We start from the raw sequence: 72089 nt of genomic DNA on the forward strand, positions 1-72089 counted from the left end.
TAGTTTGAGGGTTATAGCGACGCACTACAAGTTTCAACTAAAGGTTTTCAAAATCTTTAACGAAAAATTGAATCAATACTGAATATTTTGTTCCACAGTTTCTTCCTGAAACCTTCAAAGAAGACAGTAATAAGATATACTCATCCTCCTTCATGAATTATTACTGTGTTGTTCGTGTGACGTTTACTTTACGCTCTTTACTCAGAACTGAAGCTTTTATATTTTTTATATTCCCATGGACCCACTAAGAAAAGGTCTATCACATAGGATAGTAACTTCACCCTTTAACTATGTAGAAAGCATTTCAATATATTTGTTTATGCTTTGTGTAGCTTTTTGATCCATACTAAATGATACACTTTGTCAACATATGAACGGACCTGCAGCTTAAAATGTTCACTTACATCCATTATACACATTTTCCAACATTTATTTTGCAATGCTATGCATCTCAGGTCAAAGATCGCGGTATGGCAAAGAATAGTATCCAGCACATTCACATTTTTTGTACTTAACTGCATTGGGCTTTTTCCGGCAGCACCACCAACATGGCGTGTAGCTGCACATGGTCCTGATTATCTCCCTGTAACGCTTCCATCGTGTGATGAGCCTGAAGTTGCTTAAGTTGCTTATACACTAGTCAATGATACAGAAAATAAATGGAATAAACATTCAAAAAAGGGACTGATTGCATACTATATTCACATTAGTTGCCAATTTAAATCACAGTTCTTGTTCGCCATCCACAACGTATATAGGGAACAATGAACATAAGCATTATTAACAGGAAGTACCGTGACTTAATTGAACAAATTTGTGTCCAGACAAGATACACAGCGGATGTCTTCGACTGTTGCGCACATGTTTTCATTGCAGTACAAACACGAAGAAGAATGGTTGGGGGGGAGGGGAGGGGAGGGGGAGCAGGCTAAGGATTCCAATGAAACACGATTACAATATAACAAGTCACCATAGCATAGATTGTCTGCCCTTTGCACAAAGCACTCTAAAAATGTCCGCGAACAGCCTTCGAAGCTACGTCGGTGGAGTTCCATTTCACCATATGGAACTTAACGTTTCGTATTCTCATTATCTTTTAAAGTAGTTTTGCAGCTTGGTAGTTTCTAATTGTTCGATATCTCTTTGTGTACATTTCTTTACCGCTGCTTTTGACACGAGTAAGTAAGAATAGAAGTCGTGCAAATTTTGACCATTTCAGGCAGGTTTATCTTTCGGGCGATAATAAACTGATGAGCATTGCAATTGCGCAAGTAACTGGTATTGCTTATAGAAATGAATAAATGACGCAGGTTAGATCGAAGTTGCAGAAATCCATTCTGTAGAATTGCTCTCCTTAGGATAAAAGTTTGTTACAGTATATTTCGGTTGTTAAAGACATAAAATCAAAGACAAACTTTAAGTGAAGAAGAAGAACTTCTCCAATAACGACGTCATACAAAAAAATTGTATGAGTGACGACAGTGAAAGAAACGAACTACTGTAAACTGTGTATTTTCAGGTTCTTGACGCGCGCAATTCCCTGCTGCATTAACAGATAAGTGAGGAAGGCGTAAACATTGATAATTTTCTACGAAAAATACACTGTTGCTTGGATGGAGACGTAATACTGAATAATGCGTAATGTAGTTGCTTCATACACTTTGCAAGCGTGCTCTTTTCTGCCAAGTGTTGCAACAGATGTACCGGTGCTTTCGAGGCAAATACTATAACGGCTGTAAACACAAAATATCAAAAATCAGCGCTCACGAAGAAATGTCAAGAGATATGTGAGCCTGAAAGAGCCACACTATCATCGCATGTAGACAAGAGAAGCTTATTTGCGTGGTGTAGTGTATTGCATTCGACAGCCAATGACGCTAATCATAATGCTACAAAAACACGTCCAAACTAAAATCTGAAGAGTGACGTCACTGATGTCCCATGCACACTATTGAGTGATGGTTAGAATGTGTTTTGTCTGGTCACCTACTATATTTTCTGCAGGTAATTTCCTGGGCATGTTGTACTGATGTCCAACGGAAATTACCAGGAAAATGTTAAAGGCTTACATGTTCTATCATCGGCTGTTTCCTCTAGATGAAAAACGGAGCCTACTTTTAACATCGGAATCTTAGAAATCCGTTAAGGCAGGAATCAATAATCTTCAGGATTTGTCATAAATATACAATTGGGCGCAAAACATATGCAAAGAGTGTGGATATTGTTTTAACAGTTCCAAAAAAATTAGGAAGATGCTTTGCTGCGGACGATGTGTTTCAGCTTGAAATTGCAAGCACAATAAAAATTACTGAATCTATAAATAGATGCTATTTTATGAGCCTAACTGAGTAGGTTTAGTAAATAACAGAACAAAAATTATTTATCAGAAGTATTTCTCGGCATGAAAGTAAAAAATGCAGCTTTTTTCCAAATACCATAAGTAGCACCAATGCATATTATTGACGTAACAACATAAGAAAAAATGAAGAACTAAAGTGACATGGGTAATATACTTAAATAGAATCAAGCGAATTATAATCACTCAAAGATGAAAATCAACTACCATGTAAATAATTACATTAACAGCGCTAAGGTATCTTTAGATACCCTTATTTCCTGTTGCAAAATTTTCACTAGAATTCACAATGCTGTCCCATTGCTAGACATGGAAACATGATTACCAAATGTACTTCTTTTTTTTCCAGAAACACTTGTTACAGAAGACAAATTTACAGGATGAAGCGAAATTGGCGCACTCGGGCTTCATCCTGTATATCAAGAGGGGCAGATGAAAGACAGTCGCATCTCTAAAACGTCAATGTTTAATATTGTGCTTATATAAAAGCTCTAATTTTGCGTTACAGATGTAATTTTAGAAAATCGAAATCATCCACCTAAATTAAGTTATTAAAATGGCTCTGAGCACTATGGGACTTAACATCCGAGTTCATCAGTCCTCTAGAACTTCGAACTACTTAAGCTTAACTAACCTAAGGACAGCACACACATCCATGCCCGAGGCACGATTCGAGCCTGCGACCGTAGCAGTCTTGCAGTTCCGGACTGAAGAGGATAGAAACGCTCGGCCACAGCGGCCTGCTTAGGTTATTAGTCCTGCAACAGTTTATGTATTTTTCATTATGCAAACAACTGTGAGACTACGAAACTTTAATTAAAGCAATATTTTAATACCATGTGAGTACTTTGAGTTATGTTAAAGTGAGTGGTGCTCTATTTATTCCAATAACCTTTATGCCAGGGAAAAGACTCGTAGCTGCTACTATAAATTAGCTGTTTTCCACTGTTCAGTAGTAACATCTCGATGCCAGATTTTTCTTAAATTTATTTCACATGTCCAGTACTTTCAGAAGTCATCAAGCGAGTTCATTGCTAACATTTCACAGTGTGAAGTGATGACTATATTTTTTATTACGGAATCATTGATATATCTAATATTCTTTGTAGGCTTTGAGTATATTATACCTCTACATAACACAAAATTATATTGTAATTACTTCCATGTTTTGGTTTTTGTAATCCGAAAACTTCTCGTTCTTTACTCAATCACAGGATTAAAACATCAAAATAGTTGGTAGAACTGAATTGAAGAGTGAGAAAGTATAACGAGCTCGTCCTTAATAATAACCCTCGTAATATTATTCCACTTATACACGTGCAGCGACTTTTAAAACACACTTATCTTCTAATTCCAGATATTCTGCAATTCTCTGATGCTGCCACCCTGTAATAACAGTAACCATACCATCGAAATTTCCTGGAACATTACTCTTTTTCCATGCTAGACAGATAGTCTTATTTCATACGTTTCTGTTTTACAATAGCAATAATTCTAGGAAAATATGTACATTTAACTTTTCTTACTTTAAGTTCCGTATTGACTCTGTTCATTCTCAAAAAATAAAAACTGTCAAATTTGCCAAATGTAACTGCCTATCTGAGAATGCTGCAAAGCTTTTTAGTTTATTTAAAAAAATCTGATAACGTTTCATTAAAAATATTACTACTACTCATGCTATAATCAGTATATATTATAGAAGTAAGTGTACAGTGTGAGTGCTGCTAAAACTCAGAAACGAGTCCGAGCACAATCAGGAAGTTGTACAGTGTGGTAGCCCTCAACCCTCATCCGTGAAGAAGGTTCCCGTTTTTACGTGAAGGGTTTGTCCCTGAAGATATAAGGGCTTTGAAGTTTCGCACTCTAGAAATTTCCAGAACATTCGAGAGTATTCTAGAACGTTTCAGAACATTCGAGAGTATTCGACAGCGTTCCGCAACATTCCAGAATGTTCCACAATGATCCTGGATCTTCTGGAATGTTCGGGAATAGTGTGGAACATTCGGGAAGATTCCAGAATGTTCGGAAACATCCCAGAATATTCCAGCTCATTGTGGAACATTTCAGAACACTCTCGAATGTTGTGAAATATTCTGGAACATTGTAGACCATTCGAACCCTATTTGCTATGTTCTGGAATTCTCTACTTGTGGGGTTACCCACTGGTAGGTCTATTTAAAGTAAGACCCGTCATGGGTTCGACGAAGGAAGAAACCGAAAAAGTAGTGCAGTGAGCGAATAAAATCATACAGTGAAGTGTGAGTAGTGAATGTGATACAGTGGCTGAATATAAATCGAAAGTAAACTGTAAGAAGTATGTAAAGTGCACTTAGTGTATTTTTAGTAAAAAGTTGATTTGATTTATTTTTAGAAAATATCCAAACGCAAATCAGGAAGTGATCTTGCCAGTTCTGAAACAAAACGGCGGGAACAAAAAGAACAGCGAAAAAACGAAACAGGCGAAGAGCGCAAAGCACGTTTAAGTTCCCAACGAACGAGAATGAGCACCGTAAGACGCAGAGGAACCGTAGAAATGAGCGGATTGAAGAATCAAGAATTGCGAAGTAAGCTTATAACAAAAGACTCCCAAATCAAGCCAGCCATGAAAATACCACCCACGAGAAACGTAGACGAGGACAAGTAAACAGAACAACTTAAAAAATGACGCATTCCACTACGACCCACGAAACAATATAACAAACACAAACACGCCGTAATAAAAAAAAAAAAAACGGATGACATCTTCCAACTTTGCAACTGCAAAAAATCCAGTAGAGAAACACCAGGATTCTGTTGCATGAATGGAAAACTTCAATTACCACTACTGGAAGCACCTCCGCAGGAATTTTTACAGTATATAACCGGGCAAACTCCAGAATTAAAACACCTTCTTGAAAATATAAAAGCGTACAATGCTTGCTTCCAAGTGGCTTCTTTCGAGGACACTTCTAACAAAAACTAACAGGGATGAAATCGATTATGTTTTTTTTTCATCACCACATAGAATCATTACTACCATTATCCAGCGAAGACCATAAATTTCTGTAAGTATGTTTCATCTGAAACGAAGAAACGGAAGCTGATTAACGATACACAAATATCAGTGGATTCAGGCGAGTAGTAGTCCAAGACGTACAGAGGATCTTACACGAATAGAGTCAACTGATTCACATATTCAAAACAGCATAAGACCAAATGATTTCTGATGACTATAAAACCATAATTCGAGCCAACAAAAGACCACATGGAGAAAACGAACGTCGATTTAATGCACCTCAGATAGACTAAGTCGCCATCGTAATTGTGGACAATGAAAACTCAAGTCGTGACATAATTGAACAAAGAAGAAGAGAAGGACTACAACACACTACAGAGACACCCCGTTCGTGTGATGCGTTCCAATACCCATTAACATTTCTGCACGGAGAGGATAGGTATCATTTTAATATGAAACAAATGCAATCTGAAACGGCACAGAAACAAACAAAAAAAGTCACCTCCAAGGAGTTCAACGCTTGCGGCTTATTGATCAGAGACAATGAAACATACAGACACATTCTCAACACTCGCCCGTATTCAAACAATTCCTGGTAGATATGTATGCAAAGCAGAAACGGAACGGATGCGTAAAGACTGAATAGGAAGAAAATACACATGGAATAATACATCCACCTTCGAGGTGCAATCATAAATGACGGAAACACTGACATTGTAACAATGGTAGTCTTACCCTCATCACATGCAGGAAGTTCGAGACACATACACTCAAGATGCCATGACCTACATAAGAAAATATGGACGACCTGACCTCCTCATAACATTCACACGCAACTCGTCGTGGCCAGAAATCAAAGAGTAGTTAAGATAAGCTCCTGTGCAGCGACACGAAATTATAGCCTGGTTTTCCGACAAAAACAAATGAGATTTACTGAAGTCATCACAAATAACCACATGTTTGGAACCGTTAGATGCTGGATGTACACAATCGAATGGCATAAACAAGGACTGCCTCACTCACGCAGTCTCATACGGCTACACGACAGAAATCACCCCATGGATGTGGACAAAATCATCCAACCTGAATTTCCCAATCCACGACAAAATACGGAACTGTTCGACATAGCAATGAAAAACGTGATTCACGGGCTATGCGTGCCATTAAACCCCAGTTCGCCATGTATGGATGACGGAAAAATCTACATAAAATATCCAAAACCATACTTGGACGACACACGAACCGGAGTCAATGGCTATCCCAAAAACAGAATACGATCACCCAAAAACGGTGGCTCCACAGCAAAAATACGAATACGAGGCAGCGACGAACTGGAAATAAATAATACTAATGCGAGACATACAGAAACGCATGCCAACGCGTAGGACTACTGGAAAATGACAACCACTGGCAATTAACACTACAAGAAGACACACTCACAACCTCAGATGAACAAATAAGAGACTTATTCGCCATAATTCTAGCAACATGTAACCCATCGAATCCAAAACAGCCATGGGACTCCTAAGAAGAGAGTATGGGTGGTGGCATACCGCATCAAATTCGACAAGCTCATCCTCAGCTGATCATCGAATTCAACGACGACATCTTCGATCAAAAACTCATTCGCAAGAAGATAAATGTTTAGCAATAAGCAACCAGATCTTAGTACAACTTGGGATGCAAGCGCGACGAAAAAGATGCTATCAGTATACTAAACTTCAAAATTACAAAGGAAAAAATCTGCAACTTCAACGCACTACTTCAGTACATTGTTCACAACAAACCACACCTCAGTGACAACCAAAAGAAGGTTTACAACGTTACAGTTGACAGGATCGACAATAACACTGGCGGAATTATTTACTTGGACGCACCAGGCGGCACCGGGAAGACGTTTCTAATAAATCTATTGCTGGCGGGAATACGTGCTGAACAACACATCACACTTCCACTGGCATCGTCCGGCATTGCAGACATACTTACGGAAGGAGGACGAACTGCCTATTCCAGCCTGCAACTACCGTTGAATATCGCCGAAGAACAATACACGGTATGGAAAGTCTCAAGAGCATCTGGGCGGGGTGAACTTCTAAAGCAAGCTAAAATTATCCTCTGGGACGAATCACAGTGGCACATAAAAAATCACTTGAAGCCACGGACAGAACTTTGCAAGACTTTGGATGGAACTTTCAAGTGATGGCAGGAGCTTTACTCGTACCCTCAGAAGATGTTCGACAAGCACTTCCAGTTATCTCCAAGTCATCGCCAGCAGACAAGAATAACGCATACTTAAAAAAATCACATCTGTGGCCAGATATACAAATACTGCAACTGACAAAAAATATGAGAGTTGAGCTATCGAAAGACGAAACAATAGCACATTTTACTCAACGACTTTTACAAATAGGTGAAGGCCTTTCTACTGATCAGGCGATCGGCCTCATTAAACTCAACGGCGATTTCCGCAAGATAGCCACTGTCAAAAACAAACCCATCGACCTGATTTATCCAAAAACTTTTCTCAACTATACCAATCCGGACAGGTTATTTGAAAGGGCAATTTAGGTAACTAAAAATAATATTGTCAACAATATCAACGTTAATATTCAAAGGAGAATTCAGGTAGAGAAAGAATGTACAAATAGATGATCACGATGTTGAAGGTTGAAGAAAGTGTGAACTTCTCTTAAGAATTTCTGAACTCTTTGCGAGTTCCAGGCAAGCCATTACACTGCCACTGACTTAAAACTGGATCTCCGAACATACTACTCACAAATATCAACTCACCAAAACTATGTTATGGAACAAGGGTGTTCGTCAAACAGCTGTTGAATGACGTCGTCGAAGGCTGGAAAGTACAGAGAGTAAACACTATTTATCTCCTAAATACCACTGATCTCTACTGAACGGCCATTCAAATTTAAAAGACTATAATTTACAATTATATCAGCCTACAGTTTTACAATTAACAAAGTGCAAGGACAAACTTCAAAATATTGCGGCATCAACCTCAAAGACTACCGCTTCTCTTACAGAGAACTAAACGTAGCTTGCTCTTGAGTAGAAAATTTGAAAAATTGGTACATATGTATAAAACTGGTACATATACATTGGTACAAAATGAAATTTTTTTATAAACAAGTATTGTAAAAAGTTAGAATATGCTGTCAATACAAATTTTTTACCTCGTAGCGTAACGATTTATAGTGGGTATAGCGAAAGGGAATACGGAATTTAGGTGAACGTCGTCAGTCATACCATATAACGCCGGTACGTTTAAGCAAAGTGCTTAATGACCAGGTGCAGTGCAAATGGGCATGTGGACACTACTTTTCATTCTAGTTTGAAGAGCCAAAGAAACTGGTGCACCTGCCTAATATCTTGTAGGGCCTCCGCGAGCACACAGAAGTGTCACGACACGACGTGGCATGGACTCGACTGATGTCTGAATTAGTGCTGGAGGGAACTGACACCATGAATCCTGCAAGGGCTCTCCATAAATCCGCAAGAGTACGAGGGGCGGAGATCTCTTCTGAACAGCACATTGCAAGGCATCCCCGATATGCTCAATAATGTTCATGTCTGGGTAGTTTGGTGGCCAGCAGAAGTGTTTAAACTCAGAAGAGTATTCCTGGAGCCACTCTGTAGCAATTCTGGACGTGTCAGAGTCGTATCAAGACGTCTCAGGGGTCCCATATCGCTCCAGCTACACACGCCCATTACTGAGCCTCCATTACAGAGTCTTGACCAGCTTAAACAGTCCCCTGCTGGCATGTACGGTCCACGGATTCATGAAGTTGTCTCCATGGCCGTACACGTCCATCCGCTCGGTGAGGCGTAAGGCTTTGTGTCGTGCAGTCATCAAGGGTACACGAATGGACCTTTGGCTCCAAAAGCCTATGTCGATGATGTTTCGTTCGCGCGCTGTCACTTGTTTATGGCCCAGTATTGAAATCTGCAGCAATTTGTGGAAGGATCGCACTTCTGTTACGTGGAACAATTCTCTTCAATCGTCGTTGGTCCCGTTCTTGCAGTATCTTTTTATGGCCACAGCGGTGTTGGAGATTTGACCTTTTACCGGATTCCTGATATTCATGGTACACTCGTGAAATGGTCGTACTTCATCGCTACCTCGGAGGTGCTGTGTCCCGTAGCTCGTGCGCCGACTATAACATCGCTTTCAAACTCACTTAAATCTTGATAACCTGCCGTTGTAGTAGCAGTAAGCGATCCAACAACTGCGCCAGACACTTGTCTTATGTAGGCGCTGCCGACCGTAGCGTTATATTCTGCCTGTTTACATATATCTGTATTTGGATACGCATGTCTATACCAGTTTCTTTGGCGCTTGAGTGTATTAACCGGTGTGTGTGTGTGAAAATCTTATAGGACTTAACTGCTAAGGTCATCAGTCCCTAAGCTTACACACTACTTAACCTAAATTATCCTAAGGACAAACACACACACCCATGCCCGAGGTAGGACTCGAACCTCCACCAGGACCAGCCGCACAGTGCATATTAGCCGGTCCAAGCGTGAGGATGGAAGGAAATTTAATAACAGTTCGTCACAGTGTGACATGTGAATCTCGTTTTGTTTGTTGGTGCTACTGGGATTTCAAAAATATTTACGTAGCTTAAGTTAGTTTGGCATGTAACTCCGTGTGCGTACAAAACAGACATATGCCGCAATACAGTAAACGCCGCTGCCACACGTCGCATCGGACGTCATGAACCACAGCCATATCTCGTTTGTTCCTAAGCGGAAATACGTTCTTTATTTATAATGTAGTTATCTTTTCCTTGTGACAATAATCCGATTATGTTTTATTGAAATACTACCTCATAGCTTCGGTAAAACTTACAAAACCAGCAATAGCTTGGGAAAACAACTGACTCTAATAAGACTCTTCTAATGTTGCCATAGTAACGTCGTAAGTGTACTACATACAAACCAATCCGCGATTGCACTGCCACTGTGTCATTTGAATATGCAGGTTGAGAATGTGGCGGCACTAGGAACTCTGAAATGAAAGTGAGATAACACAAAAGAAGGACCATTTTCGGGTTGGGAAAGGGTTAAATACTGGAAAAGGTGACCAGCAAATTATGTATGTGTCCATTTGTTGTTCATACGCTGTGCCATAACTTATAGGTAAATCCACAGTTTCAGCATTCAGCCTGCAACAGAAGCAGTCTCACTGGTAAGTAAAAGTGAAAATGCTTTGTTGCTGAAAATGAGGTCTAACAGATTCTGATATCCAGATAAAGTAGACCTTTCCAAAAAATGAGTTCTACATCTACAGCCATACTCCGCAAGCCACCTGACGATGTGTGGTGAAGGTTACCTTGAATCCCTCTATCGGTTCTCCCTTCTATTCCAGTCTCGTATTGTTCGTGGAAAGAAAGATTGTCGGTATGCCTCTGTGTGGGCTCTAATCTCTCTGATTTTTCCTCATGGTCTCTTCGTGAGATATACATAGGAGGGAGCAATATACTGCTTGACTCCTCGGTGAAGATATGTTCTCGAAAATTCAACAAAAGCCCGTACCGAGCTATTGAGCGTCTCTCCCGCGGAGTCTTCCATTGGAGTTTATCTATCATCTCCGTAACGCTTTCACGATTACTAAATGATCCTGTAACGAAGCACGCTGCTCTCCGTTGGATCTTCTCTCTCTCTTCTATCAACCCTATCTGGTACGGGTCCCACACTGCTGAGCAGCATTCAAGCAGTGGGCGAACAAGCGTACTGTAGCCTACTTCCTTTGGTTTCGGATTGCATTTCCTTAGGATTCTTACAATGAATCTGAGTCTGGCATTTGCTTTACCGACGATCAACTTTATGTGATCATTCCATTTTAAATCACTCCTAATGCGTACTCCCAGATAATTTATGGAATTAACTGCTTCCAGTTGTTGACCTGCTATGTTGTAGCTAAATGATAAGGGATCTTTCTTTCTATGTATTCGCAGTACATTACACTTGTCTACATTGAGATTCAATTGCCATTCCCTGCACCATGCGTCAATTCGCTGCAGATCCTCCTGCATTTCAGTACAATTTTCCATCGTTACAACCTCTCGATATACCACAGCATCATCCGCAAAAGCCTCAGTGAACTTCCGATGTCATTCACGAGGTCATTTATGTATATTGTGAATAGCAACGGTCTTACGACACTCCCCTGCGGCACATCTGTAATCACTCTTACTTCGGAATATTGCATATTTTTCGAAACCACGAAATGGTCTCTCATTTCAGCGCGTAAGTTGTAAATTTGGCCTCACGGAGCCTGCAAACGTCCTCTGTAACTGTAAAGAAGCGTGGAGCCCTGCCACGTCACCGTGCGTCTCGGCGACGCTTCAAAAACAAGGTGTCGACACATGCCAAAAATAGGCCATAGCTCAGAAGTTCATGTGAAGTGTAAGGTGCGTTAATGATGTCACATTGGCACCGAATTTCACCAGAATTCTGCCAAACGGCACCGTGGTCGTGTCACATGACGGAAAGACCGTCGCAATCCCTCTCACCCACATTTCACCCCTCCTTTGGACGCCTCTGCAATGGAGGACAGATCCGCCACGTCCGGTGTTCGAAACACGCGGTTTTATGTGGGTAGCAAAGGAAAACATTTCAGACACATCACCGCTCAGAAACAACATGAAAAGGCCTCAGGGGTTGGCGTCAATGAAACCACTCATACCTCCAGACGTTATTTCCCAAACATTTCGCGGTCGAAAATTACAGTTCGCAGGTCGATGAGCAACAGAACGACGATCTTGACAGCCTTTGGCACTGCGACACCCATCGGACAATGCAATCCATCTCTAAGGTGGTCGTGAGTCAGCAATCCCACTGAATTTGATCGCACACCTTCGGAGTGCATTGTGACTTCAATTTTTGTCTCAGTGTACTGGTGGAACCTCTAACACACCATTCAAAATCATTAGACGAAATTTAAACTTGATCCGAAGTAGCAAATGTTTGTGCTTTTTCAGATCTCCTGTTTTGCGCCCTCCTGGGACATGATCACAGTTACATCTACATGACTACTCTGCAATTCACATTTAAGTGCTTGGCAGAGGGTTCATCGAACCACAAACATACTATCTCCCTACTATTCCACTCCCGAACAGCGAGCGGGAAAAACGAACACCTAAACCTTTCTGTTCGAGCTCTGATTTCTCTTATTTTATTTTGATGATCATTCCTACCTATGTAGGTTGGGCTCAACAAAATATTTTCGCATTCGGAAGAGAAAGTTGGTGACTGAAATTTCGTAAAAAGGTCTCGCCGCGACGAAAAACGTCTATGCTGTAATGACTTCCATCCCAACTCGTGTATCATATCTGCCACACTCTCTCCCCTATAACGCGATAATACAAAACGAGCTGCCCTTTTTTGCACCCTTTCGATGTCCTCCGTCAATCCCACCTGGTAAGGATCCCACACCGCGCAGCAATATTCTAACAGAGGACGAACGAGTGTAGTGTAAGCCGTCTCTTTAGTGGACTTGTTGCATCTTCTAAGTGTCCTGCCAATGAAACGCAACCTTTGGCTCGCCTTCCCGACAATATTATCTATGTGGTCCTTCCAACTGAAGTTGTTCGTAATTTTAACACCCAGGTACTTAGTTGAATTGACAGCCTTGAGAATTGTACTATTTATCGAGTAATCGAATTCCAACGGATTTCTTTTGGAGGCTGCGAGAGTGACACATTCGTGAATAAAACGGTGTAGGTCCCCCCCCCCCCCCCCCCAAGACCACCCAGTTCGGCAGCACCCTCAATGCAGACCATCGCCTTTGCTCACCATTTTAAAAAAAGTACCTGGATGGAGACAATCCAGGAACGGGTCCTAGGTCCCTGCTGGCAGGCTACGCTGCTGCCCTAGCGCCGGGTAGTCCAAAGCATGCCAAGGAGTTGTCTCTGTACAGGTACATTTTTTAAGGTGCATAACAGAGGCGGATGGTTGCTGCCAAGGGAGTTGCCACACTCGGTGTCTTAGGGAGATTGTCTGATGTTTCAGTCACGTATACGTCAATGTCACACCGCTCCCCGATCATGCTACAGCAGGGTGCGAAACAGGAGGGCTGAAAAAGCATAAGCACCTTTCACTGCTTCAGATCGCTTTCAAGATTTGGCGAATGATTTTTAACGGTCCTTGTTGGTTCCACCCTATACACCAGAGCAAAAATTGCAGTCACACTACACTCCAAAGGAGTGCGATCACATTTAATGGGATTGCTGGCCCACGATGACCTTACAGAAGTGTGGAATCGTTATGGGGTGTCAGCAGAGTCAGACGTGTCAGGAACGTCGTACTGTTGCTTACCACACTGTGAACTCTTGTTCTCGACTGCGAAACATATGGAAATCAACGCCCCAAGGAAAATGGTGATTTTTTTGACATCATTATTCCACCCTGTAAGACCTTTACGCCTCGATTATGAGCAGTGATGTGTCTGAAATGTTTTCTTCGGTTACTCATAAGAAATCCGCTTGAATTCAACACTGGGTGTCGCGGTTCTGACCTCCATCGCAGAGCCGTCAAAAGAAGGAGTGAAATGTTGGTAGGGGGGAGGGTGACGACCTTCATATCGCGTGCCACGTCCGCTGTGGCATTGGGCAGAATTGTGGTGAAATTTTGTGCCACTGTGACATCATTAACCCATCTTCTCCTCACATGAACTTCTGAGCTCTGGGCTTTCTTTCGCATGTGCCGACAACTTGCTGTTTGAAGCATCGCGAGACCTATGGTGACGTCGCTAAGCCCCACTCATTACAGAGGGATGTGGTAGGCACAAATTTCAAACTCCTACGATGCACTGAGAGACAGTTACGGGATTTTTTAAAAAGTAATTGTCTGAATAGAGTGCGCAGTGTAAAATCAGAAAGTGTTCGTCAATAGTAATACATTCATCTAAAAAGCGAAATCGTATTATCTCTGCCACAAATATTCGCCAGCTGCCACTAAAAGTTGTTTTAACAAGCTGTGAGAAGCCACTAACCATTTAAACTGTTCTTACAGTGTATGTTATTTCATTTGCATCATAAATAAACAATGAATTCAAGTGGCATAGCGTATATATAAATTACTACAGTACTATGTGTTAATATGTCATGCTCCATATAGCACCAATGTACCACAAATATCTAATTTGATGCCTGTCGACAGACTCAGAGGTAACTAAACTCCCCGGCAAAATAGGTGGGCAGCAACTATAAAATCTGTATGAGGCGTGGTCTGCTACTGTCAGTCAGGAGCAGCACACAGACAAAACTCTAATTGGCTAGAGCTTGTCTATTCAGTAACGGATCACACCACTACTCACATCGAATTTAGAAACAATTATTATAATTACACTTTCATTACAGCGATGCTGAAAATGCACAGGAAGGTAATTCTTCATTGTAAGCACTATTAGAAGCATAGTGGAAAATAGCACAATGTAAGAAACAAAGAAATACTTCAATACTATCTATATAATAGCACTACAGACAAACTTTACAATATCACGTTTAAGTATATCCCATTTGGATAATGAGAGATAATTTCAACTACTCTGATCTCCAGAACTTAAGGATGAAAGCAACTTTCGCATGCTGTGCCACTGCCGAGTAACACAGGTCGTTGAAACTTGCACCACACATAAAAGGAAATGCGACAGGTTAGTACAGAAGGCAACTGAAAGAAATACATTATGAAAGAAACAGAAAACACAACTTTCATTCAAGAACAATAATGAAACTGAAGTCAGCGCATTTTATGATGGTCCTCCGAACATGACAAAAGACGGGACATAGGCTGTGTTACCACCACAGACGTCAACGTGCTCTGCAACGTGCTGCCATGCTGGCCACAAGACTGGTAAGAAGTTCTTGTGGTAGAGTACTCCATTTCTCCACCATCGGTTGACAACTGCTGGATGGTCGTGAGTGCATGTTGGCGTCCTACACGTGACCAATTGGATTAAAGTCGGGGAAACGGGAAGGTAATTCCACTCATCGAATATCTTGTTGTTCCAAGAGCTTCTCCACCTCCATTGTTCCATGCGGTCGTGCATTTTCATCTATAAAAATGAAGTCTGTTGCGTGAGCGTAGTATCATACAGAGCTTTGAATAAGGTACACTCACCGGTCAACGCTATTCTGACACTGAACACCATTGCCATGTGCGTCTTTTCATAGATGCGTTAAGCCCTGATTGTATTTTTATAGATGAAAATACGTAGCCGCATCGAACTGCGCAGGTGAAGGAGCCCTTGGAACGATAGGATGTTAGGCGAATGAACTGGATGGACTGGTCTGCCCGTTCCTGCGACTTAAATCCCTTCGAAGACGTATGGGATGTGTTGAGGAGACGTTTTGCAGCTTGGCCACATGTATCAACGACCCTCCAGGCTGGAACGCCCTACCACAAGAACATCTTACCAGTCTTGGGGCCACCATGGGAGCATTTTGCAGAGCATGCAATGCCGTCCGTTGTGATCACACACCCTACTAAGAACCATTTACCGCCTCTTTTAATGTCCAGGGCGTCATTATAAATCGTGGTGACCTCGATGTAATAAGTCTCCGTATAAAAGTATCGTTTCTGTTCGCCTCAAAGCGTATTTCCTTCAGTCGCCTTGTGTACTACACTGTAACAATTGTTTCCGTGTGTAGTCCCACTTTCGAGCTATATTCCTTGGTAATGGTACAAAACACGAAAGTTATTTTTGTCCTTACGTTTTACACACCAGTGTATTACTTCACAAAAGTTGTTTATGTTTGCTACTAATGAAATACTGAAACTACATTAGCCAGTCAAATAATGTAGAGCGTGTATGGCGTCTATGTCTATCAACCTTAATGCTATAAGATAATTCTTGTGGTTTCAGGTTTAGCTCAACTGCTTTACTACAAATTTAAAATCTGAAAACAGGTGATGTTCTCAGGCTTTTATGTTGAAGTATAATGAATTATGACTGAGTGGAGCTTGATTTAGACAACAATGAGTCCTTTATTGTCTGCAGATTAGGGAAACTTGAAACTGCACGCATTTCTTCCTATACTGAGAGCATAATTCTACAAAATACACGTGCACGAAAGCCAGGTAATGGACCATACATTTCGTTGCATCGCACTTACTTAGCGACTGCGTGTTACCTTATGTTCGAATTTCATTCTGATCACTCCTCCAAGTGCCCTTAATAATAATAAGCTCCGAATAATTTGTCCGTGCCACATGTTTCCTATCTTCGTAGCAACGGATGTCTCACGCACAAAGTGTGGGAGCTCAAAAATGGTTCAAATGGCTCTAAGCACTATGAGATTTAACATCTGAGGTCAACAGTCCCGTAGACTTAGAACTACTTAAACCTAACTAACCGAAGGACATCAGACACATCCATGCCCGAGGCAGGATTCAAACCTGCGACTGTAGCAGCCGCGTGGTTCTTGGCGGAAGCGCCTAGAACCGCTCCGTCACAGCGGCTGGCGAGTGTGGGAGCGTTAATACATATGTTACGAAAGTTTATCAGGCTATTGTTGGAGCACGAAAACAAAATAAAACTACAGTAAACTCCTTTTATTTCTCAGTTTGCAACAATTCTCTTTACGATACTACCTCCTTCTTTGTTTAACTGCGAGCTGAACGACGTTCTAAAAGCGCTAAATCACACAACTTGGGACTTAAAGCTACCCAGCGATGTCTTCACGAAGTTTTATGTGTAGCTCCATCAAGTGAAGTGTGTGTGGGAGGATAGCGGCGCATACCTGAGCTACTTTATGTACTGTTGTCTGGGACACGGTAGTTCCGAATACTTTTATACACTGAAGGGAGAAAATTGCAGCTCCGAAATGTAATTAGTGTAGAATAATGAAATTTCTGGACTACACTGAACTAGGTAACGTATTTCAGTGAATAACGTTACAAGATCACAGGTTATATAAGAACGAGATAAGCCGTCACAAATGTGAAACGCTGGTACATTAATAATCTGTGTAAACGCCAGAATGTCTTATGCAAGCAAGCAAATGTGCATGTATTGTGTCGTACAGGTGCAGGATGTCAGTTTTCGGAATGGAGTTCCATGTCTGTTGCACTTGGTAGGTCAATACAGGATCGGCTAATGCTGTCTGCAGATGGCGGTGGAGTTATCGTCCAATAATGTACTACATTTGCTCGATTGGAGACAAATCTGGTGATTGATTAGGCCAAGGGAACATGTCGACACTCTGTAGAGTATGTTAGGTTACAACAGCGGTATGTGGGCGAGAGTTATCCTGATGGAAAACACCCTCTAGGATACTGTTCATAAATGGCAACACAACAGGTCGGATCACCAGACTGACGTACTAATTTGCTGTCAGAGTGCGTGGGATAACCATGAGAGTGCTCTTGCTATCATACAAAATCGCACCGCAGATTATAATTCCAGGTGTAGGTCCAGTGCGTCTAGTATGCAGACAGGTTGACTATAGGCACTCAGCTGACCTCCTCCTAACCAACACACGGCCGTTATGGACACCTAGGCATAATCGGCTTTCATCAGAAAACACAACTGACCTCAACCCCACTCTCCAATGAACTCTCGCTTGACTCCTGTGAAGTCGCAAATGGCGGTGGTTTGGGGGCAGTGGAATGCAAGCTGCAGAGCGTCCGGCTCGGAGCTGTCCTTCAAGTAATCGATTTGTAAGAGTTCTTTGCGTCACTGTGGTGCCAACAGCTGCTCATATTTCTGCTACAAATGCAGTACGATGCGCCAGAGCCATAAGCGGAACACAATGGTCTTCCCTCTCGGTAGTGCCACATGGTTGTCCAGAGCCTCGTCTGCTTGCGACCGCTGCCTACAGTCATGACCAGTGACTACATTCCTGTCAAGTTTTTCTGCACTATCGCAAAAGGACTATCCAGCTTCTCATAGTCATATTACGCGACCTCGTTCAAACTCAACGACGTGTTGATAATTGTGTTGGATTGGATTGTTTCGGGGAAGAGACCAAACAGCGAGGTCATCGGTCTCATCGGATTAGGGAAGGACAGGGAAGGAAGTCGGCCGTGCCCTTTCAAAGGAACCATCCTGGCATTTGCCTGGAGCGATTTAGGGAAATCACGGAAAACCTAAATCAGGATGGCCGGACGCGTGATTGAAACGCCGTCCTCCCGAATGCGAGTCCAGTGATAATTGTGTCTTTGTGGCCTTAATGGTTTTCTTGGCAGACGTCAACTCAACATGTTCAGTCTCAAAGGTAACTAATGCTCACGTCCGTTGTAGCGTGTATTTAAAGCAAATCTGATTTGCATTCTTATAGTTGGCTACTAGCGCCACTCTAGTTCGAATTGCGCGATTTGGAATAGGCAACATCTTTCAGATGTAGAAGTACGCCTACCAATTTTCGTTTATGTTCCACAACTCCTTCTTAGTGTTGTGATATTTCTCAGTCAATGTGTAATTGATATAATAGCCTGTCTTAACACAGTCCACATAAACACGCTGTGCCTTAGCACAAATGCAGTACTGCGGATTTGGTGCGTGACGGAGGATACCCTGTACCACTACTAATCATTTTCTTTCCTCTTCCACTTGCAAACAGAGTGAGCGAAAAACGACAGTTTATATGCTTCCGTCTAAACCCTAGTTTCTTGTATCTTATCTTTGTGGCAGTGTTCTAGAAATTTCTAGAGGGCGGAACTTCCCAACCCTTGTATCTTCAGAAACACACTCTTCAGGTAAAAACGAGAACCTTCTTCATGGATGGGGATAGTAAATAGTTCCACTAGAATGCAATACAAATAAGAAATTACGGAAGTTTTCATTTTTTGAAATGAGCTGTGCTGCACCATAACCACTGAACTTCAAAAGTAATTACTTCTTTTGTGGTGTTCGTGTTGTTCCGAAATGTGCTAGGGGTAAGCGATGGAGAATCAAATACCTCTGTGTCGAAATGTGTTCAAAACCGTCTCTTATGGGTGGCCTTTCCTAGGTGCTTCCAGCACGGATCTGAATACTTCCGTGCCCTTAAATTCCACGGCACTGCTACGTACTTTTGTGAGGCTTGACAGTGTCAAACGTTCCACAGCGCTTTGGCCGTTAACACTGTGGCAGTTTTTGCGGCCTGCCTTGAGAGGCCAAGGTCGCCAATCACGTGGGCAAGGGAGGTCAGTGGACGATAAGTGCGACGAACGGCACTGATGCCGATTCCGGGAACGTGCTTCCACAATCCTTCTGTATGACCCGCGTACAGTATTAACAGAAGGCCTCCGTCCAGGAAAACGTCTGATTAACAGTTAAACTCCAAATTACTGTTTTATTAAATGCTAATGTAATTTTTGAAGCAGAACTTCCTCGTCATATCTTCAGTTTTCTAGACAGTTAACTAGTTCCTTATCCATCCACAGACCACTTATAAGATCCAGAATGAGATTTTAACTCTGCAGCGGAGTGTGCGCTGATATGAAACTTCCTGGCAGATTAAAACTGTGTGCTCGACCGAGACTCGAACTCGGGACCTTTGCCTTTCTCGGGCAAGTGCTCTACCAACTGAGCTACCGAAGCACGACTCACGTCCGGTACTCACAGCTTTACTTCTGCCAGTATCCGTCTCCTACCTCCCAAACTTTACAGAAGCTCTTCTGCGTACCTTGCAGAACTAGCACTCCTGAAAGAAAGGATACTGCGGAGACATGGCTTAGCCACAGCCTGGGGGATGTTTCCAGAATGAGATTTTCACTCTGCAGCGGAGTGTACGCTGATATGAAACTTCCTGGCAGATTAGAACTGCGAGCCCGACCGAGACTCGAACTCGGGACCTTTGCCTTTCGCGGGCAAGTACTCTACCAACTGAGCTACCAACTGGACACATAGGCTAAGATCAATGAGAATACTTGTTGTCTAATACATACTTTGCTGTACAGAAATTGTTCATGCTTTGGCACCATGACGTATGAATAATTGCGGTTAATAGCAATGTGTCTGGTTTGAGAATGGATGTGGCAGACCGAAACTGGTAACCACTATAGCTGAATTTTATATCAATGCAACTGAGACCGACTAAATAAAAACTTACCCAATTTCCTAAGCACAGGCACATTTGCAAAAAGCTGTCGATAACGTGGAAACCGCAGCTTCTTCCAATGCGTGGTCTCCAGATACAGGTGAAAGACGCAGGGATCAGAGTCGTTCCCTCCTTCAACAACGTAGTGCATATATTGGCCCAGGAGCAAGACGATGGTATTTGTTTTCGTCTGACGAAAAAGGGATGCGTCTGGACGAATAAGAAATTCATCCGAAAAAGCGGATTCAGGCCATCGAGGAAGAAAATCCAACAGTCGTCGACTCCAGAGCCACAAGAGACCACCCTGTGGAGTAAGATATCAGTGTGATGACATTTGTCACAATGATCAGGCGGGAGAAGGCCTACGCGAAAAAGACGGTCGCCAATCGTCATAAAACGATGAGTGACACTGCACCACGACTAAGCAGTCTCCATCGCTGGTATAGGAACAGAAAGATGAGACCAGACTGTTTTCCATGATGTTGACTGGGAAACAATTTCAGCAGGGGAGAGGCAAGATGGTAGACCCCAACGGGAGAATAAGTCTCTGGTAGTGAGGTGCACAGCATCTTTGGAAGGATATCAGCACCTAAGAAACTGACACTTATAAAATATTCACGAATATGTCGCAATTTAGGGTTAATCCGTTCAAAAGTGACGGGACGAGTCAGACTGACCGGTTGGAGACAGTAAAATAAACGAAATATATGGAAAACGGCGCCTGTGTACATGTTAAGACGTTGCGTCGTACAAATGAGATGGACACTTTCACTTTAATATCGGGAGGACCTGATTCTCCTAGCTTGCGGGGCCTGGCTACCACTTCATACTGAACTCGAAATATGTGTCGTCGCCACAAGAATCGAACAGATAGCTGTTTGAGTCTGCGGGCCATCACGGCGGGAAGCGGGAATATCTGTGCAATGTAATACACTTTAATAAAAATGTAGGTATCTAAGAACCGCACTTGGTGAAGGAGGCTAAGAGAAAGGCTTTCGTGTTCAAGAATCGCTGCCTGAACAGGGGTCGTAACCTCTTACTAATTAAGAGCCCCCATTTTCATTAGGTTGTGATCTGCAATGACTCCTAAAGTTTTGAGGCGATCGACCACCGTCGTCCAAGGAATGACCACTTGCTTAAAGCCCCGAAACGGCAGAAACGTACATTTTTTGTCATTAAAATGTGCACCAGCAAAGCGACAAAAGGAATCCAAGGTATCTTTGAATCCGGGAATGTCGTCAGCATTTTTTATTATAACCATGACGTCATTGGCATAAGCGCGGACCGGTTATCGTTCTTCCAATATACTCCAGCCACTTAGTTGCATGTCAATATGCCGAAGCAAGGGTTCGAAGAACAAGAAAAGAGTGGTATGGATAAGGGGCTTCCCTGGGGTAGACCCTGTCGGATCGAGATTCGGGCGGGGTGGAGGGGTGTGGTGGAGGTAAGGTGACCGTTCACAGCCACTGAGGCGTAGATACCAGTGAAAAGACTGGCTAGGACCAGGTATACGTCGTAATTAAAACCCATAGCGGTTAACACACTTATTAATAACTGTGATTAAAACGGCCAAATGCCTCGTTGAAGTCGAGGAAAAGCAAAGCCCCTGAGATATTAGTGGCTAAAGCCACCGAAACGATATCTCGACTTTCGATAACAGAAGTCAGTATTGTGCGTCCAGGCATAAAACTTTGGTGAGCAGCAATGATTTTGTCGAGCAACTTAGAGAGACAGGTGTCTGTAGCTCGAGCGACAGTTTTACTATCGAAGTTTAATGGGAGGTAATCCGCCGAAGTGAGTCAAGATCAGGCTTGGCTTTCGGGATAAGGGCCATTTTACCTTCCTTGAAAGGAGCAGAAGCGAGACACCCCGTATCACTTCATTGACCATCGAAGTTATTGCGTCGCCAGCATCTCGTGGTCGTGCGGTAGCGTCCTCGCTTCCCACGCCCGGGTTCCCGGGTTCGATTCCCGGCGGGGTCAGGGATTTTCTCTGCCTCGTGATGGCTGGGTGTTGTGTGATGTCCTTAGGTTAGTTAGGTTTAAGTAGTTCTAAGTTCTAGGGGACTGATGGCCATAGATGTTAAGTCCCATAGTGCTCAGAGCCATTTGAAGTTATTGCGTCACCTATGATAGGTCAAAAGTGAACATAAAATTCTATAGGAATACCATCCAATCCAGGTGTCTTGCGTGAGGTGTCTTGCGTTATTGAGACCCGGTAACTATATCATATATATCGTCCTAGTGGAAATCTCTCAAAAAAAAAAGAAACGTCATTTAATTCAGGGGAGACGACGCAATCCAGCAAATGGGGAAAGTCGCCAGGAAAATTTTCAACCGGAATGTAGGCGTCGTGCACTTCAGTAAAGTTGTTAAAAATTAAACTGAAAATGTCACGGTGGGACGTTGACACTGGACCATCTGCGTTAGCAAGCGGTGCAATGCAAACGCGTTTCCTGAGCGCCCGCATACGAATAACATGATATGGTGAAGTCAGTTCATCTTGTAAAATGGAAGGTGGGTGAGATCTCGTCCGGAGTCCTTCCAACTGAAATTGTTCCGACTGTAGCAATTTGGCTTTAACTCACTGTGCATCCATAACCCGTCGAGTATGAGAGCTTCACGAATTTGTGACTTGGCATTCAGTGTCCACCATTCCACAATAGACGGGTACCGTTCTATACGTCCTGAATAACGGCACCATTGGCTATATTGAGCATCCATGGAAGACGATACATCTTTACTGGCTGCTGCACATAATTAATTGTAACAGCTACAGCACACTGATCAGTAAACCAGGCAGTTCTCACGTCAACGTCCAAAAGCTGCCAGCACAAGAAATCAGAAATTTAAAAGCGGTCAAGTCAACTGCTAGAGGTGGCAGTAAAAAAAGTGTATCGGACATGTGTAGGATATCGACAAATCCATACGTCACCTAAGTACAAGGAACTACCATGTCACCTAGTTCTTCACTAAAACTAAAATTATGAGACTGATCCACCGGTCGGGAAACACAATTAAAATCACTACTCAATACAATCTTTGTATGGGGTTTATGAAGTAGGTAAATGATTTCCTCTTTGTAGAAACGCGAACGTTGCATAGAACGACCAGAGCCGGAACGGGCATGGAGAAGAAGTAAAGTGAGATCACAAAAGGTGCATCCTATACCCCTACCAGAATCAAGAACTTCGAAATCTCGTAATGGAATTACTTCTCTGTAAAACAGGACAGTGCCCGTAGAACGTTCGAAAGCCACATTAAAAAAGGTCGAGAGCACAGGAATTTAGAAGTCGTCAAACAATGCTTCCTGTAAACTGTCGCAAAGCGACGAGCCGGAGTTCAGAAACAATCTTGTTAATATTCAAAGTGAGAAAAGTATACGTTTGCATAGACAGTGGAATTGGAACAAAGACTACAAATTTACAAAACCATCATCGAACGGAGCTATGTACCAGTATCCATGGCAGAATCAATGGACGAAACGGTGGGAGAGGAAGTGTGAACATCTCCCGCATTTTCCAACCGCTTTTTCTTCTTCCTTGATGCGACTCTCTCAAGATAGATACGTTGTTTACTGCGGCTCCTCGGAATTTCCGCTCCCTCGTGCGGTTTTTTGGGTGTGTCATGCAGAAAATCCGTTTCAGACTGAGAGTCAGAGACCTCTGCACCCCACTCGTTCATGGACGGGGCCGCACAGGTGGAGACTTGTTATTAACGACGGGATCCTCCTGCTCTTGGGAATCAATCAAGTTATGCTCATGAAGAGGTTGTGACACAGACTGCAATAGAAGGCGCAGAAGTACTTCAGGTAACTGAGAAGTGGAGAAGTATCCCATAGAGCCGGGGGAGGCAAGTGGGGTTCTGAAACAGATTCGTTAACAGGTGGCGGTGACCAGGCGGCCTAGATAAGGTGCAGAAGCACCCATGGCTTCCTCGTTGACAAACTCAGGAAGAGTGTAGAGCTAACCGAAGGGCGAGCCAAAAGAAAAGGCTCCTCAACTGCATCATTGTCCTGCGTTCTGGGACGATTGTTTTGAATAACCGAGCTGGCACCACGGGAGTGACGGCGTTAATGTCGCCACGCGTGGGCAGTGATGGAAAATCGCTAGCCTTACCTTTCAAAGATCCACTTTATTCTTGAATAATCGGGGCCGGCTCAGCTGCAGAATCCTGTGTGAAAGCTTCTCTGAAGTCAATTTTTTAGTCTGCTCATTAGAAGATTTTAATAACACCACACGACGCGGACAATTGGTACGGAGGTGGTCCCTCTGCTTACAAATAAGGCAGGTTTCTTCCTTGCCGATATAAGTAATATGAACCAGATTACCAGTGAGCGGGATTATCGTTTTTAAGTACCATTTCTACCAACTGAACACCACTATAGTCCTGTAAGTGGTGCTGAGCAGACAAGCGTTTCCTTCGAATATGTCGTAAATCGTCATAATGGAGCAGGATGAAAATTGTAATCTGCTTCGGGCAGAACATTAAATACCCGAACATTAGTAGAGACCACTTCTGTATACGCCAAAAGAACCATGCTTGTTTAACCATCACGATGAGTAAAGGGGACCTGAGTACCGTGACGCAATAATATCCCGTTTACCTGAAGCGACTCAAGAAATTTAACAGAAAGGAATTCCGAATCAAATTATTCAATATGCAGTTGATCTACAATAGCTTGATCTTTTTCACACCAAATAGTGTATCTCTACAGAGCCGTGAGGCACATGCCGCGTGGATTTATCAGACACTGTAGCTGACAGTACCTGTACGTGGAACAGACATGGCAAGTATGCTGGACATCACAACGCGAGACAACGCAGCGTCAAGAAGGGTTGCACGAACACCATACACCATAAGGCAAACAGCAATGCGACGCGCTCGAGGACTCTCATGACATTGAACGGAAACAAGTAACAGCTACAGCGCTACAGTAAGAGACGGAACTAGGACAACGAGCACAACTCACGCCAGGCCCAAGCTTCCATATGTCGTCAACCATGTTTCTACAAACTGCACTAGTACAGACATTACGTATATTTCTGTACAGGTGTGTAATTTTAATTGAAAGTCGCTTTCCCGGTTTCGGCGGTTTTATATGATATTGCAGTGCCAGTGTTGTTTAGAAGCCCGGAGCTAAGTTCCTTCAGACATGTATGCAGCTGATGGTTGTCCATATACAAGCGTATTTCATGTCGTTGATTTTGTTCGGGAGTCAATGTGTGCGGGAAAAACTTTGCACGCTCTTTTCTGCAAAACAATCTGGAGAATGCCTTCAACACTTGATTTAGAGATGTTCCTCCACTGGGGTTTGTGACACAACAACGTTGACACAATACGGCACACGTCTACTATTTAACTCTGCTCGTTAACACCTGACTCATCGAATGCACATCTGTTATTTACAGTTGTCATATCAAGTTACCATTGTAGTTACTGGACTAACATCGCTTATACACAGGAAATTAAATCAGTCTCACGACATTTTGTTCGGACGATGTGGATGTATGGCGACATGGAATAACTGAAGGGTGATTCATCTGACGAGACAACCCATTATTCATTTTCTTTTCCTCCTTGCAATTGGAATAGATTTTGACATACTCAAGGGGCATCTATGCGGATCGTCTGGAGCGGACGCCCATTTTCAACAACCTGAAACCTGAATTATAATGGTAAGCGCAAACTGGTGACTGTTAAATCCCCTCTCATTTAAAATAAGAAAAAAAAGAAAAAAAGAAAACCTTCCGTGTCTCCACTTCTGTGGGACGGATGGGGTGGGATAATACTTTACTATGGGCTGAAACTTGACAGTAATCTTTAAATCTCCACAAAACAGCAGTACTACGCTCTGCTTTTTATGTATGCTAGAGGTATTGTCTTATTGCTCATAACTATTGGGGAGATAACAGAGATTCTCACGTTGCTATAACTCCTTCTTGGTTGCTGCTCTAACTAAAACTGATTCTAATCATGCCCCACAATATTTGGCTCTTGCGTAGGTTCAGGGTAATATGAGCTTTGCAGCAGTTATTTCAATTCTTCTGAAAACTCTTGTAGCTAAAGGACAGGAATATCATGTTCCACTAACTTAACTGAATCTGGAATTTTTTCCAGCATCAAAACAGCACTGTTTCGTACCTATTGCTTTAATGTGGTTTCTGTTATTAACATACCCTCTACTGGTATTCTTAGGTTGCTATTTTCGATACTAAGTAGTGACCAGCTAGCGATATCGGTGGTGAACCTATTGTGTAGTTTCTTCCCATGATGACTAATTGCTCAATTCTCATTGCTGCTTCTGTGTTTACTTCAAGTGATGATGGGTGCTTGCTGTTATAATTTTTCACTGATATTTTGCAAGGTATGTTAGACCCAGAATAGCACCAGTTTTCTAAAGTATTTACTTCAATTGCGAAAGTTTCCTTAATTGAGTGTGGCCATGCCGTGTTTGTGTTACAGACGCTCGCCAAGTGGCCCAGCATGCTGCAATACTAGTCAGTCACGATTACGTTATACCTGGGAGTGGATATTTTTTACGAGGACGGACTGAACCACGTAGTATATCGGTCCGTACGCGCCATTGTTCGGTACCAATACGTTCCAAACACTACAACGATTCTATAGACTCGATAGCACAAGTGGTTTACGTAAAATGTTTCAAACTCACTCTGTTTGGTGCTCCGTCATGCAGAGACTATATATTTCTTCTTCTTCACAATCGTCAGTTATATCACCACAATACTCTCCAATGTTTCAGGCTAGTACCTAATATGCACCAAAAAGGAGTGGTAAACTCCTCAGTATGCAAGCATGTAGAGAGATTGTGTGTAATTAGACAGGTAATAAGAGTAAGATTGGTACAACCTTTGCAGTCTTTGCAGAATGGTAGCTACAGCATTGGACTCAAAATACTACTTTATGTCACTAGGGACAATCAGTACTAATTTGGAACACGTTATACTCTTTGCAAAAGCAAGATATCCGAGTGTATTGGCTATGTTGAATTCTGCTCGATCCGTTCCTTCAAGAGATGTTGAATGTAGCGTGTTTAGCACGCTCCCTTGCCGGCCAGTGTGGCCGAGCGGTTCTAGGCGCTTCAGTCTGGAACCGCGTGACCGCTACGGTCGCAGGTTCGAATCCTGCCTCGGGCATGGATGTGTGTGAAGTCCTTAGGTCAGTTAGGTTTAAGTAGTTCTAAGTTGTAGGGGACTGATAACCTCAGATGTTAAGTCCCATAGTGCTCAGAGCCATTTGAACATGCTTCCACTTCCGATCAGTTCCAACTTAAATCGGAGACAATGTTGTAGGGAGGGTTGGTTAAAGATAGAGGAAGAATTAAGAGAAGCATTTTTTTTTAATTTTGGTTGGCTATCTGTCAATTTTGATGTTATCTGGTAAGTGACCAAAGATTTTTGTGGCAGCATAATTCACCACTTTCTGTGCCAAAGTCAGATTTAGCCCAATTTACAAAATTGTTGAAATTGTTCAAATGTTCTTGGACTTGTTTATTAGTGGAATACTGGAATTTGCTTGAATATCCTATGTATGTATTTGCTGCGAATTGTGTAGAACAGCAGTTAGCATCAATGGCTGACATGCTGCAGACCTCCAATTCAAACAGGACAACCCGTAGTTATTTGTGATTCAGTATTTATCAGTTTTGTAAGGTTCTCGAAGTTTCTTATGTTTGTAATATTTTTATATGTTCCAACATTCAAAGTTTATGTAAATAGTTTGCCGGTGTGGCCGTGCGGTTCTAGGCGCTTCAGTCTGGAACCGCGTGACCGCTGCGGTCGCAGGTTAGAATCCTGCCTCGGGCATGGATGTGTGTGATGTCCATAGGTTAGTTAGGTTTAAGTAGTTCTAAGTTCTAGGGGACTGATGACTACAGATGTTAAGTCCCATAGTGCTCAGAGCCATTTTTGTAAATAGTTACTTTTGCATCCAGGAGTTGAGTTCTGATCTGGCTGTAGTTTAGTGTTAGTAATAAACATACTTTCAGTGCTGAGTGTTGTACTTGATTTACAACCTTCTTTTCGGATTTGGACTTATTCTTTTTTCAATGTCACAATTACTCTTACAGTTCGCAATCCCAGACCCGCCTTCGTAGCGGCGACATTATACACTCCTGGAAATTGAAATAAGAACGCCATGAATTCATTGTCGCAGGAAGGGGAAACTTTATTGACACATTCCTGGGGTCAGATACATCACATGATCACACTGACAGAACCACAGGCACATAGACACAGGCAACAGAGCACGCACAATGTCGGCACTAGTACAGTGTATATCCACCTTTCGCAGCAATGCAGGCTGCTATTCTCCCATGGAGACGATCGTAGAGATGCTGGATGTAGTCCTGTGGAACGGCTTGCCATGCCATTTCCACCTGGCGCCTCAGTTGGACCAGCGTTCGTGCTGGACGTGCAGACCGCGTGAGACGACGCTTCATCCAGTCCCAAACATGCTCATTGGGGACAGATCCGGAGATCTTGCTGGCCGGGGTAGTTGACTTACACCTTCTAGAGCACGTTGGGTGGCACGGGATACATGCGGACGTGCAATGTCCTGTTGGAACAGCAAGTTCCCTTACCGGTCTAGGAATGGTAGAACGATGGGTTCGATGACGGTTTGGATGTACCGTGTACTATTCAGTGTCCCCTCGACGATCACCAGAGGTGTACGGCCAGTGTAGGAGATCGCTCCCCACACCATGATGCCGGGTGTTGGCCCTGTGTGCCTCGGTCGTATGCAGTCCTGATTGTGGCGCTCACCTGCACGGCGCCAAACACGCATACGACCATCATTGGCACCAAGGCAGAAGCGACTCTCATCGCTGAAGACGACACGTCTCCATTCGTCCCTCCATTCGCGCCTGTCGCGACACCACTGGAGGCGGGCTGCACGATGTTGGGGCGTGAGCGGAAGACGGCCTAACGGTGTGCGGGACCGTAGCCCAGCTTCATGGAGACGGTTGCGAATGGTCCTCGCCGATACCCCAGGAGCAACAGTGTCCCTAATTTGCTGGGAAGTGGCGGTGCGGTCCCCTACGGCACTGCGTAGGATCCTACGGTCTTGGCGTGCATCCGTGCGTCGCTGCGGTCCGGTCCCAGGTCGACGGGCACGTGCACCTTCCGCCGACCACTGGCGACAACATCGATGTAGTGTGGAGACCTCACGCCCCACGTGTTGAGCAATTCGGCGGTACGTCCACCCGGCCTCCCGCTTGCCCACTATACGCCCTCGCTCAAAGTCCGTCAACTGCACATACGGTTCACGTCCACGCTGTCGCGGCATGCTACCAGTGTTAAAGACTGCGATGGAGCTCCGTATGCCATGGCAAACTGGCTGACACTGACGGCGGCGGTGCACAAATGCTGCGGAGCTAGCGCCATTCGACGGCCAACACCGCGGTTCCTGGTGTGTCCGCTGTGCCGTGCGTGTGATCATTGCTTGTACAGCCCTCTCGCAGTGTCCGGAGCAAGTATGGTGGGTCTGACACATCGGTGTCAATGTCTTCTTTTTTCCATTTCCATTGTATATCTGACATGATGCCATCGTAAAGTCTACAAACCCCTTTAAAGCTGGAATAATCTCTTCACCCCATCCACTTGTATTTTAAATAGCATGTTGCGCATAGACTAGAAAATCATGTTGGAAATGAAGAACTTGGTTTCCTCCCAGCCTTGTCGATTTTTAAAACCATTTCGCTGTTCCTGCAGTGTTTGGTCGATTCGAAACCGTAAGTACATTTTCTAACGTAGGCTGCTGTGCTTGTTTTTCTCGCTACTAATATTTTCTCGCAGCCATTTGCCAGGCTTGCTCCCATACACAAAGAGTGGTTGTCGCCGCTCTGCCAGCACTATGTACCACCTACATCCGTCAGCGGCAGCGAACGCAAGTAGACTGTGCTAAGTACAGCCCACAAAATTATGGGGCAACCACCAGCTTCTTTGTTGACAACTTGGTTCCACGGCTTCATAAGGTCGCAAAAAAAGGCTCTAAGCACTATGGGACTTCAAACATCTCTTAACATCTAAGATCATCAGTTCCCCAGAACTTAGAACTACTTAAACCTAACTAACCTAAGGACATCACACACATCCATGCCCGAGGCAGGATTCGAACCTGCGACCGTAGCAGTCGCGTGGTTCCGAACTGAAGCGCCTAGAACCGCTCGGCCAGCGCGGCCGGCTCATAGGGTCCACGCCACACTCGAACCCTACCATCATCAGCTGTTACCAAATGAAATCGGAACTCACCTGTCTAACCGATATGGTCACGAGCCCTGGAGGGGCGCTGCGGACGGCGTGGTGCTGTTAGCAAAGGCACTCACGTCGGTCGTCTGCTGCCATAGCCCATTAATCCCAAATTTCGCCGCACTGTTCTAATGGGGACTTTCGTTGTATTTTCCAAATCCATTTCCGCGGCTATTTGACGTATTGTTGCTTGTCTGTTTGCACTGACAAATCTACTCAAAGACTTCTGCTCCCGGTCGTCAAGTTCGTGTTCGTAGCGTGAGGTAACGTCTGAAATTTGGTATTCTTGACACACTCTTGACACTGTGGCTCGCATTATATTGAATCCCCTAAAGATTTCCGAAATGGCTACGTCCTATGCGTCTAGCTCTAACTACTATTCCCCGTTCAAAGTCTGTTAATTCCCGTCGTGTGGTCGCAAGCAAGTCGGAAACCTTTTCTGTTGAATCACCTGAGTACAAATGACAGGTCAGCCAGTGCACTGTCCTTTTAAATCTTGTGTACGCGAAACTACCGTCATCTGTATATGTGCATATCGTTATCCCACGACTTTTGTCACCTCAGTGTATACAATTATTAAAAATCAGGAATTCTTCGATCAGGCTGTGGACATGAACAGGATTAATAGTCTTGAATGTTCTATGTGTTCTCCTTGGTCTAAAATGGGATCCTTTGATGCAAGAGTGCAGTGATGCTCGCCAGGGAAGCAACAAGGAAACGAGGCTGCGGCGAGATATCATTGTCCCCCCATCGCTACCCCTCCTGCATTTTAAGCTACGCCTCATTCTTGTAAATAGACCAGTCAGAAACAGACTAAGCCAACACACACACATTTAGCCCTATCAATCACAGGCCAGTATTTTAAGTGGCGTAGTAATAGTCCAGTTAATGAAGACGAAAAAAGGCCGAATATGGGAAACAATTTGTGTAGTCGCAATATCTGTAAAGTGGTAGGAGGGAGTGCCATTGGCAAAATATTAAAAATACTGAAGACAGTGGTGTTAGTGCGGATAGGGCGATTGGCAGTGAATTTAAAGGTCACTTTTGGACGTTTTTCTTCACTAGCTCGAAAACCGCGGCCTCTAGCGAAAACGTGTCTCTGAACAAAACTAAACTACATTTAAGTGCCCTAAAAAATATCCTATTAATTTTTTGTAGGACGATTAGTTTGCGCGTAAAAAGTGAGACAATGTTCCAAATCTTGCGTACCACCCATGCCCTGTAGTTGAGATGCGTTTCGTAGGCCTCTTTGTGGTAGTTTCCCGACTTGCAGTATACTCGAAGACACTTTGTCGATATGTGTTTCATAATGCAAATGAAACCAAACTGGAATCGGCGAACTAATGGCTATGCCACGTGCCTCAAAGCGCACTGGTAATCTGATTTATTTTTCAGCTGTTGCTAATGCTCGCTAAAGTGAGGCTTACGCATTGCACTGACGTCAAACTTCAAGAATGTATTGCGTCAAGAGAAGAAAGAAAGAGTCTGTTTCCGGCGTTATCCAAGATAAGGGAAAATATAACGCGGAGACATTTGTTTCATAACCTCGTCTTATTTCCTTTTTAGGAGTTCCCATACCACGTTAGTTGGTCGCCCAGCTCTAAAAAGATGAAAGTTTTGAATGTCTAAATACCTCTCTCAGTATTTTTGTCTTAGCATCAAGCTACTGATGCAGGAGTAACTAACATTATTTATGTACATAAGTAGGGCCCATAGATCTTACGCTGTGTATAGGCATGGTACTAATTTAAATTCGATTATGCGACTACATTTTATGAAACAAAGCACCGAACGATAACTACACAGAGTGATAACAATGCTTAGCATAACGCCTCTTAATATTTGTACACAGTAGACGTTAGGGAAATAACTAGCCCGATAGTTCTGATGCTATCAAATGTTGGTCTTTCTGGGGTGATTGCTCCTTTTTCTTCGTAGCCTCTCATTTGTGTACCGCTGTTTACCGTGTTGTTGTTGTTGTTGTTCTCAGTCCTGAGACTGGTTTGATGCAGCTCTCCATGCCACTCTATCCTGTGCAAGCTTCTTCATCTCCCAGTACCCACTGCAACCTACATCCTTCTGAATCTGCTTAGTGTACTCATCTCTCGGTCTCCCTCTACGATTTTTACCCTCCACGCTGCCCTCCAACGCTAAATTTGTGATCCCTTGATGCCTCAAAACATGTCCTACCAACCGATCCCTTCTTCTAGTCAAGTTGTGCCACAAACTTCTCTTCTCCCCAATCCTATTCAATACCTCCTCATTAGTTACGTGATCTATCCACCTTATCTTCAGTATTCTTCTGTAGCACCACATTTCGAAAGCTTCTATTCTCTTCTTGTCCAAACTAGTTATCGTCCATGTTTCACTTCCATACATGGCTACACTCCAAACAAATACTTTCAGAAACGACTTCCTGATACATAAATCTATATTAGATGTTAACAAATTTCTCTTCTTCAGAAACGCTTTTCTTGCCATTGCCAGTCTACATTTTATATCCTCTCTACTACGACCATTATCAGTTATTTTGCTCCCCAAATAGCAAAACTCCTTTATAACTTTAAGTGTCTCACTTCCTAATCTAATTCCCTCAGCATCACCTGACTTAATTTGACTACATTCCATTATCCTCGTTTTGCTTTTGTTGATGTTCATCTTATATCCTCCTTTCAAAACACTGTCTATTCCGTTCAACTGCTCTTCCAAGTCCTTTGCCGTCTCTGACAGAATTACAATGTCATCGGCGAACCTCAAAGCTTTACTTCGTCTCCATGAATTTTAATACCTACTCCAAATTTTTCTTTTGTTTCCTTTACTGCTTGCTCAATATACAGATTGAATAACATCGGGGAGAGGCTACAACCCTGTCTCACACCTTTCCCAACCACTGCTTCCCTTTCATGCCCCTCGACTCTTATAACTGCCATCTGGTTTCTGTACAAATTGTAAATAGCCTTTCGCTCACTGTATTTTACCCCTGCCACCTTTAGAATTTGAAAAAGAGTATTCCAGTCAACATTGTCAAAAGCTTTCTCTAAGTCTACAAATGCTATAAACGTAGGTTTGCCTTTTCTTAATCTTTCTTCTAAGATAAGTCGTAAGGTCAGTATTGCCTCACGTGTTCCAACATTTCTACGGAATCCAAACTGATCCTCCCCGAGGTCCGCATCTACCAGTTTTCCCATTCGTCTGTAAAGAATTCGCGTTAGTATTTTGCAGCTGTGACTTATTAAACTGATAGTTCGGTAATTTTCACATCTGTCAGCACCTGCTTTCTTTGGGATTGGAATTATTATATTCTTCTTGAAGTCTGAGGGTATTTCGCCTGTCTCATACATCTTGCTTATCAGCTGGTAGAGTTTTGTCATGACTGGCTCTCCCAAGGCCGTCAGTAGTTCTAATGGAATGTTGTCTACTCCGGGGGCCTTGTTTCGACTCAGGTCTTTCAGTGCTCTGTCACACTCTTCACGCAGTATCGAATCTCCCATTTCGTCTTCATCTACATCCTCTTCCATTTCCATAATATTGATCTCAAGTACATCGCTCTTGTATAAACCTTCTATATACTCCTTCCACCTTTCTGCCTTCCCTTCTTTGCTTAGAACTGGGTTGCCATCTGAGCTCTTGATATTCATACACGTGGTTCTCTTCTCTCCAAAGGTCTCTTTAATTTTCCTGTAGGCAGTATCTATCTTACTCCTAGTGAGATAAGCTTCTACATCCTTACATTTGTCCTCTAGCCATCCCTGCTTAGCCATTTTGCACTTCCTGTCGATCTCATTTTTGAGACGTTTGTATTCCTTTTTGCCTGCTTCATTTACTGCATTTTTATATTTTCTCCTTTCATCAATTAAATTCAATAATTCTTCTGTTACCCAAGGATTTCTAGCAGCCCTCGTCTTTTTACCTACTTTATCCTCTGCTGCCTTCACTACTTCATCCCTCAGAGCTACCCATTCTTCTTCTGCTGTATTTCTTTCCCCTATTCCTGTCAATTGTTCCCTTATGCTCTCCCTGAAACTCTGTACAACCTCTGGTTCTTTCAGTTTACCCAGGTTCCATCTCCTTAATTTCCCACACTTTTGCAGTTTCTTCAGTTTTAATCTACAGGTCGTAACCAATAGATTGTGGTCAGAGTCCACATCTGCCCCTGGAAATGCCTTACAACTTAAAACCTGGTTCCTAAATCTCTGTCTTACCATTATATAATCTATCTGATACCTTTTAGTATCTCCAGGGTTCTTCCATGTATACAACCTCCTTTCATGATTCTTAAACCAAGTGTTAGCTATGATTAAGTTGTGCTCTGTGCAAAATTCTACTAGGCGGCTTCCTCTTTCATTTCTTAGCCCCAATCCATATTCACCTTCTATGTTTCCTTCTCTCCCTTTTCCTACACTCGAATTCCAGTCACCCATTACTATTAAATTTTCGTCTCCCTTCACTATCTGAATAATTTCTTTTATTTCATCGTACATTTCTTCAATTTCTTCATCATCTGCAGAGCTAGTTGGCATATAAACATGTACTACTGTAGTAGGTGTGGGCTTCGTATCTACATTGGCCACAATAATGCGTTCACTATGCTGTTTGTAGTAGCTTACCGGCACTCCTATTTTCCTATTCATTATTAAACCTACTCCTGCATTACCCCTATCTGATTTTGTGTTTATAACCATGTAGTCACCTGACCAGAAGTCTTGTTCCTCTTGCCACCGAACTTCACTAATTCCCACTATATCTAACTCTAACCTATCCATTTCTCTTTTTAAATTTTCTAACCTACCTGCCCGATTAAGGGATCTGACATTCCACGCTCCGATCCGTAAAAAGCCAGTTTTCTTTCTCCTGATAACGACATCCTCGTGAGTATTATCCGCCCGGAGATCCGAATGGGGGACTATTTTACCTCCGGAATATTTTACCCAAGAGGACGCCATCATCATTTAATCATACAGTAATGCTGCATGTCCTCGGGAAAAATTACGGCTGTAGTTTCCCTTTGCTTTCAGCCGTTCGCAGTACCAGCACAGCAAGGCCGTTTTGGTTAATGTTGCAAGGCCAGATCAGTCAATCATCCAGACTGTTGCCCCTGCAACTACTGAAAAGGCTGCTGCCCCTCTTCAGCAACCACACGTATGTCTGGCCTCTAAACAGATACCCCTCCGTTGTGGTTGCACCTACGGTACGGCCATCTGTATCGCTGAGGCACGCAAGCCTCCCCACCACCGGCATGGTCCATAGTTCATGGGGGTGGGGGGGGGGGCTGTTTACCGTAGGATATATTTTACACAGATATTATTTCTGAGAAAAAATCTAAGTATTAGTTATGAAACCTCCTGGCAGATTCTGGAATTATTAGTTACCTCACGGAATTCAATGGCGGATGGAAGGAAGGTCGTCGAAGCACAGTATCATCTCCAGCAATGTTAAATTAGTTCTGCAAAAGTAAATCACACAGAAATACAGGAATAGTTCAAATGGCTCTGAGCACTATGGGACTTAACATCTATGGTCATCAGTCCCCTAGAGCTTAGAATTACTTAAACCTAACTAACCTAAGGACATCACACAACACCCAGTCACCACGAAATACAGGAATCACTCATGGAGTGTGTAATATTAAAGTGCCTGGAACTAATCTTTCACAATAGGTTATTTGAAATTATCAATGCAGGAAGTCAATTTAATAAGTCTTAGTATACAGTAACTCACTTTTTAGAAGTATTAATCATTTTTTTTTCCTTTCCGCTTCAATTTTCTAACATAAATAATTTTAATTTCTAGTAGATGTTTCTCTGCTGACTTCTGCAGTGCAACTGGTATTTGAACATAGCGCATTACCTACAGTTTTGTAATGAGTAATAGGGGTTCTGACTTTGTCTTAACTCCATAGACTGCATTCGCATCACTTATTGTATAAATGTAAACAGTACATGTACTGTGCTTAGTGTTCTTGGACTCACATTATCACGTGAAACATCACTCAGTTAAATACCCGTTTTGTTGTTTGGATGTCATTTTTACATAAAAGTACTGACTTTTTTTTACATAGAAACGTCTATGTATGCGAAATTAGCCAGTGGCGGTATAGTAAAATCCAATCTTTGTAAATCTTCAGCCTCGGTCCAAATTATATCGTCTATACAGAAATTTCAGATGAATGTCCAACGAGACTTGAAGAAACAAATTTGCTTCTTGTCACAATGATCTAGGAGAAGACTCCTTCCTACTGCAGTTCCTTATTACTTACAATAATCGTCGCTATTAGGACACTGCGTCAACCGTCGTCACTTTACGTTATCATACAGCACAGGTGAGTTTTACTACGTTAAAAAAGCATTAGTCATATGAGAAATTATGGTTCTACTGTCAATACAGGCATTATCAGATACATATAACACGCTCAGTTTGACAAGTATGCACGAAATGAGAGGTCACAGCTTTGCTGTAGGAATTACTCGGCATATATCTGGTAAGCCAATGAAGGCTCGGACACTCTATACGAGGGTATCCAGAAGAAGTACGTGCTATTCCTCCCTAACAAGAATCTGGCATCTAAAATGCTGAGCCACATTTATGGTAGGTGGAATTATTGAGTTTTTATGTTTTGATGTAAAATATTGGTCTTTTAACTGAGTGGCCATCCTAGGCCTTTGAATTTTATTGTAGTCCTGAGCCATGAAAAATATTCTGAACTTGACTATGAGGAATCAAAAAAATTATTTCCAGTTTCCTGGTAGATCCAAATGATGAATATTCAGATACACAACATGGGGAGTTTGCTTACTGCCACACACTAAATGGGGAGACTGCTTTCTGCGAGATACTCCATAAGACGACGTTGTTTACTCCCAGACAATATTAATTTTGAGATTATTAACTGTGTTTTATGAAGATTCTAAAATTTTTGATTGAATTCATAGCAAATAATTTTTTCTCGCTGGCTTCAAACGATAGACCTATCTATAGATAAAATACGCACTGGCTCAAATCTGAGAAGGCGATGAAATTCATGAATCATTAATGAATGTGACTGGCATTGCTACACTGCCCAAAAGAATTAAAGGGTCACTTTTCCCAGACACCTTTATTTTCCCACATTTGGCTCTAAGGTGTCAACAACCGTCCTCTGTAATGGGGCAAAAGCATGGCGCCCTGCGACGTCACCTACGGGTTAAGCAACAGACATGTCAGACGATGGGACGACAATTTGTAGTGCGATGTGCCACAGAACGGCGTCCTTGGCAACCTCTCACACTGCTAACACGCCCCAGACCATTCACCACTTCTCTAAGGACATCTTGGGGCTGCAACCCCACTGAACGTGATCTGATACCTTTAGAGTGTAATGTGACGGCAGATTTTGCTGTAGTGTACTGGGTGGAACCATTAGGGACCCTTCATAACAATTCAACAAAATCTGAATGTGATCCGAAGCAGCAAAGTGTGTTTACGTTTTTTCAGTCCTCCTGTTTCATTCCTCCACGTCCTCCTGTGACGTGATCACGGTGGAAAAGGGATGAGAGAGAGAGCGCCTTTGACACATGCATGAATAAAATGGCAAAGGGTCTCTCTAAGCGCCCCCTCTCCCAATACGGCAACATCCTCAGTGCATCTCGGGCACCTCTGTTAAGCACTTTAAAAATGTACCTTTATAGAGACAACCCTTGAAAGATTCCCCATTTCCTAGGTGCCTCCGGGCAAGCAATCCCTTCGTCGCCCTGAAGCTAAGTGGTGTTACACTGGTGCTCTAACCGAACGAGGCGGCACAGTGGTTAGCACACTGGACCCGCATTCCGGAGGACGACGGTTCAAACCTGCTCCGGCTACCTGATTTAGGTTCTTCATTATTTCCCTAAATCGCTTCAGGCAAATGCAAGGATGGTTCCTTTGAAAGGGCATGACCGACTTCCTTCCCCATCCTTCCCTAACGAAATGGGACCGTTGACCTTGCTGTTTGCCCCCCCCCCCCCCCCCCAAATCAACCGACCAACTGGAGCTCTAGAGCCTGTTTGCAGGCTTGTGTAACATGTGGGATGTCTATTACTTGTCTCCAGCTCTCGGCTGTGGTACGAGTACGCCTACAGAGCGACAAGTTGAGTGTTTATCCTTTTTTGTGTTTTGAGCGTACTAAAGTTATTAAATTTCGTGCCTGTTTCTATGTTTAAGACGGTTAATCTCGCCTTTATGTAAGTGTAAATTAATTCAGTGCTTAGCGCAATAGCTGCTCACTGAACAGCCAGCTATGTATCAATTTAAAGCGTCACTGTCCATTGGTGACACATCAGGAGGGTAGCAAGTTGAATATCTAGGATTGTCTACTTTTATAGTTCACTTCTTCAGTTAGTCTTGCTAAGATGGGTAGAATGTGAATGCTGTGTGTTGATGCAGGAGGAACTGGCTACAGTTCGTGAACAGTTGAACATGCTGCTGGCTATGGTCAGTCACATTCAGGCTGCTGTCTCGGGGTGTAGCGGTGGCGGAGAATCAGGAGTGTCACATGGGACACTTCAGGTGTCACTTGTTTTGCCGACGGGATCTGCTTTCGAGGCACCTACTAGTCCACATTATGTGGTGGATGCGCCCTCACAGCAGGGTGAGTGGCGGGTGGTAACACGTTCTCGTCACTCGAGGCAGAGGGCCAATGTGTAGACTGGCCGCCTGGCATGGGCCATTCGTCCTGTAAATGGACGGGTGGCCGCTCCTTCAGCAGGGTCCGAGCAGGAATGGGAGGGGTGCAGGGAAGGGTTTACTGGTTACTGAGTGCTCCAATGATAGGTGCGTTATGGAGACCCTTGGGCAGATAGCGTTCAGGGCTGGAAAGAAAGCCAGGGTAACTCTATATGCCTGCCGGGTGGCCTCATCCGAGATATGAAGGCGGCCTTGCCAGTGGCTATAGAGTGTGCATGGTGCAGTGGTCTGCAAGTTGTGGCTCACGCCATCACCAACGACGCCTGTCGCATGGGTTCTGAGGCCCTCCACAGTTCATACACGAGGCTGGTGGAGGTTGTGAAGATTGCTGGCCTCACCTGCGGGATGCAAGCAGAGCTCGAAATTTGCAACAGTGTTCCCAGGGTTGATTGGGGTCCTTTGGTTTGGAGCCGAGTGGAGGGCCTCAACCAAAGGCTTCGTCCATTCAGTCACGGTCTTGGCAGCAGATTTCAGAACATGCGTTATCATGTGGGGATTTGTAGGACTCCCCTTGATAGGTCAATGATGCACTGCACAAAGGAAGCAGCTATTCGGGTATCAGAGTACTTAACGAGTGCACATGAGGGCTTTTTAGGATAGGTGTTAGTTTGAAGTGGTCTGATGAACACTGGCCAGTCGATTCACATCAAGGGAAGTCAAATGGCGTTCAGAATAAAGACACCTCAACTGTAACAATATTATCAGTAAACTGTTCAAGTATTCGTAATAAAGTTCCCGAATTTACTGTCGTCCAGGAAAGTTCTCGCGCTCAAATTATTCTTGAGACTGAGAGCTGGCTGAAACCCAAAGTGGACAGCTCTGAAATATTTAGCAAGTCTTGAAAAGTAAATAGGAAAGACAGATTAGAGGCCATAGGAGGGGGAGTTTTTAATGCAGTTGACAAAAATATTGTCTCTATTGAAGTCGAAATTGAATGCGACAGTGAAGTCATCTGGTGGCCTATAATAGGTGTAGGTGAAACTGAGTTAATTGTTGGATGTTTTTACCGGACACCAGACTCCGCTGAGGCAGTTCTAGCGTCATTCAAAGAAAGACTACGGTCAACAGCGCGTAAATACTCAGATCATGCAGTACTAGTTGGAGGCGACTTTAACCTGCGCGTATAGACTGGGATGTTTATTTATTCGTTGCGGGGGTACACACAGAAGAGTCATGCGAAATATTTTTGAACACGATTTCTGAAAACTGTCTTGAGCAACTAGCTCGGCAGACCACAAGCAATGGAAATATCTTAGTCCGTTTAGCTACAAACAGGCCGGACCTTATCGACAATGTCAGTATGGAAACGGGGATTAGCGGTCATGATGTCATTATAGCAGCTACGAAAGTTAATAAATCATTGAAGAAGGCTAGGAAACTGTTTCTGCTAGATAGAGCAGATAAGCAGCTATTATCATCCCACGTAGACAGTGAATTGGCATCACTTAATTCCAGTAAGATGGATGTAGAGAAACTGAACAAAGTTTAAGCAGGTTGTAAATCGTGGTCTGGAGAGTTACGTGTCTAGTAAGTGGATAAAGGACGGAAAAGACCCACCATGGTTTAATAACGAAATACATAAGATGCTGAGGAAGCAGAGACTGTTGCACTCTAGATTCAAAAGGGGACACACAAACGACGACAAACCAAGGGTAGTAGATATTCGTGCGTCTCTGAAAATATCTATGCGCAAAGGTTACAACAACTACCACCGTCACACCTTAGCGAACTTCTGACAGAGAACACGAGAAAATCCTGGTGGTATGTAAAATCGTTAAGCTGGTCTAAGGTTGTCCATTTAGTCCCTCGGTGACCAGTCTGGTGTGGAAGTTGAAGATATCAAAACGAAAGCGGAATTTTTAAGTTTCCCGATCAAGAAATAGTTCAAGCAGGAGAACCGTACAAACATACCGTCATTTGAACATCAGACAGACTCCAGTTTGCACGACATAGAAAGAAGTATACCTGGCGTAGAGAATCAATTTAAAGATTCGAAAACAAATAAATCACCAGGTCCGGATGGAATCCCAGTTCGATTTTACAAATAGTACTCTATGTCTTTGGCCCCTCACTATCCTCGCAATTATCGTGAATCTCTCGTCCAGCAAAAAGTCCCAAGCGACTGGAGAAAAGCGCAGGTGACTGCAGTATACAAGAAGTTTAAGAGAACGGACTCACAAAATTACAGACCAATAACCGTAACTTCTTTTTGCTGCAGAATCATTCAACACGTTCTCAGTTCGAAAGCAATAAACTTTCGTGAGGCTAAGATGCTTATGTCCACGAATCAGCATGGTTTTAGAGAGCATTGCACGTGTGAAACTCAGCTTGCCCTTTTCTCACATGATATACTGAGAGCTATGGATGAAGGGCAACAGGAGATTCCATGTTTCTAGATTTCCGGAAAACATTTGACACGGTGCCACATTGCAGCCTGTTAACGAAGATACGAGCATATGGAATAAGTTCACAGATATGTGAGTGACTCAAGAACTTCTTAAATAATAGAACCGAGTATGGTGTTCTCGACGACACGTGTTCATCAGAGACAAGGGTACCGCCAGCAGTGTCCCAGGGAGGCGTGATAGGACCGCTGTTATTCTGTATATAAATAAATGACTTGGCGGACGGAGTGGGCAGCAGTTTCCAGTTGTTTGTTGATGACGCCGTCGTGTACAGTAAGTTGGCGAAGTTGAGTGGCTGTAGGAAGATACAAGACAACTTAGACAAAATGTCCGATTGGTGTGATGAAAGGCAGCTGGTCCTAAATGTGGAAAAATACAAGTTAATGCGGATGATTAGAAATAACAAACCTGTAATGTTCGGATACAGTATTACTAGTGTCTTGCTTGACACAATAAAGTCGTAAATATCTGGGCGCAAAACCGCAAAGCGATATGAGGTGTAACGAGCATGTGAAAACTGTGGTAGGGAAGGCAAATAGTCGATTTCGGTTTACTGAGAGAAATTTAGGAAAGAGTGTTCATCTGTAAAGGAGACCGCATATAGGACGGTGGTGCGACCTATTCTTGAGTACTGCTCGAGTGTTTCGATCCGTACAAGGTGAGTTTGAAGGAAGACATCGAAGCAATTCAGATGAGGGCTGCCAGATTTGTTACAGGTAGATTCGATCAAAGCGTAACCTTTATGGAGGGTACCAATCTGCTGAGGTCATCGGTCACTAGACTTACACATTACTTAAACTAACTTAACGCCAAGGACAACACTCACACCCCTGCCCGAGGGAGGACTCGAACCTCCGGCGAGAGGGGCCGCAGGATTAGTGACATGGCGCCTCTAACCGCGAGGCCCGTGCGGCTTTACTGATTTACAACGGGCATCGGTATATAGTGGACTATACAAACAAGAAGTGACTAACCGGCGTTGTGTAAACTTAAAAAAGAATAAATGCAAAGGTAGACTATCCACAAAAAGTAAGACAGTTTTAGGAGAAGACAGCCATGGTTGTATTCCAGGAGAAACAGCAAATGAAGTGAGAAAATATTTTTCAGCGCAAAGAAGCAGGCAAAAGAAACAGACGCTACAGTTTCATCAGTTTACGTTGAAGAAGTCGGACAGCTCTTCAGTCGAGGCTACGACTTAGTAACATCGTTACCATCGCACAGAAGTGCAAAAAACGTTACATCGTATTAGGCGAAAATATATGGGCACTACGCGAGATCCCACTGATTCTGATGGAATATTCTCCCAAGAAAGTAATTTGCTGATGAATGATGGTAGGAATTTTTTGCTTGCAGATGATAACAGGAGACCAAATGACAGAATATTGGCGTTTGCCAGCGAAAAGGGAAAAGCATGTTTATCAAACTACGAGTCGTTTTTTATCGATGGAACGTTTAAGAGTTCGGGCAAGCAGTTTGGACAGTTGTCGATACTCCAAGCCGACCTTAAAAATTATTGGGAGGAAAGTAACACCATTCGAATGGTGGTGGTGGGTAGTCTTTAACGTCCCGTCGACAACGAGGTCATTAGAGACGGAGAGCAAGCTCGGATTAGAGAAGGATTGGGAAGGAAGTCAGCCGTGCCCTTTCAAAGGAACTGTTGTGGTTGGCAGGAGAGCCAACACAGGGTCAATAAAGGAGGCCGAAATGCACGCGTTTTAGCTCACGCAGGCTGGCGTGAGGTCTGGAACATGACAAGGGAGTTAGAATTGATAAAAACGGACGTAGCTGGTGGAATACTTAACTTTTATCCATTAATGACGAACGTCGCTCTTGACATTGAATGATTTACAATATCAATAGAAACTGATAATGGCGCCTTGCTAGGTCGTAGCAAATAACGTAGCTGAAGGCTATGCTAACTATCTTCTCGGCAAATGAGAGCATAGAAGTCGGTGAACCATCGCTAGCAAAGTCGGCTCTACAACTGGGGCGAGTGCTAGGAAGTCTCTGTAGACCTGCCGTGTGGCGGCGCTCGGTCTGCAATCATTGATAGTGGCGACACGCGGGTCGGACGTATACTACCGGACCGCGGCCGATTTAAAGGCTACCACCTAGCAAGTGTGGTGTCTGGCGGTGACACCACAGGAACCATTGCGGCATTTGCCTGAAACGGTTTAGGGAAATTACGGAAAACCTAAATCAGGATGGCCGGAGACGGGATTGAACCGTCGTCCTCCCGAATGCGAGTCCAGTGTGCTAACCACTGCGCCACCTCGCTCGGTACCATTCCAATTGTTGACGCTTTGTTGCCAAGTAAAAAGCGAGAAACATACGAAAGTTTTTTGAAGATATTAAAACTAACGTGCCTGGATGGAATTCTGCATCTCTGATAATGGACTTCGAAATTGCCGTCGTCCAAGCAGCTAACAGTTTGTTTCCTGGAACAGAGACTACTGGTTACAACTGTCATCTTAATCAGTGTTTGGCGAAACAAGTTCAGTGTTGCAGCTTACAAGGAAAACAAGGAAGTGCGCCGCCACATAAGAATGTGTTCTACTTCAGCACATCTTCCCTTGGAAATGTTGGATGACAGTTGGCTGTGTATTCAGGAAAGCACGCCTGAAAGCCAAAAGCTTCAGGATCTTTATGACTATTTTGTGCACCAGTGGCTCGATGATGCACATATGCGAAGAGAGTTAAGTGGGATTGCAGTGGAAGGCGCCATCACACTGATAACATCTCAGAAGGATGGAACTGAAGAATAAACACATCAATATCTAAAGTTCGAATGGTTCGAATGGCTCTGAGCAGTGTGGGACTTAACATCTGTGGTCATCAGTCCCCTAGAACTCAGAACTACTTGTATTAAAGCTAACTAACCTAAGAACATCACACACATCCATGCCCGAGGTAGGATTCGAACCTGCGACCGTAGCGGTCACGCGGTTCCAGACTGAAGTGCCTAGAACCGCATGGCCACGCAGGCCGGCATCTAAAGTTAACCCGAATGTTTACTCTTTAGTGAAAAATCTTCGAGAAGATGCAGATTACCATGCCACCAGTTTGACCGACTAATTTCGAACGTTGAAGGGAACGAAAGAAAAAAGTCAGCAATGAAGACTAACGTAACGATTGCAAAGGCTTTCAAGAAACTCCAAACTGACTGGAACGTAGAATCATTACTGACTTATATGGCCTATTCACAGAAATTACGATGACGAAGAAAACGTCGGAATCATTGAAACATCTGTAAATATTGAAAAGTAGTTTAATGTTACCATTGGCAAATCTTGTAAATATTGTAAATAAATTTAATGGGGGACGAAAAGAGACTACCTCTCCGCAGCGTCCCTTCGAAACGACACAAAGTCAACTAAATTTCTTTTGAAATTTATAAACAATTTCATAATGAAGTCTGAGAAGACTATCTCAAAGACGAAGCTTTTTCTTGGGAGTAACCGCAATATTCGCCTTGAGATGTTCTTAGAATCAAAATCTGTGTGTGCGGACACCGAATATAAGATCTCTGCAATGGAAACGTAAGCAAATGTCATGCAATGAAATCCATACTTCAAAATGGCTCTGAGCACTATGGGACTTAACATCTGTGGTCATCAGTCCCCTAGAACTTAGAACTACTTAAACCTAACTAACCTAAGGACATCACACACATCCATGCCCGAGGCAGGATTCGAACCTGCGACCGTAGCAGTCCCTCGGTTCCGGACTGAGCGACTAGAACCGCGAGGCCACCGCGGCCGGCGAAATCCATACTTTATCCCCCCGTTAGATGATGAGCAAACCAACTTAAAACTAGCAAAGACAAAATAAATTACCAAAAAAGTGACTGATTGCAATTTTGCAACTTTTCAACATATTTTAAAACTAATTTCTAATAACTTCAGCAGGCCTGTTGATGATACGGTCAAGCGAACAAGAGCTGTCACCCTGGCTCGCCACCTGTGTAGTGTAGGCTCGCGGTAAAATGGGATGGTCAGGCATCGTTACGTAGCGCAGCACAGCCGATTGGTAGCACAGGAGAAGTGCAAACGATGTGCTGCCTTCAGAGAAATGGCAATAATTAGGTTTGGCATAGCCTTAGATACGAACATACAGTATTTACAGCGCAGTGCTTAAGGAGAAATTCCACCAAAAAATTTAAATTTTCTTCTACTTTGGCTATAGAAACCAAATTTTAAAATCGTGTCTACTATGTAAAAACGATGTAGATATACACATATTTAGAAATCCATAACTTCACTGGTTTTCGAGTTCTGAATTTTTAATACGATTATAATGGTATTCTTGATAACAACTTTTGGCACTCATAGCACAATTTTCACATGTCAGATTTTGTAGGTGCATTCTGAAGATGTAGTTCAACGGCTCTGTGCATTTATTTTTTGAAACATTAATAATTTTGTTTTCAGTGTTAATTTCAGCCTTGAATTTTCTTTAATTATCACCACATAAATTTGATGATAAAATAAACAAATTGCATTTTCGAAAATATAAATGCGTAAGAGTTCGCAAAGACGTAAAGACTACCTCGTGAAAACTTTCATTCAGACTGGTTAGTATTTATGATAAAAAAGTTGGCACTAAGCTTAGAATAACAAACTTAACCGTAAAACAGATTTTAACATTTTATGAAAAGTAAATGTTATCGCAAAAGATACCCATTAAAATGAACCTGCACCATAACGTTTTCCCTTCCCGCTTATATGAGGCTTCCTATTGTAATTTCAAGATCAAGGTAGCCATTTTCTTAAATTTTCTGAATAAAAACCTACTCATAGTCTTCTTGAGGAGGAAGAGTGATAGGGATATCTGATCATAAGCCAATGTCTTTTTCCTTCGATCTTGTTGACTGTACGGAACAGGACCTCATTGTACTATCTAAATTTATATTTACACAGTCAACAAGCAAAGGAACTGATTTCCAACGCCCGACTGCCAATTGTTTCTCTTCAGTTTTCTGGAAGGTTTGCAACTTGTTTTTCCTAGTTTGAGTTTAACCAAGTTCATTGTAAAGCTGGTTCTGTTTCATGGTGATAGAAATAAAAAATTATCTTTGGCATCTCTCGGCGTGTCACACCCATTTATGCAGTCTGTATTTAAAACATTTCTTAGACGTACTTGTAATTCGAATACAACCAAATCGTTCTGGGATCTAAGAGCAAACATTCCAAAGATGTGAAATACTCATTAAATCTCTTTTGAAAAAAACAAAACTGAAGTTTTAGGGTGGAGTCTCCCCTTAAAATACAGTTATCTGTTTTTAAAGGGATGAAATGTAGCATAATGGTCGGGTTAGGAAATTCAAAGCAGTCAGATGCATCAACATGAATGTATCAGTGCAAGGTGCCTTGTCCATATGTTTGCCGGCCATTGTGGCCGAGCGGTTCTAGGCGCTTCAGTCCGGAACCGCGCTGCTGCAACGGTCGCAGGTTCGAATCCTGCTTCGGGCATGGGTGTGTGTGATGTCCTTAGGTTAGTTAGGTTTAAGTAGTTCTAAGTCTAGTGGACTGATGACCTCAGATGTTAAGTCCCATAGTGCTCAGAGCCATTTGAACCATTTTGTCCATATGTTTATCGTATGTGATGGTATCTTGATACGGTTAGTGTTCTATTAATGTGCTTCCAAACTTTGAACACAATGAAAAGTTCAGTTTACGTCAACATTACAATAGCTTCCGTGCAAAAGATTCTCGACACTTGGAAGGCGAACAGCGAGAAACTGATGAGGAAAATAAAAAAGGAAAGAAGAAAATGCTTTTAAACGATATGACTGACGAAAGTGTACATCATACAGGAGCAGAGACATAAAGATGTCAATAATTTTCCGAACATTTTCACTACAAAACTACATTTTTCTTTTTATGAAGGAACATTCAACGAATGAATCTGCAATTAGATCAAGTTACCATAACTGCTTTGCAGCTTGCAGAGGGTCATGTGCTTTATTGGTTTTCGGGTTATGCTGACAGAGTGGAAACTTGGCTACAAGTAGAACTTATACACCTGCAGTGTGATGTTTGGGTGATTATAGTTTCATAGCAAAATTATTCTCGTCGAATACTGTTTCTACAATGTAAATTTTCAAGCCTGCAGTTACGAGTATGTCGATGTTTATACTTGCACGTACATGCTTCTTTTTTACATAATGAAGACAAAGAAATCCCCACAGAAGCTCACTGACAGACTTAAGAGCTTGGGTTGGAATTAGCTCACCACATGGTTTTTATTTGATCCATACAGACTCTCTGAGTTGATCTGAATCTGTCTCACTAAAAGACCAAATTCAGTCAAGTATGTCCTTGCCGGTTATTTTTGAAATCAGAGTACGATATCTTGAAACAATCGAAGGTTTCATAAAAATCCGAATAATACAGGCTCACTCAGTGCATGGAGGAATGTGCAGACGACATAGGCGGTAAACATTCTTTCGATTTAGCAGATAAACAATTATGGCAAAACCTCTACTCGACAATGACATACAGGGCAGGGCAAATAAAAGTGGCCCACAGAACAGAGTTCAAGGAACAAAGAAATGCAGCAGAGGAAAGGAAATACAGTACTAACCTGACTCTAGCAGATTTTGAAAATGGCAACCATTCATCTCTTAGCACTTATGGGCCCTGGCCAGCAAGTTGCTGCATGGTGAATCGAAGCTGGCCTGCTGTAATTGCTGCTGTCTCATCCGAAATGTTCTGCTGCAGTTCTTGAAGACTATGAGGGTTGTTGCGATACATCTTAGACTTGAGGGCTCCCCACGCAAAGTAATAACACACTAACAGATCAGGTGACCTGGGTGGCCAGCTAGAGCCGCGACAACTCTGTCAGGTTAACAACCCTGTCAGGCGTGAAGATTGTGTAAATGTGCTCCAGGGTTCGGGCGGCTGTATAGGAAGTTGCTCAATCCTGTTGGAAGTAACTATGGGTCTTTTCCTTCTCCGTTAATTCTGTCACAAATCCACGTCCAATCGTATCCACACATCCGGGCCCCTTTTATTTGCTCCACCCTGTGCAAGCATGGCGGTAGTGCGGTAGGTGAGCCTGACAGGAGGGAATGATCTGATTAATATAAATGCTCTTGATTTTAATAATATTAGGGTCGTTTGGTTAGAGGAAGCAACATGTGATTGTACCCACTTGGTTCATCCATTGTACGGTATTCTCGATATAGTGAGCTCAATTTCCTATATTTCTTTCTTCACATGTGCAAAGTGTTGCAACTCAACATGTCCTTCCACTGTAGAAGATTAAAGTGAGGGCTGCACCTTAAGGAAACTGTGTTGTGATGAAGAAATAGGCCGGAATAGAATCCCTCTGAGAGGGACATTCCTTTCCTGGTATTATTTTATTATTGCATAACTTACGAAATATGTGAGACTGGGTCTAAATCTGGTATGGTTCCATTAGACCATCTGCGGCTGTGCCGTAGCGAAATCCTTCTTGATGGTAACATATGTTTTTGAGTGGGGTCCGCTTTTATCAAAACACTATTTTGTTTTTGTCCCAGACATGTTTCACTGCGGTTGTAGCATTATCAGTTTTTTTTATTGTTAGGGCTGTTAAATATAAGGAATGTCCTTTACTGTTTAAATACATACAAATATTAGTTTCTAAAAAGAAAAACAGACACTATGAAAACGTAATACAGCAAGAAAACCACATCATGTGGTAACGAGGTATCAATACACAATTTTTCGTGCTCCTCAAAAATTACGATCTAGAAACTAATATTTGTATGTAAGTTAAAGAACATTCTCTATGTTTAACAGCCATAACAATAAAAAAAACCACTGATGATGCTGCAATTGCAGTGAAACATGTCTGGGACAAAAACAAATTAGTGTTTTTCTAAAGGTGGAGCCCACTCAAAAACATATTATTTTTAAAGCAAACACAGACAAAAGATATTAATGGACTGAGATCCGCCTCGATTGCGAAAAAACACCTAGTGCTTACCTAGGTTTCGGTGTAGATAACTACAACTTCTTCAGAACAATAAACTCAAAAGTGTCTATAAAGACCTTTGTCAATAATTAAAAGCTCAGCATAGCTATATATTTATAAAAGAAAAAGATGACACATAAAAGTACATGTGAACAAAGTCAAAAGAATAACTTAACTTAATGGTGTACACTCCACCTCACATCAGCATGTGTTCGATGGGCCGTGTCCCGTCGCAAACTGCCATGTTGAAGGTTCTTACAGACAAAAGAGCTTCAACATCAACATGACGTTTTTGATGGTGGTAGCAAACCTGAACGTTTTCCCTTTGACGAGTACGTCCTAGTTGTCTGAAGGATCATACTGATCCATAATTGTGTTCCAGCACTTATTATGGCTTCCCTAATAATTATTACATTGCCTACTTAAGCCCATTCGACAGACACAGGTGTTTCGATGCCTGGAACTGTAGTCCTCTGAAAGTTGATTTGCATTTTGTGCAGGCAGTGAATATTTTAATGGCTGAACGTATTTTAATTCTTAATATGTAACATAGTAAATAATACATCTACATGATACTTGTCTAATGGGAACAGTTTGCTGCCAGTACATATAATAATGAGAATCTACTATGATATACTCTACTACATAGCCGGGCGGTGTGGCCGTGGGGTTCTAGGCGCTTCAGTCTGGAACCGCGTGATCGCTACGTTCGCAGGTTCGAATCCTGCCTCGGGCATGCATGTGTGTGATGTTCTTAGGTTAGTTAGGTTTAAGTAGTTCTAAGTTCTAGGGGACTGATGACCATAGATGTTAAGTCCCATAGTGCTCATAGCCATTTACTCTACTACATAGAGAAGGCTCCATAAAAGTTTTCATTAGATATTACATAAAATAACTGTATACTTCACTTAAAAGTATATCAAGTTCTCTTTCTATGTATTTTCAGGCAGTCCATAACCCGGTAATCCAACTGGAGAAGATAATACATTACTAACAAAATTCCTACAGTTACATACAAAATGGAGACTTAGAGTTACGGTTTGCACTATCTTAGAGTCAAATTTAGAAAAATCGTAAATGCAATATGTAAAATCCCTATAACTAGAAATGACTAGATGATTTTCAACAAATGTCTGATAATTAATTTATATGCAGTTCTCATTTATATCCAATCTTCATTTACTTTCTTCATCCGACCCTTGTAGCTGAGAGGTCAGCTCGACAGAATGTTAGTCCTAAGGGCCCGGGTTGGATTTCCGGCTGGGTCGGAGATTTTATCCGCTCAGGGACTGGTGTTGTCCTACTCATCAATTCATCCCCATCGACGCGCAAGTCGCCGAAGTGGCGTCATATCGAAAGACTTGCACCCAGCGAACGGTCTACCCGACGGGAGTCTCTGGTCACACGACATTTACTTTCTTGGAAGACAAAAAAATGTAAAGCACCCAGAAGACATGGTCAGGGTCAGTGTAACTTCTACACGTATACACCACTGGCTGCTTTGTAATTGTTTACGAGTAGTAATTCTCTGTGACAAATAGAACGACTACCAGAGCGTGTTTAGTGTTGCTACTGGGCCTGATAGGATATACATATAAGGGATGAGAACAGCATCAGATGTTGAGCAGTTACTGTGAACGACATGGAAATGTCAGGTACCCTTGTGAAATAGCGTTATCGGCAAGTGACTGATTTTGAAAGGGGCTTCCTTGTGGGCGTTCATTTGGCCAGCCGATCAAATTATCCAATATCCAGATCTGTGGAGCATTCGAATGTGACCGTGAGCTGATACTGGACTGCATACGAACGTGAGGGCAGGGATGCTATTGTGCGCAAGCACTTCTTCACTCCTTCACATTTGCACCTTATATCTGAGAACAAGTACTGGACTCTGTACAACTTTCTGTGTCATCCCATACCACTGGCCAGAGACTAGCAGCAGTCATCCTAGGGAACTATCATCTCATGCATAGGCTGCCTTTAACACCAGAATACAAACGAATTCGTTTGGAGTGGTTCCATGATCGGGAAGTATGAGGTTCCAATAAATGGCGTGGCATTGTATTCAGTCATGAATCGCGTTTCTACACTACCCCGGATGACAATCTTCAGCGAGCATGGAGGTAACCTGCAGAGAGGGTCGATTTTTCCAGTGTTTTGAAGAGGCATAGCGGTGTTACTCCTGGCATCATGGCGTCGGGAGCCACGAGGTATGGCTTGAGTTCACGGCTGGGAGTAATTGAGAGAACTCTGCTTTCAGAACAGAACATATCGGACATTTGGCGTCCTCTTGCGTTACAACTCATGCGATAGTATCGTAGTGCCATTTTTCAACAGGGCAGTACTCTTCCACACATGGCACGTGTCTCTGGGAACTGTAAGCGCAATGTTGAGATACTCCTGCTCTTGTCAGCAAGTCCGATAGTACATGTGTGGCACCATCCTGGACGTTAACTCCGGTCCAGTGCCAATATCCAGGATATCAAGGACAAGTTACAATAGTGGTGGTCAACCCTGCCTCAGGAGGCATTACAACTGCTTTATGACACCCTGCTCAACCGAATCATCACATGCTTCCGGGCCAGAAGAGATGCAGTACCATACTGATAAATGGCCTCGTACTAAGAAGTTCTTTGTATATTTCATTCGATTTTGTAGTAACTGAAGTAACATCACATACCGTATCACCCCGTAAAGAGTAATTTAGTTTCCTCCTTCCTCTTTTCTGCTTCACTCTCTTTGTTAAGCTGTATATTTAGATTGTTTCTGTTGATTTATCTTCGTCATTGTCTACTCTGTTACGTTACGAAACGTACTTAAGTACCATATTAGTCCTTTATCTAGATTCCGGGATGAATATATAATTAACATTAATTGGATATGGTTGCACTATCGGTCGAAGGATGGTATTCACGTATTGTATAGCCGTTACGGCGCCTTCCATGAACACCAGCGGCGTACGTCGGCCACGCATAATGCCACCCCAAAACATCAGGGACCCTCCACCTAGCTGCACTCGCTGGACAGTGTGTCTAAGGCGTTCAGCCTGACCAGGTTGTCTCCAGGCACGTCTCCAACGACTGTTTGGTTGAAGGCATATGCGACACTCATCGGTGGAGAGAACGTGATGCCAATCCTTAGCGGTCCATTGGGCATGTTGTTAGGCTCATCGGTACCGCACTGAATGGTATCGTGGTTACAAAGATGGACCTCGCCATGGACGTCAGGAGTGAAGTTGCGCATCATGCAGCCTGTTGCGCAAAGTTTGAGTCGTAGCACGACGTTCTGTGGCTGCACAAAAAGCATTATTCAACATGGTGGTGTTGCAGTCAGAGTTCCTCCGAGAAAATTCCGGGGAAGGTTTCTTTGAAAGGGTACGGGCGATTTCCTTCACCATCCTTGGAACAATGAGAGCATGTGCTCCGTCTCCAATGACCTCGTTGTCGAAGGGATGTTGGGCTCTAATCTTTCATCGTTCCAGCTGATGTAATATCTAAAAATTTAACGATCCATAGGTAAGTGAATAATAACACACGTACGTGTTTCAACCCCTCTGTTGCCATGATGTTAAAATCCAGTGTTCTGTCCTTTTTACTTTCAGTGTCAATCCACTAATATTCGGTTGTTGCTGGTACACGCATTCGACGACTACTCAACAGAGTCTCTGTTATATAAATGAAATCTTTCGCCGCCGGAGTGGCCGTGCGGTTCTAGGCGCTACAGTCTGGAGCCGAGTGATCGCTACGGTCGCAGGTTCGAATCCTGCCTCGGGCATGGATGTGTGTGACGTCTTTAGGTTAGTTAGGTTTAATTAGTTCTAAGTTCTAGGCGACTGATGACCTCAGAAGTTAAGTCGCATAGTGCTCAGAGCCATTTGAACATTTTTTTTGAAATCTTTCACGGTACCAAGGTTGTGTTAAGGCATCTCCGTTGTCATGTCGGGTGATCTGTGAAGCATGGGTCAACTTTTCGAGAACTGCTTCCCTCACCTAGTGTATGTTTATGACTCCAGATCAAATTTTAATTCTTCAAAGTATTACGTAAATTAAAAATACATCGTTATTTGTAACTATCGTGTGGTTCTGAGTCATGACTCAACATTAAGTAAAATAAAGTAAAGCATATCTCAGATGGAACGTGACGGTAGGTTAAACACAGTATGCTACAATACACATTATCCTTTGAGATAGTATGACGTAACCGCTTTAATTTATTTATGTTACTCAATGCCAATGCTAAATTTTCAGATGCTTCCTGCAATCTTCTGGAAAATTTCAGAAATCATACACATAACTAATTATCAGAGAAAAGGAGTTGACTTCAACATTATATGTGCACCCAAAATTACTCGTATACACGCAATACAGAAAAGCTTCAGAATAGTTATGTTTCTCAAAACTGTTCAAAATGGTTCAAATGACTCTGAGCACTATGGGATTTAACATCTGAGATCATCAGTCTCCTAGAACTTAGAAATATTTAAAGCTACCTAACTAACCTAAGGACATCACACACATCAATGCCCGAGGCAGGATTCGAAACTGCGACCGTAGCGGCCGCTCGTTTCCAGGCTGAAGCGCGTAGAACCGTTCTACCAAAGCGGCCGGCCTCAAAACTGTTTCTCCACTCTTTCGTCACCACCAGTATTTCCCGTCTCCACTTTGTTACTGCGTATCTTCCGCAGTTATGAAAGCAGCTGCCTCGTGTCGCGCCTACGCAACCAAACGTTTGAACAAAACGGTACTGTTCCTCCGAAGATAACTGAATATAAGTTACGAAATATCATATAAAGAAGAACCAAACTACGTCTATACTTTTCAAACGTTGGCTACAAAAATACCCATTGTCGATAAATACGTAAACCAACAAAATTTAAGCATATGTGAGAAAGGTATTAAACTTACCAATATTTAAGAAAGTTATGCTGATAAGAAACCCATTGGGACGTCAGTTTCTTCAGTGTGATTCTAATTTGGACTCTGTGATTCTCACTGTCTATCCGATATATCTCAACTATGATAAGGTTATGCAAATCATTTGTTTCTTTAGATGGCAGTTAAGCTGTGCTTGGTTCAAATCTTTCTGTGTGTATATTATTTTCAGGCGAAGTTTTAAAAAATTTTGACAAATTATTCAGTTTTCCCAAAATATCACATCAACCTCAAAATGAGCAGACGCACAGCAAGGCAATTTCACGTAATAGTGGGGAAAAGAAAGGAAGGAATATCAGAAGTGAACATGTAGCCAGTGACAAATTCATTAGAGGCGCAGTACAAACTCTGATTGGGCATGGTTGGTGACGAAACTCATCTGCCTCCTCTGCAAAGGATTCGCCCGGCATTTGCTTCAATTTAATGAAAGTAGGGAAAACCTCTATAAATGAGGTCGGACGCAGACCTGAACCCCACTGCTCCCAAATACGAGTCCTGGAAATAATCATTACGCCGTCTGGCACACTGAGAGTAATGCGATGAGCTTGGAGAGGTAAGAATAGAATATGAAGGAAAGGTAAACCTCAAAACATTGAGGAAACGCATCCTATAGAAACACGAAAATAGTGTAGCAGAAAATTAGCAGCTTCTTCGCTCCTGACAGTGTAGTGATAAAGAGGTTGTCTGGAAATCGAAAGGTCGTGGGGTTGAATCCCGTTCAGAGCATGATAATTTTCAGACTGTCTTTAATCTAACCTCCTAATTACAAAGAAACAAGGAGCCGTTAGCAACAACACTTATTTCTGACTGCACCTCATACTTTAGGTCCGCTTTCTCAGGTTGGATAACTAGGGTAGGTTAGGGATCGCAAGTCGACGACGTGGCGTCCAATTAAAGACTTGCCTCCCGCCATTGTGCCAAATGAAATTATTGTCAGCTTAAATTCTTTACTTTTTCTTCTTATCAGGTGCATTGTATTATGGAGTAGTGGGGTTCTAACAATCCGGTAGGCCTTCCAGATTTTGGTATTGTGTGTTTTCTTTAAACCATTTGAGGTGAATTTCGGGATTGCATCTTAAACAGGGCCACGGTAGATTAACATTTTCACCGTCATTCATCTACATCTACATATGTGCCCTGCAAGCCACCTTATGGTGCGTGGATGAGTATACCTTCTACCATTACTAGTCATTTCCTTTCCTATTCCACCCGCAAATAGAATGAGGGAAAAAAAGACTGTGTATACGCCTTCATACGGGCCCTAATTTCTCTTATTTTGTTTTCGTTGTCCTTAAGCAAAACGTAAGTTGGTGGCAGTAGACTCGTTCTGCAATCAGCTTCAAGTGCCGGTTCCTTAAAAATTTTCAATAGTGTTCCTCGAAAACAACGTCCTCCAGGGATTCCCATTTGTGTTCCCGGAGCTTCTCCGTAATACTTGTGTGATGATCGAATCTACTGGTAACAAATCTAGCAGCCCGCCTCTGACTGGCTCCGACGTCTTCCATTAATCGGATCTGTTGGGGATTCCAAACACTAGAGGAGCACTCAAGAATTTGTCGCACTAGTGTTCATACGCGGTCTCCTTTGCGTATGAAGCACACTTTACTAAAATTGTCACTATAAACCGAAGACAACCATTCGGCTTACCTACTATGAACCTCAGATGCTCGTTCCACCTAATATCGCTGCGAAACGTAACGTCTAGATGTTTAATCGACGTGACTGTATTAAGCAGCACACTACTCATTCTATAGTCGAACATGGTTTTGCTACTAATCTGCATTAAGTGAGGGAAGATCTTTGAACTTGTTTTGCTCTTATTACGTTTAATGATAACATCTACCATCTGAGTCTGAAATAACAAGTAATGATGCATTTTTACCTTTTTCGCCAGGATATTACTGAGATGAACATTCACACTTTAGTATAACAGTAGCGAATCGCCTAGAGGTCTTTTCAACGTCAATGTAAAAATAGTCGGCTACGTTAGTATCCGCTTTTGTTGAATTTTATGGGAATATCAGGAAAATTTATCAACAACGCCACGGCACATTATTTGCTGAAATGAAATAATGTGCCTTCTTAAATGATCTTGTTATCAATGAGATCTTAATCTGCGATCTATCTGTCCTTTTCTTCTTTCTACTAGTTCCCTAGCGAAGCAGACCTCAATAGATCGTTCCTGCACGATTTCCCCAAGCCTGTAACCTTCTTTCGCATGTACCACTCACTGTCTTGCTGGGACCAAAAAATGGTTCAAATGGCTCTGAGCACTATGGGTCTTAACATCTGAGGTCATCAGACCCCTACAACTTAGAACTACTTAAACGTAACTAACCTAAGGACATCACACACATCCATGCCCGAGGCACGATTTGAACCTGCGACCGTAGCGGTCGCGCGGTTCCAGACTGGAGCGCCTAGAACTGCTCGGCTACAACGCCGACGGCCTTTTGCTCACGTTGAAAATGCTAAGCGACCAAGTTTTGCGATCATGCTTCTGTCCTTTCGGTCAACAAGTCTATTTGAAGGGGCCACAATAAATACATAGTTCATGACGATCGTTTCATAGCACAAGAAAGAGAAAAATATCCGAATTCATGTGGCTCAAACAAATTGTGGCTTTTCAGTAGCACTGTAGCTTTTGTTGGCAATCTGAGACTCTACGATAATGTAAAGGTAAACGAAAGTCAAAGATTGTCATTTAACATACTAAACTCTCGTTAGTACTAAACCTCCTATCAGGTGAGTCTATTAGTAGAATACACCATGTTCCGAACTGGAATGTTACTCTACGAGTATATACGACGACAGCATAAAATTTACTGCGTATGTCTTTCAGTGCTCCCTAAAATTAATAACAAGTGAGAACCATTGTTATGAATTTGATTCCACTGTTCTGCAGGTGTCTAATATTTTTCAATTTATAATAAAATGATTTACTGTCACATAGTTAATATCCGTCTGTTAATTTATACAAAAATCTAGTGGAGTGGCGCGTCTTAAATTGCGTCTCCATTTTATCATTCTCTACAGTTAAAAAACAGAGATTTCACTCAATCTGAAATCTCAACGCCGAGATGTGAAATTATGACATTACAAGATCAGACGCAAAAAACTCTGACAGCAGCAACTATATCTTTAGTAAACACATTACACAATGCATTTCAAGTTTATACTGTTTTATCAACCATTAGAAATTTAAAATAGTGGACAAAAAATAAAGTGAGCGCTACGAGTTCCATTATCAACGAATGGAGATAACTACGTGCTACATTTCTCGGCACTGTAAAGAGAACAGAACTGTTTTGATTAACTATGAGGAGTTGCTGGATAGCAAACATTTGATATGCCAAATAAAGTGGCCTTCATTAACGTTAAATTCCTAGGAGGGACGTAAACACAGAATAAATTGTTAGGGATATAAGCTGTAATAAAAAAAGTTAACCGCTAAACTAAACATCATCAGAAACATTGGACTAAGAAAAATATCGAGCCACAGCCGCTACTACGGTATTACTTCCCCGGCCTGAGGCTTGCAATTTGTCATTGGCTAGCTGTGGTGAGTCAAAACATTTTGTTAACGAGATGCATGCGCTACTGGTGACAGGATGGCCGATGCTTTTTACAGTACGGAAAAACGAATACAGTAGGGAGTCAGGTTACAGGCACTGAGCGTTTCATCTAAGAATGCGTAGTTAATAACGAAACAATAAGAAAAAAACGAGCAGCAGGCAGACTTAATAATTTTCGCAATTATTAAATAAAATCCGTGAGCATGAAAATGGTAGAGGCTACCTCTGACAATTATTAAATAAAATGCATGAGCGTAAAAAGGGTAGAGGCTGCCACTGACAGTTGTTAAATAAAATCCATGAGCACGAAGGGGGTACAGGCTATCTCTAACAATTATTAAATAAAATCCATGAGTATGAGGAGGGTAGAGGCTACCTCTGACCAGCAGAAGGTGATGTAGAAACAGAGATGACCTCTGTTCCGCACACTCTTTAGTTACACGTGGTTGAGAGGAGAGGGTTTGAAGATGATCTCCACTCACGTGTTTCTTAACCATCGGATAAATGATGATTATAAATTTCATTACATTTAGTGTTTATAATATTGAGAAAACAGCTTTTATGTGCACTTTTCTCACACTGAGCCTTACGAAAAACTAGCAGCATGACCCTAGTAGTTATTCTAACAATTCTAATAGGAAGTGTGGAGAATTTCGTATGTCTGATTCTGTAAGGAAAGTAAGTGTTCCATAAATCCATTTACTTTAAATCAGTTATTTCTGAGCTATTTAATTCACACTGGCAACATAACGTAACTGTTAGAATACTGATTGTTTCTGTTGCCTCAGGATCTGTGCGAAAATATCGTGATTGTAGCACTGTGCATAAAAAATTACGACAATGGGTCTGCAAGCAATCTCGTCTTCAAAATATGGTAATCCATTGTAAGCTGTATGGATGGCCATACAGTGACCAATATAACACAATGTACAGTTCTGAAATAAAACTTAGTCGCCAGATGCCCGCCGCAGAGACGAAGATCAGATCGTTCACTTAAGGCGCGAATAAACTTGAACACGCCTTAGAATCCTAAGTCCAGCCATCAGAACGAACTGGCGACACTGTGGCATGCAGGAACGGTTGTCATTTACTCGAGCTTGTCTGGTGCAGTAGTCGACAGTTCGAGAGTAATCCTTCTTTGATTTTTTAAACATCATTTCGTCTGTATGTGAAAAGTATTATATTAATGGAATACGAGACAATTTATTTCAGGTTCCGACCTGAGAATAATAGCAAAACTTTCCTTAAACCTTCCCGCATATGGGTTCGTGGCTGTACAGCTCATACCAATTTGTAATCGATAATTTGCTCTCAATGCAGTGGTCGCCAGCCATCGACCACCGGCAACGCCATCTAGAAAAGAAGGCTTTTACAGTTCGGGTAAGACGTCATAATCTGAAGGTAACTCTACTTCGAGTAGACTCGATGCACTAACATTGTTTTAGAAAATCATAAATACTAGGAGCTAAATTTAGCTATGATTATCCATTTCACAAATTAAGTTATTGAGATTGACGCTCTAAGAAAAAAAAAAAAAAAAAGATCCTCCACGAAAAAGTTTTGCAGAGAGGTCACAAATTGATTGTCACAAGGGTATCGACGGAAAATGCAAAACTGTAAGCTTTGGCGGCCAATGGATGAAAGTGTGACGATGCAGCGCAATTGCAGTGCGCAGCTGGCAAAGATAGTAAATAGGGGACATGTCGATACGACGGCATAAAGTCTTTGCGAATTACGTTCCGTGTACTCAGTTGGACAGAAACTATATCTCACAGACAGGCACATGAACAATACACGCAACTGTGAGCGTCTGAGAGGACGGTTAGTTGGGCTCAAAGGAGCCAGCTGGAGTAATCGGCGAATCGCTCGATATCTGAACAGAAGCAATTTCACTATTTGACGAAGTTGACAGGTATGGGTAAATCATGGCCAAGCACAGCGTCAATAAGGAAGCGGTCGACCTAGAGGGACAGCAGAACGTGAGGACCGAGCAGTCGTCAGAGCGGCAGTCAGAGACACGAATTCATCATTATCATCGATTTGACGCGCAACTGGTGCTTCAGTGACCACAAGGACCATTAATAATCGACTCACAGAAAGGTAGCTGAGTTCACGTCATCTCTTGCGCTAACTACCATTGACCTCTGTACATCAACAAGCTCGTTTGCAGTGGTGTAGCCCACATTCAAGCTCGAATCTCATTGACTGGAGTAGATTTGTCGTCAGCGATTAGTCCCGTTTCGAACTGAGCCCCGATGACCATCAAAGACCCGTCTGGTGGCTCTCCAAGCAAGGGTGAGTACCAACCTGTCTGTCGCTTGCCATATGGCCCGACAAGCAAGAGTGATGGTCTAGGTGCCATTTCATTCCATAAAAGGACCCCTTTCGTTGTCATCCGCAGCACTATTACAGCACAGCGGGACGTCGAAGATATTCTACACCCCATTTTGTTGCCTTTCATGGCATTCATCCTGGGCTTACATTCCAGCAATATAGTGCCCGCCCGCACACGGTGAGAGTTTCTAGTGCTTGTCTTCGTGCTTGCCACACCATACCTTGACCAGCAAGGTACCCAGATCTCTCCCCAGTTGAGAATGTTTGGAGCATTATGGGCAGGAGGGTATCCAACAACTCTGTCAATTAGTGCCAAGCCGAATAACCGCTTGCATAAGATTCATCAACGCGCTGTTGACTTGTTCAATTTGTGAAGCTCTTCCTCTTGAATAAACAATCCAATTTTTCTGAAATTTTAATCATTTGTCTCTCTGTACGTATAAATCACATCTCCCGATTTCCGTCCCATTCGGACAATTCCTTCGTGGGGCGTCTTATTTATTTTTTTTTTTTTTCCTTTGAGAGTATTTTCTTTACCGTAAGAACAAAGTGCAGGTTGTTAAATTTTCAATTTTTTTTTATCAGACCTAAAATAGTGAGCGTCATAGTACCAGCTTGTTATGTGTGCTGACTTCGTTTTATCATCGCAGCTGTGTACATAAGATTCTCGGAGTAACCGAAGACACAAACTTTACATCTCAAACTTTGAAAGAATTATGAAAATTCGACTAAAACCTCTGAAAAATATAAGTCTATGGCGGTAAGAAATGTAGAAAAGAAGCAATTTTTAACTAAATAAACACTGTTTCTAGCCTTGTTTCACAATTTATTATTAATGTTATCGCACAACCTAGATTTAGGGTTATAAGCCCATTTTCATGTACATTACTGATGTACTGGTACTGATTACAATTTTTATGCGCCACATATGCTGTTGCATGAAAAAAACGTACCAAATACAGGTATCAATCAATCACAATAACTAAGTGTATGGTAACAGACAAACGATCCACAAATAATTCTGAGTTCCATGTACAACTTGCCTGTAGTGAAGAAAACAGCTGACGTAATCTTTCAGTATTATGCTTTTGGAGATAACAAGAATAAGCAAACTTTGTGAGGAATGTAAAATCCCAAATGAAGCTCCTTCATTTAACTCAGTAATTACCGTTCTCACAGACATTGTGACTGCTGGCAAAATCTTTTATTGCCTGATGCACTGATAGAAAGAACAATTATCAACATAATTTCAAATTTAAATTATTACCTGCTTAGGTTCAGTGCAAAACGCTATCAAATATTAGCAGTGGAATGTTCATTTATGCAGATTTTCAAAGCATAATATAGAAGGCAAAGTTGATTTTCACTCATTTATAATTCCTCATGGTGTGGAATGTGTCAGTAGCTTTATCAAGATGATACATTTTTGTGTAAATATACGGCTACATGCCTGCCATCTACTTAAATCGATTTATTGTTCTTCAGTTCATCTACAACCTAATCTAAATGTAGTCCAAGTACTATCTCTCAGAAATTATTCTGTAGAGTAGGAGAAGTTGTCAATTCAAACGATTTCAATTTTTTTAAACTTTGGTCATCTGCCAGCCCCTTTATTTCACAAGGCAGATTGTTAAATATTTTTATGGGTGCATACTTTGCTACTTCCTGTGCAGGAATAATGCTAAATTGTCGATAGCAGAGGCTATTTTTGTTTCTAATGTTATATTTATTAGTGCAGAAATTATTTTCAAATTGTGCATAAATTTTCACAAGACGCTTCACAAGGAAGCACACGTATGGTGAGAGGTGAGGTTGTTGTTAGTATGCCCCATTTCTTAGACAGTTAACTACATGAACGTCGAGGACAGACACCAGATATTACCTCTCCCGTCCAGAGTTGCACGATGTAGTGTAGAACATCACAAAAATTAATATATGAATAAAAGATAACATTTGTTTACACTATACAGAGGATAAAGAATTAAATATGTATTTTTGATAAGTGATCAAAGATAGATATTTGGTTCTTCCAACCCCCCACCCACCCCCGCATCACCGCCAAACACACATGCAAAATTGCGCATTGTCGCTGCATGGGTTGATTGTGTGCGACGATGTGGGGACGGTCCGTGCCGTGGTGCGGCTGATGGAGGAGAATGTAGCACCATGGCAGCTGGCGTCAACCAACCCACGTCCCGACGTTCGCACGCGAAACACAAAGAACATCTTCCAAAAACCAGAAGTTGAAACGTTCATCCAGCTGTACAAGTGTATGCAGCATTGGTGCTTTTGAGGATGCCGAAGGCTGTACGGCTGTTGCAGGCTCGGTGTCTGTGACTGACTTCGCTATCAAAGACCAACGATGCAGTGGCTGCAGCGGCGACTGCACGACGAGTTTTGAGGTTTGTTGTAGACACGATAGAAAACTTTGTGGTTTGCACAGAATTTCGTTGCGAAGTCTGATGCAGGCTGTCGAGGATAGAGTAGATGCAGCAAAGTGGGATGACGACGACAGTGTAAAAATTCTGTTGGTGAAGCATCTAAAAACGGAGAGTCCGATAGATACTCAGAAACAACAACTAAGCATTTTCCCATTAGTGTGAAGCACGAAATTAGGACATCTGAGCCATGAAAGTACCAATACAACGTTCAGCTCCTCTACTCGACTGAGAAGAGAACTGAACCAATGAACATGTGGGATCCCGCTTTTCTCGCTAGATCATTGGCATTCCAATGAAGACAACTGTGGGCCACTGTCCGAAATGATATTTTATGGCAATCCTTCCAAACAAAAGACAGATGCGATTGCTATGATCGTGTAGCACTATGTAGCACTAATTGTCCAATTCATTGGAATGACAAATGGATATCTCCTGTATGTATCGATGATAAGTAGCCATCGCATGTTCCAAAAACGGCCACCAAGGTCAGTATGGATGCTCTGCCAAGGACCATCCAGACGAGATTAGTTGAAAAATTCTTGGCGCGGGCTTCGTCGTTGTCCGAGAATGCGTGCCTGAGGGCACTCATCTGTTCAGTCTACTTATCAGGACTGGACCACTTACAATGCTGGCACGCTAGCTGCTTAGTTCTGGCGACTTTCCGATGTCCTCTACGTAAAATTTTCCAAATATTTTGCTGTAGTCATATGAAAATTACACCATTACGTAACATTATGACCACCGACCTGCTACCTAGAATAGGTTTTAATGCTCGTGAATCAGATTGGCCAAGATGAAGAAGCCTCTGATGCATCGAATTCTAGATCACTTCCCGCAGACAGGAGACACAGAGTGTCTGCATTGCACGCTGTGCTGTAAGGCGGTAAAGAATTTCATATTGGTAATTCGAAAGAAACGATGGTCAGCGTTGAAACTTCTGTACTGCACAATGAGGGGCAAATCTCAGCGGAAGAAACAAGAGCAGTCAACGGCTTACGATCAGTCAGCAGAAAAAAATTTCTGCCACGCAGATTTCGAAGAAATTTCGTGACGTGATGGCTAAGTCGTGCTTTGCCAGATGATTTTAGTTGACTTGCGCCTTGTTCAACGTATGAGATGTGAATGCTATGGGGCACCATGTGTTTCCAACCTTGTTAGATAAAACTGTCTCTATTCCTTGTGATGATGCGTCAACTGCAAGGAATACCAATTTCTGCAGATCGAAATGAAAAGTATATGGATAACAAAACAATGCATTTTTCAACGTTTGAAATGATTATTCGCACTCTCCAGTCCAATGGAAAGGAACATCTTTACGCTGAAGACGATGGTAAAGATCAGCAATTTGCGTTGCAGTTGGAATAAATTTAATGTAATTCGTAAGTTTTCTAAGAACCGCTTGCACTTCCCATAAATTTGTAAGAGAAAGCAATCTCCGGATGGCCTGTAAATGCTTAGTCGAATGACAAGTGCCACGGGAGCCAATGAGATATCCCAAATATTAAGTTTTAGTATTTAAAAATGAAGATTTTTATAAATGGCTCCTGAGTCCTGCATCAGTTAAAACTTGAAGAAATTCTAAACCTTTGAGATGATGTTCCAGTGTTTGTCCGGACACAATTATGTCATCCATGTCATTTCAACGGGACGGAAGTTTCCATATCACTATTCGAGAAAACAATTAAACAACGCAGGAGCAGATGCGTCTCCGAGGGGAAGGAAATGGTATTGATACAAGCTGACGTACTTACAGACCACCATATTTTTTATCTTCACTTGTCAGAGAAGCACTTTGTGCAATTACTTTGCTACCAAGACCTTTCACAATTCGTTGTGTGATAAATTGTTTTGTTTCCTCATACAGAAAAGTTGAAGGTGAGCATTGGCTAGATCAATTCTGGGAAAGACTCGTCCACCTGCTAGGTGATGTATACGCTCCCTGCTACATGGGAGCGGCAAAGAATCAATAACTGTGAACGTGAAATAAGAGTATTGCTTTAAAGTCTGCACAAAGTCTGTTCTCCCATTCGATTTCTTTGTGATAACGATAGGAGATGAAGCAGACGACATTCCCTCAGAAATATTGACATCCTTGGCAGAATATACCACGATAAAACAATTTCACTGCTATGAAAAGTATATGAGACTCTAATAATAGTCTGTTGTTGTTGTTGTCTTCAGTCCTGAGACTGGTTTGATGCAGCTCTCCATGCTACTCTATCCTGTGCAAGCTGCTTCATCTCCCAGTACCTACTGCAACCTACATCCTTCTGAATCTGCTTAGTGTACTCATCTCTCGGTCTCCCTCTACGATTTTTACCCTCCACGCTGCCCTCCAATGCTAAATTTGTGATCCCTTGATGCCTCAAAACATGTCCTACCAACCGATCCCTTCTTCTAGTCAAGTTGTGCCACAAACTTCTCTTCTCCCCAATCCTATTCAATACCTCCTCATTAGTTACGTGATCTATCCACCTTATCTTCAGTATTCTTCTGTAGCACCACATTTCGAAAGCTTCTATTCTCTTCTTGTCCAAACTAGTTATCGTCCATGTTTCACTTCCATACATGGCTACACTCCAAACAAATACTTTCAGAAACGACTTCCTGATACATAAATCTATATTCGATGTTAACAAATTTCTCTTCTTCAGAAACGCTTTCCTTGCCATTGCCAGTCTACATTTTATATCCTCTCTACTTCGACCATCATCAGTTATTTTACTTCCTAAATAGCAAAACTCCTTTACTACTTTAAGTGTCTCATTTCCTAATCTAATTCCCTCAGCATCACCCGATTTAATTTGACTACATTCCATTATCCTCGTTTTGCTTTTGTTAATGTTCATCTTATATCCTCCTTTCAAGACACTGTCCATTCCGTTCAACTGCTCTTCCAAGTCCTTTGCCGTCTCTGACAGAATTACAATGTCATCGGTGAACCTCAAAGTTTTTACTTCGTCTCCATGAATTTTAATACCTACTCCAAATTTTTCTTTTGTTTCCTTTACTGCTTGCTCAATATACAGATTGAATAACATCGGGGAGAGGCTACAACCCTGTCTCACACCTTTCCCAACCACTGCTTCCCTTTCATGCCCCTCGACTCTTATTACTGCCATCTGGTTTCTGTACAAATTATAAATAGCCTTTCGCTCCCTGTATTTTACCCCTGCCACCTTTAGAATTTGAAAAAGAGTATTCCAGTCAACATTGTCAAAAGCTTTCTCTAAGTCTACAAATGCTAGAAACGTAGGTTTGCCTTTTCTTAATCTTTCTTCTAAGATAAGTCGTAAGGTCAGTATTGCCTCACGTGTTCCAACATTTCGACGGAATCCAAACTGATCCTCCCCGAGGTCTGCATCTACCAGTTTTTCCATTCGTCTGTAAAGAATTCGCGTTAGTATTTTGCAGCCGTGGCTTATTAAACTGATAGTTCGGTAATTTTCACATCTGTCAGCACCTGCTTTCTTTGGGATTGGAATTATTATATTCTTCTTGAAGTCTGAGGGTATTTCGCCTGTCTCATACATCTTGCTCACCAGCTGGTAGAGTTTTGTCATGACTGGCTCTCCCAAGGCCGTCAGTAGTTCTAATGGAATGTTGTCTACTCCGGGGGCCTTGTTTCGACTCAGGTCTTTCAGTGCTCTGTCAAACTCTTCACGCAGTACCGTATCTCCCATTTCGTCTTCATCTACATCCTCTTCTATTTCCATAATATTGTCCTCAAGTGCATCGCCCTTGTATAAGCCTTCTATATACTCCTTCCACCTTTCTGCCTTCCCTTCTTTGCTTAGAACTGGGCTGCCATCTGAGCTCTTGATATTCATACACGTGGTTCTCTTCTCTCCAAAGGTCTCTCTAATTTTCCTGTAGGCAGTATCTATCTTACCCCTAGTGAGATAAGCTTCTACATCCTTACATTTGTCCTCTAGCCATCCCTGCTTAGCCATTTTGCACTTCCTGTCGATCTCATTTTTGAGACGTTTGTATTCCTTTTTGCCTGCTTCATTTACTGCATTTTTATATTTTCTCCTTTCATCAATTAAATTCAATATTTCTTCTGTTACCCAAGGATTTCTAGCAGCCCTCGTCTTTGTACCTACTTTATCCTCTGCTGCCTTCACTACTACATCCCTCAGAGCTACCCATTCTTCTTCTACTGTATTTCTTTCCCCTATTCCTGTCAATTGTTCCCTTATGCTCTCTCTGAAACTCTGTACAACCTCTGGTTCTTTCAGTTTATCCAGGTCCCATCTCCTTAATTTCTCACATTTTTGCAGTTTCTTCAGTTTTAATCTACAGGTCATAACCAATAGATTGTGGTCAGAGTCCACATCTGCCCCTGGAAATGTCTTACAACTTAAAACCTGGTTCCTAAATCTCTGTCTTACCATTATATAATCTATCTGATACCTTTTCGTATCTCCAGGGTTCTTCCACGTATACAACCTTCTTTCATGATTCTTAAACCAAGTGTTAGCTATGATCAAGTTGTGCTCTGTGCAAAATTCTACTAGGCGGCTTCCTCTTTCATTTCTTAGCCCCAATCCATATTCACCTACTATGTTTCCTTCTCTCCGTTTTCCTACACTCGAATTCCAGTCACCCATTACTATTAAATTTTCGTCTCCCTTCACTATCTGAATAATTTCTTTTATTTCATCGTACATTTCTTCAATTTCTTCATCATCTGCAGAGCTAGTTGGCATATAAACTTGTACTACTGTAGTAGGTGTGGGCTTCGTATCTATCTTGGCCACAATAATGCGTTCACTATGCTGTTTGTAGTAGCTTACCCGCATTCCTATTTTCCTATTCATTATTAAACCTACTCCTGCATTACCCCTATCTGATTTTGTGTTTATAACCCTGTAGTCACCTGACCAGAAGTCTTGTTCCTCCTGCCACCGAACCTCACTAATTCCCACTATATCTAACTTTAACCTATCCATTTCCCTTTTTAAATTTTCTAACCTACCTGCCCGATTAAGGGATCTGACATTCCACGCTCCGATCCGCAGAATGCCAGTTTTCTTTCTCCTGATAACGACATCCTCCTGAGTAGTCCCCGCCCAGAGATCCGAATGGGGGACTATTTTACCTCCGGAATATTTTACCCAAGAGGATGCCATCATCACTTAATCATACAGTAAAGCTGCATGTCCTCGGGAAAAATTACGGCTGTAGTTTCCCCTTGCTTTCAGCCGTTCGCAGTACCAGCACAGCAAGGCCGTTTTGGTTAATGTTGCAAGGCCAGATCAGTCAATCATCCAGACTGTTGCCCCTGCAACTACTGAAAAGGCTGCTGCCCCTCTTCAGGAACCACACCTTTGTCTGGCCTCTCAACAGATACCCCTCCGTTGTGGTTGCACCTACGGTACGGCCATCTGTATCGCTGAGGCACGCAAGCCTCCCCACCAACGGCAAGGTCCATGGTTCATGGGGGGGGGGGGGGGGGGGAATAATAGTCTAATAACATCTATTTCAAAGGAGCCAGGAAGTGACAGGGTTGACTAACACCAAATCCTCACTTTTAGAAGTCATGGCCGCAAAATGCTGGTACGAATTATTTGCATATGAAAGGAAAAACTGGTAGACGCTGATCTCGGAGAAAATCGGTTTGGGTGCCGGAGAATTGTAGGATCGCACAAGGTAAAATTGCCACTACGACTCACATGAAGAGAAAAGGAAACTTCAGCTTATAGCGTTTGTAGCTTCAGAGAAAACTTTTGACAATGCTGACAGGCATACAATCTTTCAAAAACTTCAAGCAACAGGGATAAAATACAGGCAACGAAAATTTATTCACAACCTGTACATAAACCAGACTACAGTTGTAAGAGGCAAATAAAATGAAGAGGAAGACACAGCTGTAAAGGAAGTGATACGTAGTTGTAATTTATCTCGAATATTATTCACTATGCACGTTGAGAAAGTTGTGAAGGAAGCCAAAGATAAATTTTCATCGGTAACTGAGTATCAGGAAGAATAATTAATGAGCTTGAGGTTTGCCAGTGACATCGTAATTCTATTTAACTTCGCTAGATTTTGGGCCGTTGTCACTGAAGGTCAAATCTTGTTGGTCTTTAGGTCCCGTCATTTTCCTCCAGACGAAAGTGAAGAGGAGCATCACGCGGTCTAATAACTTAAAAGATTTTACACACATCAACAAAAGTTTTGCATCACCTCGGTTCCGAGACTTCCGGAACCTGTACAGAAAATTGGAATAGAGATCAACATAAACATAATTTTCGCCCTTTTTATTGCTCATGAAATACACACATTGCACGTTGTACCACCATAAAGCAAGGCCTACAGAGGTGGTGGTCCAGACTGCGACTGCTGTACACACCGGTACCTCTAAAACCCACTAGCACGTCCTATTTCATTGATGCATGCCTGTATTCGTCGTGGAATACTATCCACAAGTACATCAAGGCACTGTTGGTCCAGATTGTCCCACTCCTAACGACGACTCGGCGTAGATCCTTCAGAGCTGTTGGTGGGTCACGTCGTCCATAAACATCCATTTTCAATCCATCCCTGGCATGTTCGATAGGGTTGATGTCTGGAGAACATGCTTGCCACTCTAGTCGAGCGAAGTCGCTATCCTGAATAAGTCATTCAAAAGATTTACATAATAGAAGCGCGAATTGTCGTCCATGAAGATGAATGCGTCGCCAATATGCTGCCGATATGGTTGCACTATCGGCCGGAGGATGGTATTCACTTATTGTACAGCCGTTATGGCGCGTTCCATGAATGCCAGCGGCGTACGTCGGCCCCACACAATGCCACCTCAAAACAGCAGGGAACCTCCACCTTGCTGCACTCGCTGGACAGTGTGTCTAAGACGTTCAGCCTGACCAAGTTGCCTCCAAACACGTCTTCGACGATTGTCTGGATGAAGTCAGATGCGACACTCATCACTGAAGAGAACGTAATGCCAATCCTGAGCGGTCCATTGGGCATGTTGTTGGGCCCATGTCTACCGAGCTGTATGGTGTCGTGGGAGCAAAGATGGACCTCATCATCGACGACGGGAGTGAAGTTGCGCATCATTCAGCCTATTGCGCACAGTTTGAGTCGTAACCCGACGTCCCATAGCTGCACGAAAAGCATTATTCAACATGGTGGCGTTGCTTTCAGAGTTCCTCCAAGCCATAATCCGTAGTTAGCGGTCATCCACAGCAGTAGTAGCCCATGGGGGCCATGAGCGAGGCATGTCATCGACAGTTCCTGTCTATCTGTACCTCTTCCATGTCCAAACAACATCACTTTGGTTCACTCCGAGACGCCTGGACACTTCCGTTGTTGAGAGCCCTTCCTGGCACAAAGTAACGACGTTCACTCGATCGCACCGCGGTATTGACCGTCTAGGCCTGGTTGTATTACACACATCACGAGCCGTGTATCTCCTTCCTGGTGGAACGACTGGAACTGATAGGCTGTCGTACCCCCTCAGCTGCTCATGTATGGTTGATTACATAGATGTGTGGGTTTAGTGACATCTCTGAACAGTCAAAGGGACCGTGTCTGTGATAAAATATACATAGTCAACGTCTGCCTTCAGGAGTTATAGGAACAGGCGTGATACAAACCTTTTTTGATGTAGTATCTGAGATTCCTGCAGGGTGCTGGAAAGAACAGACACCACGCATTCATTTACTGATTCGCCTAGCTGGCCAATGGATGCTTCAGTCCGGATGCGCAAATACGTTCGACCTCTTGTGACAACCTCATAGCAGTGAACATAGAGGAAATGGTCAGGGACTGTGAATAAGTAGCACTCGATGGGAGTGTAGATCGACCGTGAGGCGTGCCTAGATACTTCGGCCAGTGGCAGTAACGCTGTGTACCTGATGGTTCAGTGCTTAACGCATTTGCTTAGTAAGCAGGAGAGCCCAGGTGCGAGACCTGGTGCGGTACACATTTTCAATTGTCGCCGCTGATAGCGCGTAATGTACCGATGCAGCTGTCAGTAGCGATCCTCTCCCTCTCCTATCGTTTCTTCCCCTCTCTAGCTTCAGTTTATCTACAAGATTTTATTTTTATATCGTAATTCTGTCAAAAACATTAAAGAACTGGGAAGATCAGTTGAATGGACTGGACAGCGTCTTGAAAAGAGGTTTTAAGGCGAATATTAACAAAAGCAAAACAAGCTGCCACGCATGTCAAAGAAGAAATGGAGGCTCCCCCAGAGCTCATTTCAAGCAAGAGAGATCCCACCTACATCTGACTCCCGCCAACCTGATCAAGAGCTAAGATAGTATTAGAATAAATAAAAGCACTCTAGTAGGAATATTCGTAATTTTAAGTGTGAGAAAGCTATAAACGTAGCGAAAATTTAAAGGTAGCAAAAGAGGGATGACCAAGGCACTTGGCAGATGAGGCAGAATAGAGGGTTCCATAGTGCGAAGCATGCGGGGAGGGATGCACTACCTCAGAAGAAGTATAAAACGATATATGTAAGAATACAAACTCCTTTCTCAGAGGAAAAGGAGAACCAGTCCAACTTTCCATAAGTCGATCGCCAAATTTAGAAGCAAAGGAGCTAGAAGAACATGTTTGGCATGGAGACGCCCACCTCGACGGCTCATTACATATAAAAGTACGGGTTGCTAAGGTAATTATATTAGGAGATTATAATCAGTTAGCGATCAAGTAGAAAAATTACAGTGGTGGTCACGACAAGAAAACCTGTCAAACATTACTGAAATCATTCTCTGAAAATTACCTGGAACATATAGTTCTGAACAACACTCACGTTGAAAATAAGATAGATTTTATGGCAGCAAACAGACATAACTTCTTTGAGGATAAGTGTAAATGTAAACGTAGTGGGACTAGGGCCTCACGTCGGTTAGACTGTTCGCCGGGTGCAAGTCTTTAGGTTTGACGCCACTTCGGCGACTTGAGCGTCCATTGGGATGAAATGATGATGAGTAGGACAACGCAACACTCAGTCCCTGAGCGGAGAAAATCATACACACATCAGAAAAAGTTTTGCTCACCCTAGTTCCCTGAACTTCTGAAGATAGAGGTTGACTATGGATATTGTATCACAGACACAGTCACT

General features: G+C 42.6%; 1 non-coding gene across 1 annotated transcript; it reads right to left on the reverse strand.

Annotated features, from left to right (window-relative positions):
- Positions 1-19822: 19822 nt before the first annotated feature.
- Positions 19823-19897, reverse strand: Trnas-aga (transfer RNA serine (anticodon AGA)). The gene has a single exon. It is a non-coding gene; the product is annotated as a tRNA-Ser (tRNA).
- Positions 19898-72089: the final 52192 nt, after the last annotated feature.

Source organism: Schistocerca gregaria, chromosome X, assembly GCF_023897955.1.
Source record: "Schistocerca gregaria isolate iqSchGreg1 chromosome X, iqSchGreg1.2, whole genome shotgun sequence".
Taxonomy (NCBI): Eukaryota; Metazoa; Arthropoda; class Insecta; order Orthoptera; family Acrididae; genus Schistocerca; species Schistocerca gregaria.